This window comes from Phocoena phocoena, chromosome 10, assembly GCF_963924675.1.
Source record: "Phocoena phocoena chromosome 10, mPhoPho1.1, whole genome shotgun sequence".
Lineage (NCBI taxonomy): Eukaryota > Metazoa > Chordata > Mammalia > Artiodactyla > Phocoenidae > Phocoena > Phocoena phocoena.
In genome coordinates this window covers 46,165,522-46,237,610 of record NC_089228.1, presented here as the reverse complement: position 1 = coordinate 46,237,610, position 72,089 = coordinate 46,165,522, and the positions used below count along the sequence as shown (strand labels likewise).

Here is a 72,089-nt window from a genome sequence, read left to right as displayed (position 1 = left end):
GAGAGTGAAAAAGCAAGCCACAGACTGGGAAAAGGAATTTCATAATACATACATCTGACATAGGACTCATATCCATAATTACTACAACTTGGAGGAAAAAAATGACACACAATGTAAGAAACAATGGGAACATATCTCAACAGTGACTTCACATAAGTGGACATCCACATATCCAATAAACATATGAAATGGTGCTTTGTATCACTCCTTAATGGAGAAAAGGCAATTAAAAGACCCCAATATGATATCAGGAATGAATGAGAGGGCTTCCCTGGTGGCGCAGTGGTTGAGAGTCTGCCTGCCGATGCAGGGGACACGGGTTCGTGCCCCGGTCCGGGAGGATCCCACATGCCGCGGAGCAGCTGTGCCCATGGGCCACGGCCACTGGGCCTGCGCGTCCGGAGCCTGTGCTCCGCAACGGGAGAGACCACCACAGTGAGAGGCCCGCGTACCGCAAAAAAAAAAAAAAAAAAAAAAAAACGGAAAAAGAGAATGAATGAGAAGTATTTGCAAGGATGTGGAGCAACTGGAACTCTCTTGTACTGCTGGTAAGAGTATAAATTGGAACAACCATTTCAGAAGATTGTTGAGCAACATCTACTAAAACTAACCAAATGTATAGCCTATGACCTAGCAATATGACTCCTAAAGATACACCCCAGAGAAACGAGTGCATGCATTCATCAAAAGGCATAAGCAAGAATGTTCACTGCCTTCTTATTCATAGTAGTCGAAAACTGGAAACAATCAAAATGTCCATCCACAGTAGAATGAACAAATGAAATGTGGTATAATCATATAATGGAAAACTATTCAGCAATGAAAAAGTACAAACTACTGCTATGTGCAACAACATGGGTGAAGTTCACAGACATAAAACTGAGCAAAAGAAGGCAGATACAAAAAAGTAACTTTTGAATGATTCCATTTACCTGAAATTTAAGAACCAATAAAACTAATATATTGTCATAGCAGTCAAAATAATGGTCATCTTTTTTTGTTTTGTTTTGTTTTGGCCACGTGGCTTGTGGGATCTTAGTTCCCTGACCAGGGATCGAACCCAGGCCCTTGGCAGTGAGGGTGTGCAGTCCTAACCACTGGACTGCCAGGGAAGTCCCATAAAGGTCAACTTTGGGGGGGACTGCTTGGGATGCTGCATGAGGCAGTCTGTTGAAGTACTGGTAATGCTCTACGTCTCAATATGAATGATGGTCTTACAGGTGTGTATATTTCTAAAAAGTGAGCTATACAGTGAGTTATATTTATTATAAGTTATACCTCAATGAGAAAGCAAATTTACATATGTATATATATAAGTATGTTACATATATTTTATATATGCATATGTAACATATATAAACATATTTATATACACTTGTATACTTTAATATGTGCATATACAAATATTTCTGTACATATGCACATGCATACATGCAGGGGCAGAGGGAACCCAGCTCACCTGGGGCCAGGTTGTTAAGGACACTGTTGTCATCATCTGACCTCTTTTATTCCTGTCTCAGGGAAAGGTAACACTCTCAGGAACTGAAAGTAAAGAAAGAAGCATTAGAGACAATAATTCTACTGCCCCTAATTCTTGCATATAACCTCTGACCCATTCTTTTTGGGGGCTACATGAACTATCAGTACTATTCATTAGTTATTGCCTTGTATCGGTGGCAATTCTCAAGTCACAGAGGTGAGACAGCAGGCTTAAGAGGGAACACAGACACAGAAATCGTGTGGAGAATATAATTAGCATACTATTTCCCAGGTACATATTCAGCTGACTGGTTCAGCGAACAGATGCGAAGGTGGACTGACAAAACTAATTTTCAGTACTCCAAAGAAGACATCTTAGGAAAGAGGACAGAAAAGGAAACTAGGGCATACAGTGCTACAGTGGAGAGAATGTTATGGGCGGAAAAGAAAACTGGAGTTCCAATTAAGATCCCTAGAGTCAGGACTTCCCTGGTGGTCCAGTGGTTAAGACTATGCTTCCACTGCATGAGGGTGTGAGTTTGATCCCTGGTCTGGGAACGAAGATCCTGCCTGCCACACGATGCAGCCAAAAAACAAAAAAAAAAGATCCCAAGAATCCACACAGTCAGACAGTTTGACAGTAGTAAAAGTCAAAATGGAATTGGAAAATAGTTTATTAGGAACATCTTTTTTTTAAAAAAGATTTAAAAGATCCCAAGAATCCACACAGTCAGACAGTTTGACAGTAGTAAAAGTCAAAATGGAATTTGAAAATAGTTTGAAATAATTTGAAAATAGTTTATTTTCAAAGTCAAAATGGAATTTGAAAATAGCTTGAAAATTTGAAAATAGTTTATTAGGAACATCTTTTTTTAAAAAGATTTGATGTGGGATCTCTTTTTTTTTTTTTGGCTGTGTTGGGTCTTCGTTGCTGTGTGCAGGCTTTTCTCTAGTTGCGGTGAGCGGGGGCTACTCTTCGATGCGGTGTGCAGGCTTCTCATTGCAGTGGCTTCTCTTGTTGCAGAGCAAGGGTTCTAGGCACACGGACCTCAGTAGTTGTGGCTTACAGGCTCTAGAGTACCGGCTCAGCAGTTGTGGTTCACAGGGCTTAGTTGCTCCACAGCATGGGGAATCTTCCCGAACCAGGGCTCAAACCTGTGTCCCCTGCATTGGCAGGCAGATTCTTAACCACTGCGCCACCAGGGAAGCCCTGATATGGGACCATTTTTAAAGTCTTTATTTAATTTGTTACAATATTGCTTTTGTTTTGTTTCGATTTTTTGGCCACAGGCATATGGGATCTTAGCTCCTGGACCAGGGACCAAACCTTCACTCCCTGTACTGGAAGGCGAAGTCTTAACCACTGGACTGCCAGGGAAATCCCATATTAGGAACACTTGATGTCTCTCTACTACTATTTTTTTCCTCTAAATACAGATTGATTATAAGATGACCATTCAATTCTATAAGAGTGTTGGGGATAGGTGGTGAGAAGAAAAACACTACCATATTAAATGATCCGTCAACTTCATGACATGTCTCAAACACTCCAAGTTCTAAATATTGCTGCATCAGGGAAGCCAGGCAATTTTATTTGTAAACTAATAGTTCTAACTCCCTTTCTAGGTCAGTTAACTAGTTCATCATTAGGACGTAAGCCTTCTGCCATCCTACAGAATGAATCAGCAAGGTTTACACATTAAAGGCAACACCTGAAATACAAATAGCCGTCATCAGTTAGATTGGAAATCCTTAATAAGCATAAAAGCGCACGCACTCGTAGACTTAAAAACAACTTCCATTTCAACTCCTTCTCTGCAGTTTGCTATTAAGTCTCAGGGTCCATCAGACAAAAGACTTTATACAGTCAGCACATAGCCCTTTCCTCCACTGACCCTACTTAGTGAAACCAGAAAGCTATCCAGGAAGGTAGAGGAAGCTGAGGCTGTCAGGGAAAGAGCTGTCAGGGGAGGCTAAAACCCACATCTTGATAGTTGCAGGGATTCCAGGGGTGGGATTGGGGGGGGGGGTGCGCGGGGAGCGGACAGGGAAGAGTAGCTATAAGTGTAAACAAAAGAACTTTAAAAGAAAACACAATGTGGTAATTCCCTGGTGGTCCAGTGGTTAGGACTCTAAGCTGCCAATGCTGGGGGCCTGGGTTTGATCCCTGGTCTGGGAACGAAGATCCCACAAGCCCTGTGGCACTGTCAAAAACAAAAACAAATAAAACAACACAATGCAAACCTACACAGGTAATGCTGCTAAACTGATGGATGGTTTTGTCCAAAGGTAACAAAAGCAGGGATTCATACTGAGTAACTGGGTACCCCTTGTAGTTGTGTACTTTAATTCTCTTAAATCATGATACTGTCATCGTATCTTTGTAATAAACATCCCTTACAGTGGATACTTAATATTACTGACATATTAAACAAATGGCCTTAAGCAAAAAGGTGTGATCTGTACAGTTGACACTATGAAAAGCAAAGCATCTGGAAGTAGAACAGCAGCAGAGGCCACCCTTACAAAGTACAAAACACTCCTACTTTCCTGTGGGGAAAACCATAGCTATGGAATTGAAGCATAAACAACAAAACCAGGTGGGAAACAAATCACAACACACTTCACTAATGGCAGGGACCATACGTTTTATCTGATTCATTGTGAACCTTAACAATTACGTTATGACAATTACGTTAAGAGAATGTAATGAGGAGTGAAATAAAGGATGTGAAGAGAACTAAATCAAGAAATGCTGGGCTTCCCTGTTGGCACAGTGGTTAAGAATTCACCTGCCAATACAGGGGATACGGGTTCGAGCCCTGGTCCGGGAAGATCCCACATGCCACGGAGCAACTAAGCCCGTGCGCCACAACTACTGAGTCTGTGCTCTAGAGCCCACAAGCCACAACTACTGAGCCCGCATGCTGCAACTACTGAAGCCCACATGCCTAGAGCCTGTGCTCCGCAACAAGAGAAGCCACCGCAATGAGAAGCCCGCGCACTGAAACGAAGAGTAGCCCCCCCTCACCGCAACTAGAGAAAGCCCACGTGCAGCAATGAAGACCCACCGCAGACAAAAATAAAATAAAATTAAAATATAATAATAATAAATAAATAATGTTTCCATAGCCCCAATACTGTGCATAGGATATTATATGCTAAACACTAGACACATATTAGGTGCTTGATAGATATAACCCCTCAAGAGATTTTTATTTTTATTTATTTATTTATGTTGTACTGTACAGCACGAGGCATCTTAGTTCCCCAACCAGGGCTGGAACCCTGTGCCCCCTGCAGTGGAAGCCCCGAGTCTTAACCACTGGATCGCCAGGGAAGTCCCAAGATTTTTAGATTAAACATTCATATGATATCGGCTTGGTGCTTTGTGACTGCCTGGAGGGGTGGGATAGGGAGGGTGGGAGGGAGGGAGATGCAAGAGGGAAGAGATATGGGAACATATGTATAACTGATTCACTTTGTTATAAAGCAGAAACTAACACACCATTGTAAAGCAATTATACCCCAATAAAGATGTTAAAAAAAAAAAAAATTCATATGAGCCAATCCAAATCCAGGGCTCCACGCGTTCTCCAATTCTGGGAAGGAAGTATCCTCCATGGGGGTGGGGGGAGAAAACCATTTCAGTCTTCTCAAAACTTTGGGTACTCTACGAATCACTTCCCGATTGGGTTTACACCTGGCCCGGCGAGTAAGGCGAATAAAGTGTTCACAGACTGATTTCCTGAGACCACCTGAAAAGGGAAAGAGCGTTAAGTAGCTGTGCACAGGCCTAGGGGTAGGGCTGGGGTCTCCGCAGCCTGGACAAGACGGAGCTGGAGCGACCGAGGGGAGTGTTCTCTGCTGACAGCGCGTCCTAGAGCGCAGACAGTTAAAAGAATTTGAGGACCTCGGTGTCAACACTTGAATTTGTGTCAGTATCCAAGTCTGAATAGGCCACGGGCTGTCCTGGGGATGAGAAACTAGGCGTCAGGAGCCTGCGGCCCGCCAGCGCCCCCTCTCCATGCGAACGAGTCGAGCATGGGCGTTGGGGTGAGGACCCCGGGAGCAGCAGTAGCCACGCTGGTCTCCCCCAGGGTCCTTCCCGTCGTGCTCAGACCAAGCCAGACCCGCTCACCGTGGGATCTGAGTGGCCTCTGCCCCTTTCCAGCCAACAGAGCTTTGGGGAACCACTCGCGGGTCTTCAAAAACCAAACCCTCACGTGCTAACAGCAATGGCTGAGCCGGAAGTACGTCATCACAGTGACCTGTCAACCTATAATTTACCTTAAATTCTCTCTAGTGATTTTAGAGGACCCCACATCTCGGTGGTTCCTCCTTCCAGTTCCCACCAGACGAACCTGAGGAAAAAAAGGCGAGGTAGTGTCTTCCTCTCAGGCTCCGCGTTCTTTTTTACTTTTTTGGCCGCGCCACACGGCTTGCGGCATTTCATTTCCCTGACCAGGGATCAAACCCTGGCCCTCGGCAGTCAAAGTGCAGAGTCCTAACCACTGGACCACGAGGGAATCCACGAGACTCCGCGTTCTGAGTCAAGGCAGAGGACTTGGCTTGTCCTAACCTTAAGGTCGGAGAAGGAAGCAGGGCCTTCATTCCATTGGATATCAGGTGAAGGGGCGGGGCCCAGCTGAGCCAATGAGCAGTGGAGCCTGCAAGGTCATCCTTCCTCTCGGAGGCAGGAGCCTCTTCCCTGCCCGGACAGGCCCGGCCCCTGCCTGGCAGATTTTCCACCTACTGGTGAGTCCCTCCCTTCAGGGCCTAGAGGAGAAATCAGGGACCTGGAAAGATAGCTGAACTGGGCTGAGGGCCTGACCTGGACGGGGTGGAGACCTCAAGACAGAGGAGGCACCGAAAAGTTTGCTGAATGAATGAAAGTCGAGGAACAGAGTAGCGATCTTAATATATATCCAGAAGACCCTTAGAAAGTCAAAAAGTCGGTGCTTTTCTGTCCTGCATAGGGAGAACCACCATGAATGAGTGAGGGAGGGTGACAAGTGAATCCGGCCCCAATTAGAAGCCTACACACAGTCCTGTAACCTTTCTTAGACTTGTCCGCCACTTCATTTGTCCACCACTGCCAAATGTCCTCATGTGTCTAGTTCCTACCTCGGCCACTGTGATGCCCCACATGGGGCTCACAGTTTACAAGTCTTTTCATCTCACACTGCCAAGAAGGCTGTCTCCAGAGGAGCACCCAGCCCTCAGCCATATCCTACTGAGGCCGACACTTCCCCGGGATCCATGAGGCCCTTGTGTGGAATCCAGGTCACATCTTTTCAAGATAACCTCAAGTCCTCAATCGTCTGCATAACCTGAGAGCTTTATAGGAGTGTCTGTGGTCACCTCCAAAAGACCTTTAAATATGTGAGAGCAGGGGTTAGGATCTCCTTGCTCAAAAGAACCTGGAGTTTAAAGCATTACTGATAACATTGTTACCAAAGAGTGTCAGCTTACTCCAGGGCACTTCAGTATTCCTGAGGAGTAAACATGATTTCTCTTTCCCTCCCACTGGGATGTTCTCAGATGTAAGTCACTGCTCCTACTCTTTGACATATTTTCCACGTAGAAGATATGGAGCCTGGAAATCATGCTGACAGTTGGAGTAGGCCATTCCCAATTCCCATCAACCAAAGATACCTGGTTAGGTAGGTTTGCCAAGGCAAAATCAAAACAACCTATACCAGGGAATTCCCTGGTGGTCCAGTGGTTAGGACTGTGAGCTTTCACTGCTGAGGGCCTGGGTCCGATCCCTGGTTCGGGAACTAAGAGCCCACTAGCTGTGCAGTGAGGCCAAACAAACAAAAAACCCTATAGCGTAATACTCGTCTTAGAACAGCAATCTAGTTTTAGCAAAATGTCACTGTTCCTAATATTAAATTAATGCAATTTGAATATTATCGAATTTGAATGTTCAGCTGTAATTGTGTAATAACCTATAAACATAGGAAATTTATATCAAGCTTTAAGGGTACAATATTTACAAGCTTTAAGGGTACAATATTTTTTTACACATTTTTACAAATTCTTACTCATCCAATTGCTTTAAACATAACCCATATTAGCATAATTTTAGCCATTTAGAGCCTGCCTGCTTTGCATAATTCGTGAAACTGCACCTAACGTCGGCCAGCCATGGATTAGACAAACTCTGTGGCCGTAAAAGACCCCAAACCGCTGCTGCCCTTCAACGCTCTCTGAAGGGCAGAGACTCCCACCTTGCTGTTGAGCAACACTGCCTAGACAAGTAAGCCTCCTTTCCAATTCGCCTCTCCACCCCACCCCCTCCCCAGGATTCCCTCGCCTTCTTCCCCTGCTGGGTTAGCCCTTCAGTAAGGGACTTCCCCTGTCCTGCGATCTGTACAGAGGCCGCCCAATGTAGTTTGTTGTACAATAGTGCCATCTAGTGGTCTTATCTTTTTCTTTAAAAAATTTTTTTGGATTGAGGTATAGTTGATGTACAATATTATATGTTTCAAGTCTTGTCTTTTCTTGATCATCCCTCAAATCCTTGAACGCACCACAGAATTGAAACAATATAGATATTCTTGCCTCTTCAGTTCTTTTTTTTTTAACATCTTTATTGGGGTATAATTGCTTTACAATGGTGTGTTAGTTTCTGCTTTATAACAAAGTGAATTAGTTATACATATACATATGTTCCCATATGTCTTCCCTCTTGCGTCTCCCTCCCTCCCTTGCCTCTTCAGTTCTTTAATACCATTTATTGAATGCTGGTTAGATCATTACTAACGGCATGGAATCATCATGCCACCCATGAATATTGGCTTCCAATGACATCCTCAAAGGTTATTACAATAACTGCAAATACACGTCTTACGCAGAATATTCAGGAAAATATTAACTGTAATAGGTTTCCTGGTCATGTTAAATTTACCATTTGGAATGTTATAGTCTAATCACTGAATCACATATTTTACAACCACAACTGCTCTTAAACTGCTGTCTTAGTCCATTCAGGTTGCTAGACAAAACACTATAGCCTGGGTAGCTTATAAAGAACAGAAGTTTATTTCTTACAGCTCTGGATGCTGGGAGGTTCAACATCAAGGAATCCAGCATGTTCGAATTCTGGTGAGGGCCCTCTTCCTGGTTCATAGACAGGGCCTTCTTGCGGTGCCCTCACATGGAAGGGAGCTAAGGAGCTCTGTGCGATCTCTTTTGTAAGAACACTAATCCCATTCATGAGAGCACCTACCAAAAGCCCTGCCTCCTAATACCATCACATCAGGATTAGGATTTCAACGTATGAATTTTGAAGTGGACACAAACATTGAGACCATAGCAACTGCTATAATCTTTGCGTTCCTGGAATGTGATGTCTTTCAATGTCGGTTATCCTTCTCCCTTCCATACCACCACCACCAACGGGGAGGATAGGCAATAGGCCCATGCGAAGAGTAAGAAGAGCAGTTCAATTCACCCAAGAAATGAATGTCCCCTTCCAGTGCAGCTTATGACTGGCCCAGGACAGCATGGCGTCACTGCATCGGTGGGGGGCAAGAGAGGACATCTATCAGAAAGCCTGTTGAAAGCCCTCAGAGGAGAGAGGTGTGGCCACCCCCAGAGAACTGCCTGACATGTTGTGCGGGGAAGAGTGACCACCCTCATGGCCAAGAGTGGGGAATGCACAAGATAAAGGATATTTGCTGCCACCTCTCTTGTCCTTGGGTATCGTAGCCCACAAGCAGCACTGCAGTAGGGATGCAGAAGAGCAAGAGCTGACACAGGGGCCCACAAATGCGGCCCACCCCAAGGGTTGACAGCAGACCCACAGTAGCCCAGAGCCTTGAATTCAAACCTGTGCCTAAGATGAATGAGTTACCCCGATTCAGTCAGCACCATTCTGATGGCCCAGTGTCATGTGATCCTGTGGGAAAAACCCACGCTGGCCGCCCTCCTAGAAACGAGGTCCAGCCATAGGGCCCTGGCACAACCCTACAGGTGTGCATTCTGGAGCTCTTTAGGACACCTGGTCAGCCCACACACTGAGTAAATGCTCAGAGAGCACCCCAAATGGGACAAACAGAGCACAGAGCCCATAGAGATCACAATCTACTCTCAGAGCACCCCATCTGACAGTCCTATTTGACCTAGCCACACCCAGACAACAGTAGATGACTTTAAAAATGTAGGAGAAGGGGGGACTTCCCTGGTGGTCCAGTGGGTAAGACTCCGCGCTCCCAATGGAGGGGCCCAGGTTCGATCCCTGGTCAGGGAACTAGATCCCACATGCATGCCACAACTAAGAGTTTGCATGCCGCAACTAAGAGTTCACATGTCGCAACTAAGAAGTCCACATGCCGCAACTAAGACCCGGTGCAGCCAAAATAAATAAATAAATAAAAGGATAAAAATAAACCAATAAAAAAAAATGTAGAGGAAGGAACTCCTAAGTGCAGGACCCCCTGAACACCCTGGGCATATGCCCTGGGGTGGGACCCTGTTTTCCTTGGTCTAGTGGTGGTGCTGGGCATGCATTTAAGTGCATGGCCAGAGAGTTGCACATACCATTTCACAATGGCCAGAGGTTGGTCACAAGGCCAAACACACCTGCTGAAAAAACTGGAAAATTTAGCAATTTCTGTGGAAGCAGGAGAGAATGGAGACTAGGTGACGAGTAACAGTCATTACCATGTCCACTGCACAACAGAATGCAAGATAGACTGGAAATGTGAATATCTAGCTTTCCTATACTCTAGAGTGAAAGACAGCAACAGAGAAAAATGCTGGGAAAGGCCAGAATAGCCCAAAAGGCACATCAGTACCTATTAGGAAAGAGTAGCCCCTAAAGAGATACAATCCCATAGGTGCGTGACATGGCAAATGGAACAAGGGCAGGATTTCAACGCCCATCTGTCCCTTAGACCAGTTCCTCTTTGCACGATGATCACAACCACAAAGGACAGACCTGGAAATGGCTCTAGATTCAGCCACCAGTAATGTCACACACTCCTCCCCTTTGTCAACTACTTGGTGCTTTTTCAACACATTTCTCCATATTTATACAATACGTTAAAATAAGAAAAACATATAGCAGGTCTGATCTCTATCTCCTCCACACACTGAGAAAGGCTGTAACTCTCTGGGCCACAGCTCAGCAAATATTCCCAAGTAGAAGGTCTGGGGAATGTGAGATTCATGTTATGTGTCTCATCTCTCTCAAAAATCATCACATTGCATTGGTTGCTAATGAATATCTACAAACTGTTGTTCAGTGTTTTTTTGTGTGTGTGTTTTTTTTAAAGTGTGGTCCACTTTGAAAATTTAAAAAATCCAAAAATCCACCTCTTCTCAAGATGTAGAAAAACTGAAGAAGGGACTTCCTTGGTGGCGCAGTGGTTAAGAATCCGCCTGCCAACGCAGAGGACACGGGTTTGAGCCCTGGTCTGGGAAGATCCCACATGCCACAGAGCAACTAAGCCCGTGCGCCACAACTACCGAGCCTGCGTGCCACAACTACTGAAGCCTGTGTGCCTAGAGCCCGTGCTCCACAACAAGAGAAGCCACCGCAATGAGAAGCCAGTGTACTGCAACGAAGAGTAGCCCCCACTCGCCGCAACTAGAGAAAGCCTGCACGCAGCAATGAAGACCCAACACAGCCAAAAATAAATAAATAATTTTAAAAACCTGAAGAATATGGCCCCACCCTTACAACAAAAAATAGCCAGACTGGGACCTTCCTGGCAGTCCAGAGATTAAGACTGCAGGAGGTACGGGTTCAGTCCCTGGTCAGGGACCTAAAATCCCACATGCTGCATGGCACAACCAAAAAAAAAAAAAAAGATAGCCAGATAATCTGAAACTTTTCCTTGAACACATCAGAGAGCTGAAGTCTCAGGGCAAACAACTTACCTAAAATCTAAGGAAAGACAGGCACTCTCAAGGTCATTCCTTATATTCATCTCCTTTGGGGACAGTCCACCTTCCTGACCAATCCTGCTATGGAGAAGCTCACCACTGCAGAGTTGGAAATAACATTGAGTCAACTGGAGGGAAAACAAAAAATAAAAATACAAAACAACAATAACAAAACAACCAGCATACAAATTCATTGTAAATAGAATGTCTGTCTTGGGAATTCACCGGCAGTCCAGTGCTTAAGACTCTGCCCTTCCAATGCAGGGGGCATGGGTTCGATCCCTGGTTGGAGAACTAAGATCCCACATGCCACATGGCATGGCCAAAAAATTTAAAAAAATAATAAGGCTGTCTTTAAGAAAACAGACAAAAGAGGCTGTAGTAAGAAAGGCAGAGTCAAAGTGCTAAGCTTCAAAAACTCTTAAGGCTAGATAGGATCAAAGAAAGGGGAAGAGATGGGGAGAGGGCATCTGGGGGAGCAGAAAAAGCACAAGCTCAGAGGAAGAAACTGAAACAGTGTGTGTTGCAGTGAGTGGAGAGGACTGGCTGGAGCAGAGTCTGGGGAGGGCAGGAGGTACAGCTGGATTGGGATAATCAGGCCAAGAAGGGGAGGGCCTGCTAACCTGCACTAGGGGGACACACAGAACAAGATTACATTTAAAAGTTTCTCCCCAGGATGAATTCTCCAATGACGAATAAAATTTGAGTTCTGAATGAAGACTTTCCCACATTTCTCACATTCACAGGGTTTTCCTCTAACATGAAGCCTTCAGTGCTGCTTCAATCCTGAACTCTTGTTGAAGCCTCTCCCACACTCTGTATTTGTAGGGCTTCATCCAAGGGTGGATCCATTGATCTTGGGGTTTTCTTTTTTCTTTCCTTTTCTTTTTTTCCTTTGGATCCATTGATATTGATTTAAGCTGACTTTTTGCTTGAAGGCCTTGCTGTAGTCCTTGCATCTAAAAAGTTTCTTTCGGGCTTCCCTGGTGGCGCAGTGGTTGAGAGTCCGCCTGCCGATGCAGGGGACACGGGTTCGTGACCCGGTCCGGGAAGATTCCACATGCCGTGGAGTGGCTGGGCCCGTGAGCCATGGCTGCTGAGCCTGCACGTCCAGAGCCTGTGCTCCGCAACGGGAGAGGCCACAACAGTGAGAGGCCCGTGTATAGGTAAAAAAATAAAAGGTTTCTCTCCAGTGCTGACTTGCTGGTGCTGAGTTGAAGTTAAAGGCTTTGCCACACTCTTTACACATCTGGAAATTGCAGATGTGTGAACTGACCCCAACATTTTTTTCTGATCTCTTATGTGCATGACATCTATTTTTCTTTCTTTTTTTTTTTTTTTTTTTTTTGCGGCACGTGGGCCTCTCACTGCTGTGGCCTCTCCCGTTGCGGAGCACAGGCTCCGGCTGCGCAGGCCCAGCGGCATGGCTCACGGGCCCAGCCGCTGCGTGGCACGTGGGATCCTCCGGACCGGGGCACGAACCCACGTCCCCTGCATCGGCAGGCGGACTCCCAACCACCGCGCCACCAGGGAAGCCCGACCTCTATTTTTTATAGGAATTTTCTCATTATTTACTCTCTCCTTTGCTGAATCTCTCTTATTTTTCTTCATTCCATCCCTTATGAGACTTCCTGAAGGCCTATCTTGCTCTCTGATTCACAGGTAACTTGAAAACCAGGTCCCTGGGGAAGGTCTCTTAATGTTCCTCTGAGGCCAAGCCACAGGATTCGCTTTTCTCAGAAATGTCTTATTTTGAGGCCTAAAAGCGCAAATTCAGCCCTGATTTCACAACCTGAGAAAAAATAATAAATGCAAATGTTAGAGAGGGAACTAGATCATCAAAGATACGACTGTATGCTGTAAATACACAGCTTTTGTATGTTTACAAATTGGTTTCACAGAGCATAGGGAATGAAGAAAGACAAGGAAAAGCCCTGGGACCCAAAAGGGAAAGGGGCTACATCTGGTCTCACGGCCAAAGATGCAAAAGAAGATGGGATAATTATGGTTGGTCCAAGAGAGTAACATTGTTGAAAATGGAAATCTGATCATGGGAATGGCCTCAGAAGACCAAAAAAGAATGAAAAGTGAAGAGGATATTGGGTTGGGCGGGCTTGTGAGACTCCTCTTCATCAATTAAATGTCAAACAAAAAATTAAATCAAATAACTTAGACATTCCAACTTAGGGGTATGTGAGGAATGCTATCACGAAGCTTGCAAATTACCTGAAAACATAAGCAATATAAAAGATTAGAGAAAACCACACTGGGCCAGGAGAACACAGATCAAACTTCCACCCACACTGACTAACTAACCATAACTGCAAGGTAACATTTGGCCATCATGATTTAGCCCTAGGCCATGACAAAATTTCACAGACTGGATGGCTTAACAGAAATTAATTTTCTTATGGTATAGGAGGCTGGAAGTCCAAGATCAAGGTGCCAGCTGGTTGGAATCCTCTGAGGCCTCTCTCCTTGGCTTGCAGATGGCCAACCTCTTGTTGCCATTTCACACGGTCACCCCCCTATGCATGTGCACCCCTGGTGTCTGCATCCTAATCTCCTCTTCTCATATGGACACCAGTCTGACTGGATTAGCGACCACCCGAACAGCCTCATTTTAACTTAATTATGTCTTTGAAGATCCTGTCTCCAAATACAGTCACATGCTGAGGTACTGGAGGTTAGGGCTTTAACATATAAAGTTGCGGGGGGACACAATTCAGTCCACCTGCCATATGCTGAACCCATCCCGCGCCTCAGCGCCGAAGCCTCACCACCTCCCTATGGACACGGTCCAAGCATGTTCCCTCCTCCTCAGCCCCAGCAGTTGCTATTCCCTCTGCCTGAAATGCTGCCCCCCTAAATATCAGCACATCTCGCTCCCTACTTTGGTCTCTTGTTCACATGTCCCCTCATCAGAGTCTGTCCCTGATCACTCTATCTATCCCTTTCTATACCCCTTCCCTGCTTTATTATCCTTCACAGCATTTACTATTACTTGCCATAAAAATTTATACATTGTGGGGTTCATCCGTGTTTAACATACACCCAGGATTTTTAGAAATCATGTATGGTAAGGTCACAGACAAGGAGACAACTGCCTTGGAAAGAAGAAGTACTTACAGTTCCTGAAAAGAGGGGGCATGCCACACCACGCAGGGGGCCCACGGGGAAGCACCATGGGGTCAGTCAGGAGGCAGAGGAGCTGGCAGAAAGCATAGGCAAAGGCCTCTATTACTAGAGCGGTGGGAAGTTGTTAGGTGGGGATGTCCTCCTGCTGGGCAGGAAGCAAAACACAGATGTTGGGGTCTGTGGTTGGAAGGTTTGTAATAGGATTTTTGCACACCCAAAGGGGAAATATAATCAACTTCGGCTGTTAGTTTGACCCTATGATCAATGGATGCCAAATCATCAATTACAACATTTTTAAATGTTGGTTAGAATATCCCACATTTTTGGCATTATGTCAATATATTCAAATGTTGGTTAATAAGAGAATAAGCGAATGAGTTTCCATATGACTAGTTTATGCCTGTCCTCATGTACACCCATGTCCTAAGGGTAATTCTTGCTGCCACCACTCGGGTTCCAGGCTTCATCCTGTCCTCTCAGGCCAGGTGTACCTCTTCTCTGTACCTATCTTGTCTTACCTGAAACCTATCAGAGGCTCCTTTTGGTGAATATAGATGGATGCATCTTTACCTCGGACACAGTTTCCATGAAGTACCTGCACTGGCTTACCTCAAAACTCAAGTGGACAGAGGTCAAAGGGAACAAAGCTCACCTGAGGCTTGGTTTTAAGGGACACAACCTGTCATCATCTAGCTTCTTCAATTCTTCTTATGGAGAAAAGTACGATTCTCAGTAGCTTAAGGCAGAGAATTATACATCAGCAAGATGGACTGATCGCAACTCCCATAAAGAACCTCTCCCCCAGGTTCTGTTTTAACATTTAACATTGTTTGTACTGGCAGCGTGATTCTCTGCTCACAAGAGGAAGATAACAGGCACATCTCAGAATGCTGAGACAACGCAGAGATCATTCCAGTAAGGAGCCTGAGAAAACTGTAGGTTCCATGAATCCAGATTCATCATCACAGGATCTCAGGAAAGCATCCAGGAGAGGAAGCTGGGGGAGATAATGGATACAGGATTTATAAGCCAAGAAGAAATGTGGAGCCCCCAAACTGTAAACAGAGTTCCCTAGAGACTACACACCAGAGACAGGACAATGTTTATTAAATATGCAGGCATCGTTAGAGCGAGACTGAATCCATAGCCTGTGCTTTTCAACACCACTGCATCTCTCTGTAGTATGACTGTGCCGATTAAAGCTCTATTATCAAAAACCTCAATTCAAGATCCCCTTATCTGTCCCACAGGACAAGGAAAGGCTATTGATGTGATCTTGCCCTTTTAAGTACTTTATTCTTGTGTACTCAATGCTACCTAGCTTATGTAGAGTATTAATGTATTTCTATTAATACGACCCAGTAAAATTATACTCATAAAGTGACAGAACTGAATGAATCAATTTGCCCACTAAACAAACAAAATGTACATACGGTGTGTTGAAAAATATAGCTCCCGATATAAAACCAATCTAGAAAGAGTGACAATATATTGAAGTTCCTAGCCACTCTTGGCTAAGTTCTCCACGTATGTGTGGTGTGCCTTTAGTTTATCCAGTGGCCCAGTACTAATACTAGTCTGATGTTTCCCTGCCTCCCTGGCACCATTACCTCACACTCCTTGTCATGTGTTGACACTGGCTTAAGGATCATATTTTTAATTTACATTAATTTTATAGGAGCCTAAACAAACTATGTGATGCATTCAAATGGCAGATATAACTATTGTGAATTATCAGCGTTCCCTCCGTGCGAATGGCTTACTGAGAGTTGACTGTGTCTGGCTTCATGTGATAAGAATGGACTGATGCTATTCGGTCTATTCAGTTCCCTCCATGCTTCTGGCAATGTGTGAGCAATGTGTTGTTTCCTAGCATGTAACTGCTTTTAATAGAAGGCGGCAAAAGTAACTACTCTTTGATATGTGATGTTATTAAGATATTTGTAGTCTTCTTTGAAAAGAGAAGCTGGTGTGATTAGGTACCTTTTGTTCCATTAACAGCAATAATAAAGATGCTATCACTCCTCAAAAAAAAAAAAAAAAAAGCAGGCAAACACTGAAAGACCTTGACAAAGTCCTTAACTCTCAACCTCTATTTTTTTCCTGGATAGAAATAAGACAGTTGGACTAGACAACTTCAAATGTCCTTTTCAGCAATAAAGTCAATGAGTCAAAGGAACAAAACTGAAACAAGACTTACAGATGGTTTAACAATAAATTTTGATGACTCCCTACTACTATTTTTTTCCTAAGACATATCAATGGATTTTAAGATTCTTCATTAATTTTATCGCTCTGGCAAGGGTGGGGAGAAGGTAAGTTGGAAAAAAAAGGAATGGGAGTCATGTTAAAATTACATCCCAAGTTATAAGGCATGTCCCAAATATTACAGTACTATAATAGTAACCTACTTCCAAATCCCACTCTGTGTCAGCTACTTAGTTCATCACTGGAAAACAGGGATCCTGCTGTGGATTGATTCTGCGAGGTACACTCATTAAAGACAATGCCTGCAACACAACAGCTGCCACTGGTTAGACCACAGATTCCCAACTGCATAAAACTATATGTGCCGGTGGATCTTTACACTTTAACTGGTTTGTTTTGAGACAAAATGATTGCTATTGTCACACCTAGTTCTCCTCCGTCTGCTCATACGTCATGCATGAACAGCAAGACAAAAATCTCACAACCCAATTTCAGGTCTGCAGTTTCGCCAAGTTCATGGTATTCTGACTCTAAAGACTCCCAGGGGGACTCCCCTGGTGGTCCAGTGGCTAAGACTCCGCACTCTCACTGCAGGGGGCCCAGGTTCGATCCCTGGTCAGGGAACTAGATCCCACAGGCTGCAACTAAAAGATCTCACATGCCGCAACTAAGACCTGGCGCGTCCAAATACATAAAAAGATTGAAATAAAAATTAAAAAAAAAAAAAAAAGACTTCCAGGAAGGTGAGGGAAGCAAGGCACATGGGTCATGGGAAAAGTTGTCAGATGATGCTAGACACCACATCTTTGTGGGTAGAAAGACTATTAAGGACAAAGAGTAGTTAAAAACATGAACTGAAGGACACAAAAGAAAACACAACACAAATTTTCACACGTAAAGCTCATTTCACAGAGCTTCTATCCAATATTAACACAAGTAGTGATTTCTTGCAAACAGAGTAAACAGGTACTCCTTGGACAGGGATGTTCCATTTGTCTTTGTACCTATTTGTCTGATACAGTAGATATGATCAACAGACTTCCACATGTGGTTGCCCTATACAAGATTTTCTTAACAGCAGCACTAATGGCATTTGGGGCCAGATAATTCTTTGTCGTGGGAGACTTCCCTGTGCATTGTGGTATATTTAGTTGCATCCCTGGCCTCTAGATGCCCACTAGATGTCAGTAGCAGCCCTATCCCCAATTGTGACAGCAAAAAGTGTGTCTAAACGTTGCCAAACGTCTTCTAGGAGAAAGGCGCAAGATCACTGCCAGTTGAGAACCACCGACCTATACTGATATATTCACACATTCCCTGAAAGAACAAGATGTGGTTGAGAGTGAGAAGCAGAGAAGTATGGGTGCCGTTGAGACTTAAGTGGGAGATTGAGGAGAGAGAGCATAAAATCATTGATTATAACCAGTCACTGACAGAGTTTTGAACACTCACCTAAGGAACTTGGCTTTTGTTTTATAGACAAGAATCATTAAAGGAATTTCAGAAAGAGGGTGATACGATTTGATTTTCATTTTAAGGAAATTTTCTTGATCTAAGAATGACAGAGGATTGAAAAGACAACAGCTATCACAAAACTCTGACGTGGTAACTGGAAAATAGAGCAGAGGATGTGGAAAGGAAATGGCCAACCTGCTGCATCTGTGAAATGGAATCATTAAAACGTAGTCTATTTATAAGGGTGCAGGATAGAGAGGAACTGAAGATTTCCATGAGGTTCCTGGGCTGAACAAGTGGGCAGGTGGTGGAGAAAACAGGGGTTAGTGTGTACCTGTGGGTAAGGATAATAAGTTCATTTTTGTACATGTGGCTCCCACATGTAATTTATTTTTATTTATTTTTTTTGGCCATACCACGCAGCTTGTGGGATCTTAGTTCCCTGACCAGGGATTGAACCCAGGCCCTCGGCAGTGACAGCAAGGAGTCCTAACCACTGGACCACCAGGGAAGTCCCCCAGATATAGTTTAATCCAAATGGGTAAATAATCCTGTCACCTGGTGACACTGTATAGAATTAGAAGAGGGACAAGACTGGATCCCTACGTGACTACTTATCTTTAGAGGGTGGACAGAAATGGAGGAAACTCAAAGGAGGCAGGAACTAACAGGTCAGGAATGTCAGGAGAAAGTGGTGACCAGAGAGCCAAGAGGACTTTTGCAAGGGGTGTAAATTATCAACAGGGATACATACTGTAGACGATGAAGCCTGAGAAGCCAGGCGCTGGTAGTAACCTCAGTTCAAGGAGTCTGGTGGGAGCAGAGGTCAGTTGCTACGAGCTGAGGAGCTAGTGCACAGACAGAAGAGAAATAGAGAGTAGCTGTCATGAACCAGAACTAGTCTTTCAGAACAACTCCCACTCTGCAGGGCAACAGCCTCCAGCCCCACCTGCAGGTGGAGCCGGCATCAAGGCTCTCTGGATGGACCATGCCCACCTCTTATGTTTGCGCTGAGTTGATTTTCAGTTTCCATATTAACATCACCATGTGCGGCTTCCCTCAGGTGTATCTGTCACCTTTTCAGAATACTTTCGCTTTATATATCCTGGGGGTTCTTTTTGTTTTGAATCTTATTTGCCACCAGTTTCCAGCATATATCACTCCCTTCTTTTTCTTGTTTCCTCTTCACCCAGGCTTGTATTTTTCAAAGGAACATCAGGGAATCTGATCTGCCACCCGCAAGGCAGAAATAGTAAGGGAGCTTAGCCCCATTTGCCTGAATACCCTTTGAGCCCCCCAGGAAAATAATAAAATAAATTTGGGGCCTGGTGGTTAGATCCCTTGCACTCAGAGTTAATATTTTCTCAAAGAGAAGGGGTCAGAGTGAAAAGCCTACGTCGAGTTTTCTACCGGGTGCTCTTGTGGGAAGAGAAATCTGTAGTATAAGACACAACCCAAGACACCAGCTGATTGTCTGCCAGAAAAATGTACTGTTTGGCTTCTTCGTTCACACCAGTTCTTTCTCACTTCTTTTGATATTATCAACAGAATAAAGTTTCTGTTATATACTTGACAATGAATAAGTTTTTATCGGCTTTAGGGGGTGCAATACAGTGGAAATCAGAAGACATCGGGTTTCCAGCTGCATTCATACTAAGCACACTTTAGCCTGGACTACGTACGCTGGAAGTGGGGGTAGAGGCTGAACAGTTCAGTTACTTAACTCCAATACCTACATCACTTCCACCACACAAATATAGTCCTTCTTTCGGAGAAAAAAAATGGTTAAAGCCAGTTCTTTTTGTTTTCTCTTTCTGCTAAAGTAAGGAAGCAATTTTCCACTTTCTACATCTCAATCACTGGGCAGAGGAATTGTCTTTCAACATCAGAGAATCTTCTCTAGGTCTGAACTCTGTCCCTCTCAATAGGTATTGGAACATTGTCCTACCTCTGATCTTTTCAGTTATGTGAGCCTATAAACAACTTTTATTAAACTAGTTAGATTTGGGTTTTCTGTCATTTGCCAATTAATTATACTGATCCTGGCTTATATTTGAAAGCACTGTTTTCTTGTATAGCACCTTAATATCACATTTTCTCTTAGTGGTCACACAAGCTCCTCATTTGTATTTCATCTCAGGTGCTTGGAGGTTAAGTGTCTAAGTAGGTACCTTTCATGCCCTAACCTTAACTTCGTGAATCCCACCGGACTAATGTTTGTCATACCGTAACATACCTTCCAAATTTGGTGAAAATATACTCTCAGTTCCAGATTCTCCAGTGGATAATTTCCAGTCTCTTTGAGGTATCTTCCAGGCTCCCCTACCCTACCTATGTGAATTTTGGGTTTGCCACGTCACCAATGTTTTAAGTCAGATCATGTGGAATGCCCAGGATTTTTTCATATCTGCTAGAGACCCTTACTGGACATCCATTTCCACATGCTATTTCTTAATCCTCCTAGAACACCTACCTTTTGCCATGTTTTGCTAATTCTCTCATTGTGATACTTCTAAAATTTGTCTTGCCATTCCACCACTCTGCCTACAAACATTTCCATCTTTGAAAGAGAATTCCTAGTAGCATTTCTTCTTGGTGTTTCCCCCTGTCCAATTCCCTAAGTAGAGTTGGTATTCCAGAAGACTTCATCCTGGGCCCTCGTATTTTGCTGTACTGTCTCTGGGGGCAGTACCGTCCAATAGACCCTTCTGCATCAATGAAAATGTTCTACGCCTGCACCATCCAATAAGGTAGCCAACTACCACATATAGTTACTGTATGCTTGGAATCTGGCCAGTATGGCTAAGGACATACATTTTAAATTTAATTTTAATACCCACACGTGGCTAGTGGCTACTGTATTGAATAGTGCAGCTCTAGGGGATTACATTCATTTCTTCCCATGGCTTTAAATACCTTCTGTTCGTTTGACCGCTCTCAAATGTACAGCTCCAGGTATCACTAACCCAGAGGTCCAGCCCATATACAAAACCACCTACTTGAAATTTCTAATTGTACATCTCACACTTATCGCAAATGTTAATCCAAAGTAGAGTTCTAGACTTTTCCATCTCCAAACCTATTCCCATTCCAGTCTTATTCATTCCAGTAAATGGCACCACTGTCTAACTCGGCTGCTCAAGTCAGAAGCCAGAAAGCTATTCCTGATTCCTCCCTGTCCATTATCCTTGCATCTAATCCACTGGCAGCAGCTCACTGATTTTATTTCCAAAATATATCTTAAATCCACCTTCTCTTCATTTCCATTACCACCACCCTCTCCAGGCCACCAACTCATCTCCAACTTGGACGGCTAGCAGTCTTCAACATGATCTCTACTTTCACTTTTGTCCCCTTACAACCCATTTTCTATTAGCAGCCAGAGTGCTCATCATCATCTTATAATCAGAATCAAACACGTCATTCCTCCACTGAATACTCTTTAATGACTTCTTTTCACTTAGGGTGGAATTGAATGATCTGGCCCATGGATCTGTATAATCCCAACTGGTGCCACACATGCTCTGTTCGTTTTGCTAAAACCTGTTTTCTTGAACGTGCCAAACTCTTCACACATCAGGGAGTCTGCACAGCTGTTCCCTCTGCCTGCGGTTCTTCCTGTTCTTGGTACAAGAGGCTCTTTCTCATCCTCTGAGTCATACTTTTAATGTTACCTCTTAGGATAGGCCTCCTGTGAGCATCTACAGAAAGAGGGCCCCACTTTCTGTACCTTGTTCATTCCCTTCAGAGCACTTAGCAATCTTTAATAATCTTGTCCACTTGATTTTTTTTGGTTGGTCCCTTTAATCTTCACTAGGTTAACGTTCCAGGAAGGCAGGGAGCAGGTCTGACTTATCATTCCTTTACAGCACCTGGCACAGTGCTTTGCATACAAGCAGGTGCTCGGTAATATTTGCGTAATAAACAACTTCCTCAAAACACGTGTTCACATCACTCATTTCCATTTCCTGGGTCTGTGTAGTAACAAAATAAAATTTTTCCTGCTTATTAGAGGTACTCTAGCTGGACTACACCAGACCAAGTTCTCCTTACTACATGGCCTTTGCCTTCAGCAGTCAGAAACTCCAGAGTTATCAGTATGTTTGTACTTTTCAGGAAGCAGAAGTTTGGTCCAAGCAGGCCTCTGGCTTCTCCTTGCTCCTTTATCAACCATTATACTCACTGGCTGGGAGCTTATAAAGTGGAATGCCTAAACAGCAATGGGGCAAACTGCAGTCCGGAAAATGGCTCTAAAGGTGGAGGGTCTGGAATGGATGTTTCCTCTGTTTTGGCCAGTGTTCTTCTCTGAATAGGGCCTTTGGTTCTCTGACTCTTTAAGATGGTTCATACCATTCATTAATATCCTGCATTTCTTCATAATTAATATTTTAACAGCCTGTATCCCCTTTTAAAAAATATTTTATTTTACAGACTTGATTTCAAGTCTGTAATCAAGTTAATTTTGGAATTCTTCACCTTCCCCTTACTTGCTGCGTAGAATCTATGCGTGCCTAGCATTTATGTTTGATCATGGACCTATGCAGGGCATTTGTGATCCTGACACCAAGATACTGGATTATATTGCCACTGCTGATTGAGGACACCCAGAAGAGCATGAAGTGATCACTTCTCCCTCCTTTGGTGATACCCCACAGCTTACTTTGGGACGTAGGTATTATGGTGATGAGAAGGGGACAGACTAGGAGAGAATTTAGGATAGTGGTGCTATGAGAGGGGTTGTAGCTCTACAAATTTTTATGAAAAAAAATTCCGTTGATTTACATTTTCCCAGTCCCAGAGTACTCTCTTATAACACAAGGGCAATCAGGTCTCCCAAGACTGCACAACCCAGACTGTCTCCATTGCTTTCCTTAAGTTACCTTAGTGACCTAAAGGAGGCCAACAACTTCTGAGGAAGAGAAGGTCCTGGAGTTGGCAAAGTAATAGCAATATCACTATATCAAATATGGTTTTAAGTGGGGTAGACTTACGGAAAGCAGTATTAATAAATACTTGTGCGGGCATGTACCCAGAAAGACACAGAAACAACACATTGTCTCTGAGAAGGACTGGGAGACAGGAGTGACAAGGAAATTTACTTTTCACTGAACACCTTTTTGAACTATTTCAATTTTTTTTTATCATGAGTATGTTATAGCTAGTCAAAAATAAATACGTTTCAAAATTTGAAAAACATAAAGAAATGCAGTGTTGGTCCTCAAAGAGTCATTTAGCCAGACTAACAGGCATGAGACTATTAAAAAAATGTAAGATAGCACATAATTAAATACCAACTTGGGTGGTACTGACTACAATTAGAAAACGAAGAGAGGTCTGTTCACCTGAAGGAGCTGAGTCTTAGATGAGGAAAGGAGATTTTTAGCCCAGGGAAATTTGAGCAAATAAAAACAGGCAGAAGCAGAAAAGTGCACAGATAAAGAACAATAGATTCGGGAGTCAGATAGGCCTGGTTCCAATCTTAACTCTAAACTTTACTACCTGAGTGAACTTGAATGAGTTTATAACCTCTTTCAACCTCAGATTTCTCATTTGTAAAATGAGGATAAGAGTACCTACCTTATAGGATTAAGAAAAGTTAAGGAATGTATGTAAAATGGTTAGCACAGTACCTGAAATAGAGTAGGTGCTCAACTAAATGTTGCCTAGTATGAGTATGGCTGAACAGAGAGACCAGTCTTGCTGAAGGACAGGGTATATCCACTCAGGAGAAGGGACAAGACAATACTGGCTACTACAGTTACAGCAAACTGTGGGCAGTCATCTCATCTCGTGGCTGGGGTTCCTGTAGCATAAGAATTATAAACAAGTATCACCATTATGCATTCTCTAATGTTCAAGAAAGTGAGAAGTCTGACAGTTATAGGGTTTCTCTCTAGCATGGCGCCTCTGGTGCATAATCAAAACAGAATTCTGACTGAAGGCCTTCCCACAGTCATTACATTTATAGGGTCTTTCCCCAGTATGGATTCTCTGATGACGAGTAAGGTGTGCCTTGCAAATGAAGCTTTTCCCACAGTCAATACATTCATGAGGCCTCTCTCCAGTGTGGACCCATTGGTGCTGAGCAAGATCCAACTTCCACATGAAGCCATTCCCACAGTCAATACATTCATGAGGCCTCTCTCCAGTGTGGACCCATTGGTGCTGAGCAAGATCCAACTTCCACATGAAGCCTTTCCCACAGTCCTTACATTCACAAGCTTTCTCCCCGGTGTGGATTCTCTGATGTCGAAGAAGGACTGGGTTCTGAGTAAAACTTTTCCCACATTCCTTACATGTATATGGTTTCTCCCCGGTGTGGATTCGCTGATGTTGTGCACGGCTTGTATTCTGACTAAAGCCCTTCCCACATTCCTTACATTCAAAGGGTTTCTCTCCAGTGTGACTTCTCTGGTGCCCAATCAGGTGTGACTTCCAAATGAAGGCTTTAGCACATTCTTGACATACATAGGGTTTCACCCCAGTGTGAGTCCTCTGATGTACAATGCAGTGTTATCTGAAACTGAAAGTCTTCCCGCATTCCTTACATCCACAGACTTTCTTCCCAATATGAATTCTCTGATGTTGATCAAAGTCTTCATTTTGAACAAAACACTTGCCACATTCTTCACATATATAGAATACTTGCTCATGTAGACTTTTCCAAGGTACAAGGTGGGTATAAACATCAGCATCTTTCAAATGCTCTTCTACTGAGATCATCTCATCCTTGACAATCACTTCTATAATGTCACATGTAGTGTTCTCCACGCTTTCCCTATTGGGGTAGGCAGGCCATCTCATTAACCTACTTTTCTCCTCTTCACAGGTTTTTCCAAACCAGAATTCCTGGGAACCACAGCACTGGGGTCCACCTGATAGCACCATGTGGTCCTGTGCCTCCTCAAAAGTATCCTCCTTCAGAATAAAACCTTCTTTCTCACTCTTGGACACAGACTCTGAAAGAAGAAACCAGAGCTGCAAATGTCATCAATACCCATGACAGAGTGACTGAGGTCACCAAGTGGTATTAATATGTCCATTTTTCTCCAAGTGCCACCCCTGTGTCTAAGTGGCCCTGACCTAGCTAAAAACGGTGAAACAGAGCTAACACACAGAAAGCAACCAAAATCAAAAGGCAGAAATTAGGCAGACAGTCCCTAAGGGCTGAGGGCTCTGATTTCCAGCACCAGAGCAAGCATGGGGCCGGCAGGTGGGGAGTTGGGGGCGGCGGATGCTCTTGGGAAATAGTTGAATTGAATTCTAAGGGAGATAAGTCAAAATTCCTTCTAGGTAGTTCAGCTTATAACATGAGAAGAACTAGCCAGGATTCAGAGCAGAGGACCTGTTCAGAAATAAAGAATATCTGTGGTATACCTGGGGACCCTGAGCTTATCACACACGGTAGGGAGCACAAAGAAGACTCTCATACTTTTCAACACTGAATGGAAATAAAGTCTTCTCATTCAATCCAAACACCAGGTCCACCATGAAAAGTGCTTCCCTGAATTACTTTAGGCAGTGTTGGCCAAAGTGTCTCTTTGTTCCATAGTGTCTTATTCAAATCTCTGTTACAGCATCACATTTTGTTATAATTATACATTTTTGTATAATGTCTCATCAGACTGTGAGCCTTTCCGGGACAGGAGCCATATATTACTTGATTTCTGATCCCTAGCAATGAACACAATGAGAAAAATACAGCATTTACCTTTAACATATTGATTGACCACTGCAGCCAGATAGGTAAGCCCTCTGTTCAGTTTGAACCTAAGATGAAAGATCCATCCAAATTTAATTATCTGCACTTGTCCAAATAAAAGCTGGAAGTTTAGAGTTTACATTTCCTCTGATTAATTAGTTGATTTGGGGATTTTTAGAGGGTCTTTTATTTAGAACATAAGTGGAATGGAATTTTAACATTTTACAAAGGAAAGACAGGAGAAAAATGTGTGACTGGTAGAAAAGTGCTCATTTCCCTCTCACTTACCGGTACAAATTAGGCTTGGACCCTCTCCTTGCAGTTTCGGTTTCAATGGCTCTTCTACCTGCTCAAGATGGGAGATCCCAGCAGGCTTTAGAAATGGATACCCTGCCAGGATCAAGATATAAATAAGGCTGACTCAGCTGGAGGAGTGGGGCCCATTAGGAAAGGAGCTGAGACAGAAGTGGTAGGGGAGAATGAAGGTTGGCGGAAAGACTGGTAAAACAGGTGACCTGAAACTTGAGAGTAATAAGAATATAAAGGACAGGAAATAGAGGTTCAGGGAAGTTGTGATTCTATCAGTTCCCCAATATACAAAAACTTATCACTCATTTTAAAATGTCAAGAAGAAACAGGGAAGACTAAGGTCTCTTCTGCACCTGCCCCTAGGAGCTGAAAGCCAATTCACATAGCAAAGTATCAGGATAGGAAAGAACTGCAAGGAGCTGTTCCTGAGGCTATGTTGGGAAAGCACCACCTCTTACTTTCCTTCCTTCCTATCTATTTATCTACTGCCTTCTCTCTTCACAAAGGATCAACAATGGGTCTCTCTATGGCATCCATAAGAAATGGCCTCATAGCCTCATTCAGCCATTCCCAGAAGTCACTTCTTACTCTAACAATAAACACCCCTATTTACAAAGGTCCACTCTAATAAATTCTTCAGACTTAGCTAAGACTGGTCTCTTTGTAACTCCCATCCAAATCCTCCTAAGAAACAGATCAATTCTGCAATTTCCAAATGATGACCTTTCAGTGTGATGAACTGGGAGACTGGGACTGACATATATACACTAATACGTATAAAATGGATAACTAATAAGAACCTGCTGTATAAAAAAATTAAATAAATAAATATATATATATATATATGGAGAGGACTTAAAAAAAAAAATGATGACCTTTCATGCTGCTGAGGCAAAGGACTATATGCCTCGTGAGTACTCTCTTCTTTAAGACTTTGAGTAGGGACATGAGCTCCAAGGAGGGCGGCTGCAAGTCAGGGAGTTAGGGTTTTGCTCAAGGAATAACTTAGCTGTTAGCTTTCTGCCTAAAGCAGAGATGAGAATGCCCTCGAGTGGCAGGAAGAGTAGGTACTGAGAGCCTGAGAGAATGCAGAGGACACTGTAGGTGCCTCCCTACATCCATTCTACCCCTCCCCCACTAGGGAGTAGCCAGGCCCTTTGGGTGGGAGTGATCCCAAGTCCAGCTCCTGGTACAGGCCCTCACTGAGCTAAGCCAGACAGGTTATCCCATCCCACTCACTACATGAGAGATCCTTTCAGGGACCAGCAATCCAGGCCAAGTCAATCAGTGCAGAGCTTTTCCCCGGCTGCAGAGGCCAATTTAGAGCCGGCATAAGACTTAAGATGGTGCGGCAGAGCAATACTTGGGACTGTGATTCACAGTGGTGAAAGCCTAAGGAAGGCCTGCTCTGTTCCTCTCCATCGGTGTGAAGAAGCACAGTCCTGGTTACAACTACCAATCACCTTACAACCACGAGAGGAGCCAGACTGTAGACAAAACCAACATACGAGGAGACAGAGAAGAGCAGAGACTGAAATCCTGATCCAAATGTACCTGCAGCCCATTCTACCTATGGACTTGCCAATTACACAAAACAATAAATTCCTCTTTTTTATTAAAGCCAGTTTGAATTGGGTTGTTACTTGCAATCAACGGTATCCTAGCATGGAAAGACTTCCAGACACAGCAAGGAAATGTGTGAATGGGGGAGTTGAGGGCACAGCTCAAGTCACCTGTGCCCACAGAAGAGCCTCTGTGGCAAGAAGATGAAATGGGGCCAGGGGGCAATAAGAGGACACAGTTCTCAGTAGGAAATTAGGAGCAGGGAAGCCCTGTGTTGGGCCTAAACAAATACCAGGGCTTTCCCACCAGAAATCCCTGAGGAACAGGAAGTATTTGGCTCAGGGTTATTTAGACTTCTTGATTTCTAATGATAAAAATGGCCATGATAAGGGCTTCCCTGGTGGGGCAGTGGTTGAGAGTCCGCCTGCCGATGCAGGGGACACGGGTTCGTGCCCCGGTCTGGGAAGACCCCACATGCCGCGGAGCGGCTGGGCCCGTGAGCCATGGCCGCTGAGCCTGCGCGTCCGGAGCCTGTGCTCTGCAACGGGAGAGGCCACAACAGTGAGAGGCCCGCGTACCGCAAAAAAAAAAAAAAAAAAATGGCCATGATACCCCAAAGGGCAGTCCGAATCTTCTACTGGAAGATTATAAGCAGGCCAGGAAAGTAGAAAGGCCACTTCAGATCAGAAAGGAAACAGAAAAGTCAGGGAGTAAAGATACATAACGGCCCTGAAAAGAACGGTGGAGATGGGGAAGAGGAAAAACAGGTGCATGAAGATGGCAGACAGAAGAGCCCGGATGAATACAGCAAGGACTCAAGAAGATGGAAAACCATGGGAACACAGAGGAAAACAAGGAATCCCACTGGTGTCTACAGCACTAGGTTAAGAGAACACACACCCATGACAATTTAAAGATTAAGACAAGGGAACTGGTCAGATGACTGGCACATGTATCCTCACTCACCTGAGGCGATGCCCCTCAGGCCCTCTCCATCCAGAGCTCCCTGAGGAGCCAGGCTCCATGGTGCTTCGTTCCAGCTGGAAAATCAGAGCCGGCTTGGGAAATGGAAATGCTGCTTGACAGAAAGGAAATGGGACAGGTGGGTGAGTAGGGTGACACAGAGCAACCCCAGGGCTCCTCCCAGGCCTGTGTCTTCAGGGGCGGGAGGGGAAAGAAGGGAAATTACTAGAGAGAACAAGAAAAGGAAGTCCGGGGAAAGGGACAGGAGACCCAGGGGAGAGGGGCCTGGAGGCTCACAATGGTCAGGAAACAGAGAGGAAGGGGTGCTCAATAACAGCGTGAGTGAGCAAACAGATGACTTCACTCTTTGAGGAAATGAGCTTTCTTGTACTCTCCCTCTCCGAGAGCTCTCAAGCTCAGACGTCTGCATGAGGATGGTTGGTATTGGGCTGGGTCTCCCAAACTGAGGTGGTGGGAACTGAGGGCTCAGAGGGGCACCAGGAATCTTCTCTCCTCCCACTGTATCCACAGCACATGAGTCAGGAGAACAGAAGCTCTCAGCCGGGTGTAAGGAAGTCCTATGTGAGGCCTGAACTGATACCAGGACTTCCTACTTCCCAGCAACCACTAAGGTTGGGTCATTAAGAATACAAGAGCCTGAAGTTGCCACTCAACTGAGGTTATCAAAGACTCCTGAGCCTTTGAGGAAGAAGGAACCAAGAAATTCCAAAGGGTAGAGGCAGAGTCCAGAGGGAAAGACCCTTACCCAACGAAGCCACGGCCCCATAATCCTCCAGCATCACATCCCTGTACAGGGCCCTCTGAGCAGGGGTCAGGCAGGTCCATTCATTCTCAGAGAAGTAGATGGCTACATCCTCGAAGGTCACTGACTCCTGAAACAACATGTGTTTAAATGCCCTAGGACAATCCCAGGACCCAGGCCTGGAGTCTGGGTAGACCCAGGCACTAAGAGGTACTGGAGGGGATGCCCACTGAGTTTCTGGATTCTGAATGTCTAAGGGAACTCTCAACAGATTTTTGCCCCCCTACTTACAAAGATATAAGGGATCAGCTACCAATCTTCTCATGTCTCTTCATTTTTACTTCAGCAAACATCCTCTCATCTTTTTCATGAGTCTCTGCAAGTTTTCCCTTTTCATTCCCATATGTGCTCTAAGTGCCAGCCTTTCTCCTCAGTGTATCCTCCTTCAGAGGTCACCAACCCTGGATAACAAGAGCAACTGACATTTATTGAGCCTGTGCCACGCACTTTACATATATTACTCTGGGCACGCCTCACAGACTGTGAGAAGGACATTAGACCCATTTTACAGAAGGAAAACTGAGGCTCAGAGATTAACATCCCCCGAGTTAAAGAGCTGAGACAGAACTCAGGCCTGTGGGACTCTCTGGCTTTTACCTACTATGGCACACTGTCCTCTATCCTCACTCCTGCCACCCCTGCTGCCCCTGTCTAGGACTCTTGCTCTTCTCTCCCTCCCAGTCACTGCCACCAGCCAAAGAGGCAGCTAAGGGCCCCTCAGAACACTCAGGCTGCTCGAGAGGCTGTACTCAACAGGGCAGAGCCCAACTCTGACTACTCCCTAATGCACCTACCCTACTCTCTTCCCCACATCCCAGTCTCAGTGTTCCTTTTTCTGTATTTCTGGGAGCCCTAGCTCCTGCACCTTTTCTTCTCTTGCCTTTCTCTCTCACTCTCTTCCTTGAGAAACACAACAGTGCTAACTTGGAGCCATCAAGACTTCTTATAATTCCCAGCCACTGCCTCATTCAGGATCTCAATCTCAATACTACGGAGGGGCCAATTCTGGTCCATTCCCATCAGTCCTTGCCGGGCAATGTTCTCACAGCAACTTCCCCAGCATTCCAAGGCTCGAAGACTTTGGCTGGCTCACTTTTGCCTGCCTAAAAGAGTCCAACTCCTCTGAACTGCAGACAACTCCAGTCGCCATTCAGGGACCCAGCTTACTTCCCAAGGATCATCTCCTGCAAGACCACCCTCATGTCCTATACTGTCACGGTTCCGTTATGAACCCAAACCCTTTCCTTGCCCAGATCTGTATCCTTGGACCTACACCCCCCTCCATCCCCACCCCTCCTCCACCCCCGGCCTGAAGATCCAGATCCTTCCTCCTGCTCCTGCAAGCTCATGTTCTTTTCAAGACCCACCTCAAACAAAACCAGCTCTGTAAAACCAGTCGTGGAAATTCTGGCCATTCGTCGCCGCACACAGCGCTCTGCGCTGGGACGCCTCTGCCCCAGAACTGGCTCATGCTTGTGCATCTGCACGTGTGCTTCCCCTGCCGCCGCAAGCCTGGGGGATGTCGAATCCACTCTGCCCCTACCTGTTCCTCCGGGCCCTCCACTCTGGGCTGTGCCCCGATTTATCGGTAGCCGCACTGCCTCCTCTCCGCCCCTTACGTGGGCCTAGAGCCCCGGGCAGAGCCGAGCCAGCTTCGTGGCGCCGGCTCAGCGCTCACCGGGCCCGACCGGGGACTACCCGGGGTCAGGGAGGGACGCTCCAGACCTGGGCGGGCCTGACATAGCGGCCCCCCGCCCGGGAGCCGCCCGAACAAGAGCCAGGCTCCAAGTCCCAACCAGACCCATGCCCAGCTCCCCACTTTCTGTGTGTGTCAGGTCTCCGCATGCGAGAGGCGGAGGCTGCAGCACTCTTGCCGTTCCGGCTTCTCTAGGACGGTGGAGGGCTCCGCGTCTCCATGGTACTCCCTTCTCGCCACGCAAAGTCGGGAGGGGAGAGTGGTCCAGCTCTCCCAGAGACACAGAGCGCTTCGGGCCCTGCAGAAATCAAGGAGAACGGTAGGGGGGTGGGGGTGGGGGTGGGGGGAGGCTGGGGAGGAGGCTTCCTCTGGGAATCCTTTCCCGGCCCTTTTCTTCCCACTGACCACTCTTCTCCACCTCATTGCGCCTTTGTAGGATGGATGCTGGTATAAGCATCCATAGCATTCACTTGACTATGCCTGTTCACACATCTGCCTCCTCTTACTAAGTTCTACATTCCCAGAGAGCAGACTATGTCCTTGATATGTTCATCTTTGTGCCTCTAACATCCGCCCAACGTCTAGCACCTCTTAGGGCCCAATTTCTTTAAGTGGCATAGAATGTTTGTTGAATAAAAGCATGATTAAATGTTGAACCAGTTTTTCCGTTGAAGAAAGTGAGGCCCAAAGACAGGAAACGACTTACCTAACATCACACAGCATGTCAGGAAGCTATGCTTTTAAAGAAAGTTGTGGCAATAAAGGAAGACCTCCCAACTGAGAACAAGCCACGGCTATCTATTCAGAACTTATTATAGCAAGGAAGTCAGCCACCATACTTGGCATTTGGCAGAGAAGTGGAAAGCTCTGTAGCAGGAGGAAAGGAAGGCTTCAGGTATGCTCTGATTAAAGATTGTAGGCATGAGGGCTTACTAGAAGCAAAGCATCTGATGTGATTGGTTGGGAAGCATTATTCAGATTCTGGCTGTTTGAGGCTGATTACTACAGGAGTTATTTTGGCTTCCGGGACTGATTGCTAAGGTTGGTAGTTTGAACTCTTGGACTGGTTATTGCAGGTAGTGGGTTGGTTTCCTGGACGGGCTGCTGCAGACTGTGGGTCAGAGTTCTATTTTTCTATATGGTTTGGCCATTGTTCATTTGTATATTCAGTCTCTTGGGTGAACAAGGAAGGAAGAGGATGTCTGCTTCACAGGAATTCAAGTCTACATGTTCAGATGCGTTATAGCTACCCAGGTACTGAGAGCTTACAGATACCATACCTATGAAAAGTCACAGAGCAAAGGAGACCTCAGATGAACTCCCAGCCTTGTTGGTTGGTTGGTTGGTTTCTAAGAGGATACTGGAATAACTCATAAAGGGACACTAGCTGATAGTCTGTGAGTGCTGAGAAGGAAGCAGAGACTCAACTTGGGAAAGATCACTAGGAAGGTTGAGCATACAAAAAAATGTTCCCATGATTTTCTTTGGGACCAGATGGAGAAAACTGAACTGGTGACAAAACAATGATGGGAGTTTTAGCTCAGAACAAGGAGCCCTCAGACAACTGATGACTAAGTCATCGTCCACCTGAAAAAAGGTCTCTTATGACTATGATCAGCGTTTGGTTCAAAATTTTTTAGAAAACGAAAGAGGAGCGGAATAGTCTATCATAATTAACCATATATTTTTACTCTCTCTATTGTTCTTCTGTCAAACACACAGCAGCAGGCAAGGCCAAGGCCAAGGCTAACTCCTAACTGATTTGACCAGTAAAGATACAATATGCCATTTTTAGATTCATCTAATGTATTACTTACATAAACAGCAAAAGGAAGAGTAGCCAAATATCCCAGTTCCCCAAGTCCTTGTCCCACACACCAAAAACGACACGGAAACGAAAGGGGGCTGGATGACTGCAACGTGGGTTGTGGCATACGCCTTGCTGAGGAGACAATTTTAGACTGCAGCTAAAGAGTGTTACAGTCTGCAGTTATAACCTGAGGAGAGTGGGGCAGAAAGCCTCATACCTCATCAGAATCTGGGAGGCAATGACAAATTGTCTCATGGCAGCCTTCTACGGGGATAGGGACAGAAGTGGGAGATGGCCTCAAAATCTTGTAAAGTTCCTCTCATCCTCTCATGTTCTGGAATGATCACAAGATGATCTGCCAAGACTCAAATTAGCTATAGTTCAAGCCTTTGCCTGCACAGCCTATATAGATATGCGTGAAATTGCCGGGGCACCATGGTAGACACATTCCCCTACAACTTTACCTCCTAACTTCTAACACAGGAAGAATTCTCGGGAGCATAAATCACCACATAGGTCATCAGATACTCTAATTAATTGTACAGATAGAGGATTGGGCCAAATGTATTCCATTTGTCTTAGGTAGCATTGGACAAGAGTGACCATGATTACGACTCACAGTGGTATAACCAGGCTCACTGGAGGAAAGACCACGTCGGGCTCCACATCCAGAGCCAAGCCAACTAAATGTGTCATTAATCCAGGTGAGACGGGAAAAACTAGCAATGGCACATATCCCAGCTAAACTGGCTAGCAAACAATCCAGGGCAACACAATTGTCCATTACCATTCATGCTAGAGAATTTAGAAAAGTCACTGATCTGTGAAAAATGTACAAGACAGTCCAGCATAACAGTATGAGGCTAAAGGGAATCACATCAATGTCCATAAAGTTAATACTGTTCTATTGTTTCTTTTTTTTTTTTTTTTTTTTTTGCGGTACGCGGGCCTCTCACTGTTGTGGCTTCTCCCGTTGTGGAGCACAGGCTCCGACGTGCAGGCTCAGAGGCCATGGCTCATGGGCTTAGCCGCTGCGCGGCATGTGGGATCTTCCCGGACCGGGGCACGAACCGGTGTCCCCTGCATCGGCAGGTGGACTCTCAACCACTGCGCCACCAGGGAAGCCCTCTACTGTTTCTTGATGAGGCTGTTCCTTTCTGGAGTCAATGGCTGTTGGGAGGATTCTGAGGGTTTTTAAACTAAGATCATTTGCTAGCCAGTAGTTCAAACTGAAGTTAGTGGCAAAAGCCTGGGTTAAATCTGCCAGATATCCCACAGACAAAACCTAAGATAGATTAACGATCCCTCCCTCTGCCCCTGACTTCAGAGTCTAAGGTGTTTTCTTCTTCCCAACCAGGGTTGTTCCTCTCCTGCCACAGCCACGTGATCATTATGACCAGACTCTGCAACAATTACTTCACCTTTTCCTCAATCCTCCCCATGTCTTCCCACACTATACACATCATCGCATCCCTAGTTAGCTCAGAAGTTCCTACTTATAAAACGTGTAACACCCTAGACCATCTCCCACCCTCTGACATGTGAGTCATGCCAATATCACCTCAGGAGTTATCACCTCATAATTCATGATCAATATAATCATTTTCTATAATTGCCTAAATCCAGTTACAACTATAATTTCCCATCTGAGTACTGATTTCACTATATGCCATAGGTTTTGGTTTTCATTTTCGTTCATGTCAAGGTATTTTCTAATTTCTCTTGTAAATGCTTCTTTCAAGAAATCATTAGGAAGCTTGTACATGGATTCTTGCAGACTCCATGTGTGTCTTTTTGCCTTACGATTTGGTTATGTATCCTTAGTACACCACTGTAATAAATCTTAGTCATGAGTAAAACTATATGCTGAGTCCTGTGAGTTCTTCTAGGGAATCTCTGAATGTGAAGGTGGTCCTGGAGATCCCTGATATGGTTTATGAGAACTAGATTGCATGAAGCATGTAAAGAATTTGGCGTAATTCTTGGCTCATGGTAAATTCTCAAAATAAGAATGGTAAAATTCTTAAATGGTAAAAAATAAGTGGTCACAGTGGCAATGGGGATGACCAGCACAGGGCCATGAACAGAATGGGCACCCAATGTCAATTATTCCAATCCCCATCCTATTCCTTCATTCACTTCCACTATATGCCCTCATATCTCAGCCTCTTAGTGAATGAACAGCCCAATACCTTTATAATGGCATCTCACTGCCGGCAAGTACCTCAAGTTCAGCCTCCTGTTTCATATAGCAGAACAGCAGGGCCCAGAAAGGCGAAATGAAATGTCCCATATCATGTCGTGAGTTGGTGACAGAGTTGAGACAAGAATCCAATTTGCCCTTTAAGTCCTACACTGGCTTCAATGTCACCTGGTACATGAGATGCAGACTAGGAGTAAGGTAATTAACCTGGGGCCAGGCTGTCAAGAACCCAGGTGCTATGGATGGGTTTCCTTCTCTTCCTGGAAAAAAGAAAACTTGAAAGCTAGGGAGGAAGAGGAGCCATAAATAAGCCCAGCTCTAAGTTAAATGAGACTACTTTCTGATCTAAAGGTAGAGTGAAATAATTTTTTTCCCTGCATCTCCATTTCAAAGGTACTGCTGTTGACTCCTAGGGGTTAGGCAGTGGGCAGGAAGTGGCTAGCACTGGGGGAGGAGTCAATATCACCCAGAATTGGAACAAAGGGCAAACAAGACTCAACGGATAGCCAGTGTAGCTGGTCTAGAGCATGCCCAGAGGAACCGCAGCAGGTAAACGAATTCTTTGGCTGGTGCACAGTTGCTTGAAGTTCTGGGCCATGTATGGAATGAAAAGACATGAGATCTGACGGCACCAGAAACCCACTTGAGCCCTGTGGGTCAACCCAGGGACTTCCCTGGTGGTCCAGTGGTTAAGGCTCCACGCATCCCTGGTGGGGGAACTAAGGCCCCACATCCCACATACTGTGCAGAGCGGCCAAAAAAAAAAAAAAAAAAAGAACTCATCCCACCCTCCAGCCCACCATGTAATGTGCAAATGAGGTGAGCAACAGAGGAGCACAAAAAGTGTTGAAGGATAACAGAAAGGATGTACTCGTATAAGAGAATTCCCAGGCTTGTGGCCTTAAGTGGTGGCTTCTCTCAGCGTGCGTGCATTAGAAACAGCAGCGGTCTAAGCAGATAGGTTAGGGGGTCCCCTGAGAAAGAGAACAAAGAATGACTTTCTTGAGAACCCATTCTGGCCTAACCCATTTTGTGATCTAAGCCCGGCTGCAACGCTTGCCCTTGAACAGGTCTCAGTAATTAATGATCTTAAAGGAGGGAATGCAGAAACACCGGAGGACCAGTCAAGAAACCATAGTGCAGACTTGGGGCTGCCTCCTGGTTCCTCAAGGGATATACATAATAACATATCTTTGAGTTCTGCAGGAACTAAGCCCCCCACCCCCCGCCGCCACCAGGTGGAGGATGGAGTTAAGATGTCAACCCTCCTGAATTCCATCAACTAAAGCTTGGACTCTGTCAACCTTTGCCCGGATTCTATGCTAAATTCTGCTCCCCTCAAGCCCCCTCATGAATATGCATGAATGCATGTATCATTAGCTTAAACCTTCCCCAACTTTGCTGTTCAGGGTGACACTGCTTTGGGAAAGAGCTCTGGTGTTGTCCTTACTTGCTGCAAGTAATAATAGTCTTCCTTCTCCCGATCACAGTGGGCGGTTCCCCGCCTCAGCCCCACTCCCTTACTGATTGCTTCTTAGACGAAATGAGAGACACACAACCGTCTGCGCAAAGTTCCGCCGACTTACGGACAGAGGGCGCCTCAGGACTGAGAACTGCCTGCGGGGCCTACCTAAAGACGCCCTTACGGAGGCGGCGGGCAGCGGAATTACGTCACCGCCTTTCCGGCCCTGAGGCCCCCAAGGCCTCTCTAGCAGGCCCGGAGGTCGCCTATGCTGATTGTTGATCCTCCTCGACTGCCCCGCCCACCATCCCACCATGGTGACTCCACCCCCACCCTCACCCGGAGGTGCGGCTGGAGTGGGGAAGGCTGAGACTTGACCCAGGCCTGCCCCGGCCATTCCGGAGGACTGGGAGGGCAGCCGCGTGGGCCGATTTCCCAGGGAGGCCAGCCTCCACCTGCCGGTATAGCTGGCCACCCTTCAGTGGCCCGGACCCAGACGAACGGGTGGCTGGACCTGCTGTCATGGGAAGGGCTCAGTGCAGCGTGATGGGTCAAAGCCGGAAACCACACTGAGCTGGAGACTCTTCCCCCTCCTCTGAGCACTCCGGTCACATAGGCTCCCTTGGGACGACCCTGCCACATGCCTTAGAAGCACGTCCCCTACACCCTGACACGCAGCACACATTGACCTGGCCTTGTCCTCTGGGTCTCCACTTAATTACCACCTGATCAGTGTGGCCTCCCTGACTCCTCACCCTCCTTCCCGCTCTGCCCTCTTTTTTTTTTTTAATTTATTTAATTAATTAATTTAGTTTTGGCTGCGTTGGGTCTTGTTGCTGTGCGCAGGCTTTCTCTAGTTGCGACGAGCGAGCGGGTGCTACTCTTCATTGCGGTGTGTGGGCTTCTCATTGCAGTGGCTTCTCGTTGCGGAGCACGGGCTCTGGAGCGCAGGCTCAGTAGTTGTCGCACACGGGCTTTGTTGCTCCGCGGCATGTGGGGTCTTCCCGGACCAGGGCTGGAACCTGTGTGCCCTGCATTGGCAGGCGGATTCTTAACCACTGCGCCACCAGGGAAGCCTCCCACTCTGCCCTTCTTTGCAGCACTTAACACAATTGTGATGATATGCTTCTTCGGTCAAGGCCATAAACTCCAACAAGGCAGGGACAAGGTCTATTTCATTTAGGGTTGTAGCAAAATTTCTGGCAATTGAGTGCACAGTAAATATCTGTTGAATGGATAGAAGGTGCTGTTCCAAGAAAGGGGGAAATGAATGGATGAGTGGGTGTGAGTGAATGAATAAATGAAGGTGAGAATGAATGTAAGATGGTGCTGCCATCCATTAAAAACTGAGGGACAAAGTTCAGCTTTTTGGAGTTGACCCACAGTTTCTGATTTTATATGTATATATATATATATATATATATATATTTTTTTTTTTTTTTTTTTTTTTTTCTGCACATCTTGCAGAATCTTAGTTCCCTGACCAGGGATTGAACCCGGGACACCGCAGTGAAAGCACCAAGTCCTAACAACTGTATCACCAGAGAATTCCCTTTCTTTTCTTATTTTTTAAAACATTTATTTATTTATATTTTTGGCTCCGTTGGGTCTTTGTTGCTGCGCGCGGGCTTTCTCTAGTTGGGGCTACTCTTTGTTGCGGTGCGCGGGCTTCTCATTGCGGTGGCTTCTCCTGTTGCGGAGCACGGGCTCTAGGCACGCGGGCTTCAGTAGTTGTGGCTCGCGGGCTCTAGAGCACAGGCTCAGTAGTTGTGGTGCACGGCCTTAGTTGCTCTGCGGCATGTGGGAATCTTCCCAGACCAGGGATAGAACCCGTGTCCCCTGCACTGGCAGGCAGATTCTTAACCACTGCCCCACCAGGGAAGTCCTGGGAATTCCCTTTCTGACCATATTCTAAGGCTAAGGAGAGTTGGTGGAGCTGAGTACTTGCTGTGGTTGCCATGAGCAATCAGAGAGGACTTCATGGAGGCAGAGTGTGGATGTTTTCAGCTCCCTGCTGGGAGGAGCTGCACAAGGCAAAGGAAGCTCCCTCAAGAGGGGATGTAGGAATCTTATGGTCACCTGAGGAGACAAAGTCCCTGTTTGCAGGTCATTTAGGAAGTTAAAGAGTAACTTGGGGGTTATCAGAACTGGTTGAATCGAGTCTGAACCTCATCACCTATTGCAACAATGAGCTAGGTTGCTTGACTAAACCCTTAGTGTCAACGGCACAGCTTTCCCCTTCTTGGGCCTGCTGGCAGGGACCTGGCCTGACATCTCACAGAAGGTCCCCAGCAAACTGTCAACTCACCTCACCCAAGCTAGAGCAGGTATCAGAAAAAGTCCCCACTACACTCTGAACCTAGATCCTTATTGTAAAATAAAACAGTTTGTTTGAAGTCCCTATCATCTCTGACATTTCATAATTCCAAGATTCCCAGTCTGTATTTTGTTTTTTTTTTTTTTTTTTTTTTTTTCACCTGTATGTGGGCCTCTCACTGTTGTGGCCTCTCCCGTTGCGGAGCACAGGCTCCAGATGCGCAGGCTCAGAGGCCATGGCTCACGGGCCCAGCCGCTCCGCAGCATGTGGGATCCTCCTGGACCGGGGCACGAACCCGCGTCCCCTGCATCGGCAGGCGGACTCCCAACCACTGCGCCAGCAGGGAAGCCCCCCACTCTGTATTTCTTGCTAGAGAAGTATGCAAGCCAGTTGGCGAGAGGCTTGGAGACTGAAGTCTGAGCCTGTGCTTGAAGGGTCCTCTGTCTGGGAGGTTCTGTGGGTCTTTTAAAGATAAGGAAGGGGTGGATGTGAAACTTAGTAAGTGCTCGGTGCATTTCTGCTGAATGAACTAGCAAGTTAATGAATGCATGAATTCATGGGTAAATAAAGGAGTGAATAATCAGTAAGTCACGGGGGTGAGGATGGAGTCAAGGAAGGCTTGGCAGAGAAGCTGCTGGAGCTGGGCCTGAAAAGGTCAGAACAAAGCCTGAAGCTGGTGAGGGGGCTGTGACCATAGCTAGAGGTTTCCTTCTGGGCTTTTTCCTAGTCCCGCCTCCTCCTCCCACATGACAAGGTCCTAACAAAATCCAGGGGAACGTTTTGCTCCCAGGTACTGTCTCGCCAGGGTTATTTACTGTAACTTGCAGTCACCGGGCAAGGTCCAAGTGGACAGATTTTTCTACCCTCAACTTGTCAAGACCTCCCAAACTGTCTGGCACCCAGAGAACAACGTGTCCAGAGCTCAACCTGGAAGAGCACAGCCATGGTGGTCTGGGGTCTGGTGCTGGGAGCTCTGATGGTGGCCACTGTGGGGTACCTGTGCCTGCAGGAGCTGCTCCGGCAACAGAGACCCAGGGAGCCCCCTCTGGATAAGGGCTCCGTGCCCTGGCTGGGCCATGCTATAGCTTTCCGGAAGAATATGTTTGAATTTCTGAAGCACATGCGGGCTAAACACGGGGACATATTCACGGTGCTGCTAGGGGGCCAGTACTTCACCTTTGTCATGGACCCTCTCTCCTTTGGCCCCATCCTCAAGGATACGCAGAGAAGACTAGACTTCGTGGAGTATGCGGAAAACCTGGTGCTAAAGGTATTTGGATACCGCTCCGTGCAGGGAGACTACCACATGATACACTCAGCCAGCACCAAGCACCTCATGGGGGATGGCTTGGAGGAGCTCAACAAAGCCATGCTGGACAGCCTGTCCTTGGTTATGCTGGGGCCCACGGGCCCCAGTCTGGATGCCAGTAGCTGGCGTGAGGATGGCCTCTTTCACTTCTGCTACAACATCTTGTTCAAGGCCGGCTACCTGAGCTTGTTCGGCTACACAAAGGACAAGGAACAGGACCTGCTACAGGCAGAGGAATTATTCGTGCAGTTCCGCAAGTTCGACCGCCTGTTCCCCAGGTTTGTCTACTCCCTACTGGGACCCCGGGAGTGGCTGGAAGTGGGCCGGCTCCAGCGTCTCTTCCATAAGACGCTCTCTGTGGAACACAACATGGAGAAGTACGGCATAAGCAACTGGATCACCTATATGCTTCAGTTTCTGAGGGAGCAGGGAGTCGCCCCGGCCATGCAGGACAAGTTCAACTTCATGATGCTCTGGGCCTCCCAGGGTAACACAGGGCCTACCTCTTTCTGGGCCCTCCTGTTCCTCCTGAAGCATCCAGAAGCCATGCGGGCTGTGAGGGAGGAGGCCGCCCAGGTCCTGGGAGAGGCCGGGCTGGAGGCCAAGCAGTCCTTCAACTTTAATGTCGGTGCCCTGCACCGCATGCCGGTGCTGGACAGCGTGATGGAGGAGACGCTGCGGCTGAGGGCCGCGCCGACCCTCCTCAGGGTGGTGAACGGTGACCACAGCCTGAAGATGGCCAGTGGGCAGGAGTACCTGCTCCGCAATGGAGACGTCCTGGCCCTCTTCCCTTATCTCTCAGTGCACATGGACCCCGACATCCACTCAGAGCCCACCACCTTCAAGTACGATCGCTTCCTCACCCCCAGCGGCAGCCGAAAAGTCGACTTCTACAAGGCAGGCAAGAAGATCCACCACTACACCATGCCATGGGGCTCGGGTGTCTCCATCTGCCCTGGGAGGTTCTTGGCCCTCAACGAGATGAAGCTCTTTGTCCTGCTCATGGTCACACACTTTGACCTGGAGCTGGTGGACCCTGACACGCCTGTGCCACCCGTGGACCCCCAGCGCTGGGGCTTTGGCACCACGCAGCCCAGCCACGAGGTGCGATTCCGCTACCGCCTGCGCCCGTGGAGTGAGCTCTGCCCAGGTGGCCGCAAGCCTGGCTAGGGGGTTCCCTTGGGGTCTCCAGCTCCGCTCAGCCCTCTAAAGCCCCAGACCAGCCCTTCCTCTGACCTGCTTGGCCTCCTTCTAGGCACCTCACAGGCTTCTTCTTCTCTCTTTAAAACACTGTCTCTCACAGTGGATTCTGCAGAAACTGCCTCTCACGGGAAGTCCAGGGAAGGGGAAGTATCTGTGGACAACTCAGTTTGGGGGCTAATACATGCCTCGACAAGTCCTGCAGTATAGACACAGGTTACGGTGGGCAATGCGGCATCTTGCAAACGTTAGTCTCCACCCACCCTCCCACCCTGCTTTTGTTGTTTTTCCTCAACACTTATTGCACATCCTGTGGAATTCAGGGTTTAGAACAGTGTCATCCTATAGCAGTATGAGGTAAGCCACACGCATAATTCTTAATTTCCTGGTTGACACATTTTTTAAAAGTAAAAAGAAAGAGGTGAAATTCATTTTTATACTATATTTTACTTGACCTGATATATCTAAAATATTAGCATTTCAACAGGGAGTCAATATAAAGGTATTCATGAAATATTTTTACATTTCTTTTTCCCTTCAAAATCTGGTATGTACTTTTTAACCCTTGATACTGAGCACATCTCAGTTCAGATTAGCCCCATCCTAAGTACTCAGCAGCTACGTGGGGCTAGTGGCTTCTGTATTGGAGAGAGCAGCTCTAGAGAAGGGCTGCCTTTCACATAGGAGTTGTTCAGGGTCCCTCCTCCATGCCCTCCTCTCCCCTCTGTACCCCTACCTTGGGGTGATCTCAACCCCTCACTTGGTTTCCACAACCATTGCTGGGCTCAGAGCTCTCGGCTACCTCCCGACCCCCAATCTCCCCACAGGGGTCTCACAGCACCTCTGACTCAGTTCGGCCCACACAGAACTCAGCATCTGTCCCCCCAACCTCTGCCCTGGACCACCTGCTTCTCCTGATTTCCCTGCCTCTCTTTGCTCGGGACACCACCATCCACCCCATCCCCCAGGGCAGATACTGAGGAGACACACTGGCTCCTCCCTTTCTCTCCCCCATAGGGAGAGAGTTCTGTCAGCCTGACCCCCTGTGGTGCCGCTGAACCTTGTCCCCCCCCTCCCCCCGCTTCCCCCCCCCCAGCATCCCCCCGCTGCCCTTCTCATAGCTCAGAACTCGACATCTCTCTCCACGTGGGGCCTGTGGGCCCTCCATTTACCCTGCTGCCAGAGACTTTTTTTTCCCAAAAGCACCTCTGGGTGTGTCCCCCTTTTACTTTTCTGGCTCCCCATCACCTCCACACACCTGACATTTAAGTTTTGCCACAGTTGGTCCCCAAATTTTCAATCCAGTGCAATTCAACGTTGGCAACTTTCTCCAGTGGAACTGTCCGTAAAGTACAGGGCTCGCTTTCACTGTTAACCCTGGTGCGAGCTACTCCCGGAAGCCTTCTTGAACCTCGCCCATCCCATCCTCTGACCAGAAATGGCCTCCATCCCCTGGATCTCCCCTACCACCGAGTGTATCACAGCACATCTGTTATGTCATTGCTTTCTGTGTCCTGGTTTCTGCCTCCTGCCCCCTGCTCCAGACTGGAACCCATAGGGCTTGGTATCTTATTCCTTCACCTCTGACCCCAATTCCCTAAATGTAGATTAAATTACAGAAACATGACTTCCAGACTCGGCTAATTTACTTCATGTCCTCAAATAATTTCCTTCCCCTCCCACCTTCACTCAGCTTTCCGGCCTGTGAAATGGAGACAATCCCTGTTGCCAGGCGTGCTTACCAGGGCTGGGAGAGAGTGAGAGGGTGCTACTGCCAGAGCTGCAGCGGGCTGACGGCAGGGCCCTGGCTGGGGCTGGGACAGGAAGCGTAGTGACCGTGGGAGCTGATAGAGGGTCCTGGAGAAGGGAGGCCCAGGCAGCATGGACCCCCTGCAGGGACCACCCGGGGGGCTTCTCTCTGCTACCCCAACCCTACACCTCTGACTGGCCTCTTCCTTTGTCTTAAGGTTGCCTGTTTTGCCCCGAGTTTGGCCAGGATAACAGGCTGTTAGAGTGGGCAGGGGCCAGGCCGGGGACAGGAGTCTGTCCTCACTAGCTGGGTGACTCTGGGCTGGGGCCTGCCTTCTTCTGGGTCTAGCTGCCCCCAAATGGTGACATCTGCCTGGAGCCTGATAGAGCTCTGACTGGCTAGGAGAAACCAGGCATCTGACCCCCTTCCCCAAGGGCCAGGGGCGCAAGGAGAAGAGCCCCATGGGGCACACAGGAGAGGGAGAAGGGGCCTTGGAGGCCAGGAGGTGTCTCTGGGCAGCTTACCAGCAACCTCCTCCACGCAGCCAGGCCCTGTGCCAGAGCAGGTGTGGGAACAGGGATAAAGACACAGGGCTTCCCTACACCTCCTTGGCCCTGCCCGGACCTGGGTGCTGCATCCCTTCATTTTCCACACACCCAGAGGACTGTGGACCAGGAGCCAGGCCTGTGGACAGGTTGGGACGGGGCTGTGGGCCCAAGCCCACTAAGTCAGGACAAAGAGGCCTCAGCTGAGAGTGGCCACGGGCAGACGTCCCAGGAACTTCATGGATCCTGTGATCGGTTTGAGGGTCTGCCTGGGACCGAGGGAAGCCTCAGGGGGGTCAGGTGTGAGGTGAAGACGAGTGTACCATCCCACAGTCAGGGATGCCCACCATAACAACAGCCCCTCCCCCAGGAAGTGGCGAGCAGCCAGGATTAGCCTGTGCACGTGGAGGCCCATGCCCACCTGCTGGCAGGGGAGGGGCCCGTGGCACCTGTAGTTGTATTCCCCCTGGCCTGGGGACTGCTGGACACACCCTCCACAAGGGCACCCTTCCTGCCCCGGCAGAGGGGGCAGCGAAAAGACTGAGACCCACAAGGACGCATCTAGTCGCTGCCTGTCCTCACCCAGCAGTTCTGTCTGCGAACCCCTCATTCCTGCACCAAATTTTCTCTCCGTGTATCCTCTCTGAGGATAGCTTGTAACAAAGCAAGATCAGGAATGACGTGCCAGTGGTGGAATTGCAGGCCCCTAGGAAAATAAAGAGATATTTTTCTATAGGCAGTAACTGCTGTGAACGCTCACACCACACTTCACAAGGTGGAGGGTGGGCAGCCCTGTTCCCAAGCAGAGGCATGCCCACCCTTCTCCCTGGCTCAGCCGGGCAGGAGAGTCTCCCTTGCCTCAGAGCCTGAGAGCCAAGAGAATCCTGGGGGCTTTCCTCAGACCTCAGGTAGGAAATACAGGTATGTTGGGCAGTGCAGACGGGAAGCCAAGCCTCGGGGTGGACAGAGAGTGGCAGGAGGAACCAAGGTCCAGGCTGGGAAGTCAGGTCAGGATGGAGAGGGCACTGTCCTGGCCCTCTCCATCCTGACCTGTGTATGAGAGCCAACCTCCAATTCACTCCCTGACCAGTGCCAGCGAGCCTTCTCGCAAACTGCACTCAGAGCCCTCACTGTGGTCAGCTGTGGTGTATGGCAACTGGACAGTGGGAGGGACCAATGGGCCACCTATAGCCAGGCCTTCTCCTCCCCTTTAGGCACAAGCTTCAGGGCACTACATCTTATACACCTGTTATTTACAGAGAGCACACACCCACATTTACGCAGCCGGAGGAAGGCACATAGGAACACACGGAAAACCCACGGGCACGTACTCAGACGCGCATGGACACAGCGACACATTCACGCTAGATCCATATACACAGCCATATGTGCTCCACACGGCCCCAACAGCAACACAGACACGCACACAGACCACCCACACGCACACACGCAAATCCACCAACGCTGGTGACAAGCCCTGCTGGGTGTCCCTTGCCTGGCATACCTTGTCCCATCCCATCTGTGTGTCATGGGCACCCAAGTCAGAGACTCTGGGAACCTAGATCCTACCAGTACGGCTCAGGCTGTATCTCACCTGTCAGGCTGCCATGTGGGCAGGACTGAGGTCCCCTGTCGGGCAAGATTTCAAGAGCTCTAAAATAGAACGTCACCACCACATCCACATCCTCAAACAAACCACCACCTTCATATCCAGAGGATCTTCATTTCCCAGGGGACTGAGTGGGCTCACAGTCCTTCCTGACAGTGGGGAATCTGGGGCCTTGGGGAGAGAGAACCAGAGGCGCCAGAGCTGAGACACAGTGGGAAAAATCAGCCAGGTCAACTCAGGCAACATCCAGGGACAGCCCTGCTCATGACACATGTGCTGTGACCAGACCATCCAAGCTCAGGGGAAGAGAAGAAAGAGTGGGCAGGATACTGACCACCTGCTCAATTCTCTATCCATCCAGCTATTCATTCAAAAAAAAAAAAGAAAAAAAAGGTAGTGAGCACCTACTACATTCCCAGCACTGACTGAAGCATGGGGGATGCAGATTTTACACCAGGCAGAGTCCCTGTTCCCCTGGAGCTTACGTCCACCCAGCCGTATGTCCTCCTGGTCTCCATGCTATCCATCTAAAGGTTTCCCTCTGAGCACTACACAGAGGCTCTGTGCTGGGTTTTGCAGGACATGGCAGGTTGTGCCACGTGGCTCTGGGAGGTAAGAGAAAGCAGTGATGCTTCAGAAGCTCAGGAAAGAGAGATGGCACTGTAGGCCAGGGGCTCCCTGGTGAAAGGCTTCTCAGTGGATGTGTCAGTGGGCAGGAAGGATGCGGACCATGGGAGACATGAAGCACCCAGGCAGGGCATATCCGTCAGGAATCCTTAGATCGCAAGTAACAAAACACCACCACCCCAAACTGGAAAGGAATTTATTGGTTCGTGTCACTGTCAAGTCCAGGCTTGGGATGAGCTTCAGCTGTGCCTTGATTCTAGGGCTCGAGCGCTGCCCCCAGGATCTGCTCACTCACTGCTGTCACCTCACCTTCTGAAGTTCGAGCCAATGAAGGAGCAGCTCCAGACCTCACATGCCCTTGGCTTCAGTTTCATGCCTCTGTTCTAGCATGCTCTAGTCACGTTACATTTCACAAGCTCTGCCTGGGTCATGTGTCCATCCATAAATGAATCACTGTGCCAGGGAAACATAAGGTCATCACTGATCAAAGACCCATGCTCTACCCAGCCTCCACCCTAAGCACAGGGCAGAGTGACCCCGGAGTGGTTTCCCAGAGCAAGTAGGATTCAGTTACACGACAAGGGTGAGGGGATAACTGGCTGGAAAATGATCCCTGTTCCATAAGGGAGCCGGAAAGCGCAAAAGCAAAGACTGGAACGTGCAGGAAAGAACAATGCGTGTGGCAACCAGGAAATGAAAAGGGAGGTGAAGGAGTACAAGCGCGAAACGGTGTATGGGATTCTAATTGTGAAAGCTCCAGGCTTAAATTGGACAAACGTTCTGGACTTGATAGTGCAGGGTCTAGGGAGCCCTGAAGCCTCCTGAGAGGGGGCGTGGGAGGCAGAGGGAGGCAGATGCTCCTGGACCACCAGGAACACGTGTTCACTCTGCCTCCCACCCGCAGACTCCCATGTGTGGAGCACCTCCAGCCCCTCCTGACTGCCAGACCCTGGATCCACCTTCAAGGCTGTGATAGCAAACAATCTTGCAGTAATATTCCCCCAGCTGAGCCACAGGGAAGGCGGAAGTCTGGTGGGTGGCAGGCCTCGGGCTACTCTGAGGGGGATGGGAGAGATGGCTGAGGGTGTTGTGGTTACTCTGGTTGCTGGGTGTAGATTGGATGAGAGCACGAGGATAGGAAGCACAGAGGTCAGCTGGGAAACTACGGCAGCCATTCAGGCCAGCGAGTATGGAGTCCTGGAAGGCAGTGGAGAAAGAGGAGGGAGAAGACAGGAGACAGTGAACGCTGCTGATGGCTGAGGACCAAGAACTGACTGGTTTAGCAACATGGTCACTGAGACCTCTGAAGGGAGGACTTCGGTGGATGCACAGCTGAGCTGGGTCCCATCTGCTCTCATGGACTGTGGTGTGGCCACTCAGGCTGAATTTTTCCTTGTGCCCCCCTTGTTGGGGGAGTCCTCAGCCTGCCTCTCCCCGAGGTCATTCATGCCAGTTATATCTTCTTGGCCACTGAGCCTACTACTCTCAGAATAGCTGGACGGTGGGGCCTGGGCAAGGTAAGGAGCCTGGTGTCGTCTGAGCACAGTGGCCAGGAAAGCCTTGAGGTACCGGCGGAAGCGGCGGCTGGAAAACGCATAGAGGACGGGGGTGAAGCAGCAGTGGAGGAAGGCGATGCTCTCTGTCACCTGCAGCGCATAGTCCAGGTGCTGGCTGACCTTGCAGTCCCCAAAGACTTGCAGGTCCAGCAGCGAGTGCAGAAACAAGGTGACGTTGTACGGGAACCACAGCACAAAGAAGGCCACCACCAGGCCTATGGCCATCCTCAGAGCCCGGCTCTGGCCTGGAGGCCTCAGCCTGGCCAGGACGGAGCCAATGCGGGAATAGAAGAAGATCATGGCAAGCAGGGGGAGGAGAAACCCCAGGAGGTTCTGCTGGAAGTGGAGGAAGAGCTTCCAGATGGTCCCATGCCCCCCAAAATCCGCAAAGCAGTCCCACACGCCTGGGGCGTTTTCATGCGTCCTCACAAAGACCATGTCGGGGATGGAGACAGCCAGGGCCACAGCCCACACGACAGCTGCGAGGAGCAGGCTCTTGGCCCGGGTCCTCAGCCGGTGGTGGGGCTGAGCGCAAACAATCTCCAGGTACTTGTCGAGGCTCATGCAGCTAATGAAGAAGATGCCACTGTAGATGTTAATGGTGTAGAGGGTGCTCACCACCTTGCATAAGAAACTCCCAAAGACCCAATGCCAGGCCACAGAGATGCCCCAAAAGGGCAGCGTCACCAGAAACAGGAGGTTGGAGATGGCCAGGTTCAGCAGATAGATCTCGGTCATCCGCCTTCGAGGCACATACCGGAGCAAGACCACTAGGAGAAGGAGGTTCCCGCCCAGGCCCAGCACAAAGATCAGGCCATAGAAGAGTGGCAGAAAGACTCTGCCAAACGACAGCACCTCGTCCTTCCTGCAGACCATGAAGGCCACGTCGCCCAGGAAGTACTCATAGTCATAGAAGGAGCTGCTGTTCTCAGAACTGGCCACCTTGGTGCTGGGTGGCAGAGGAGAGGCGGTGGCGGCCATGGCGGGAGGACACATCCAGTGCTGGAGCTCTGTGGGCCAGAGAGCAGTGTGAGCAACAGGAGACAAATCCACCCTCTCTCCAAACCCACTTTAGCCAGTGCTCTGGGGTGTCCAATAGACTCCTCGCATTCACGCCAGTAACCCATAGGCTAGCAAGTACGGGAACAAGGATGAGGAGCCCAAGGCTACCACTTAATAGTTATGTCACCTTGGGGAGCTGACTTAACCTCAGATGTTCTCACAGTACTCACTTCTTTTTTTTTTATTTTTATTTTTTGGTACGCGGGCCTCTCACTGTTGCGGCCTCTCCCGTTGCGGAGCACAGGCTCCGGACGCGCAGGCTCAGCGGCCATGGCTCACAGGCACAGCCACTCTGCGGCATGTGGGATCCTCCCGGACCGGGGCACGAACCCGTGTCCCTGCATCGGCAGGCGGACTCTCAACCACTGCGCCACCAGGGAAGCCCAGTACTCACTTCTTTCATGATGGTTTCTCTTCTTTATTTTCCCCCTCATCATTTATGAAGACTGATAATGTCTTTCATGTTTTTCTTTATTATTTAGGGATACCAATTCACTTATTTATTGTGTACATACTCTTCCTCACGTGTGGCTTGAAATTATTCTTCTTTGTGTGGCTTATAATTTTTTCTTTTTAATGAGAGCTTCTCTTCAGTGGGGCTTGCTTTTTCTATAAATACCTAGTGTGCCTACTCTGGCTTTGAACTCTCTTTACTTCTCTCACTTGAGGATTTCCCTTCCTTTGGTTATTTTAAAAATATTTTATTTATACATATTTAGTTTCATGTCAATATCTTCATTTATAAATATTTAATATTTTAAAAATATTTTATCCACTATTTCTAGGTTTGCAGCAGAAAGGTGTGAACCGGCATGTCGACAGACTCAGAACTAAACCTACTAATCCCTCAGTTTCCCCATCTCTAACATGCTATTAATTATAGTGCCTTTTCGTGGGGTTCTTGTGAGGCTTAAATGTTATAATTCAGACAGAGCATTTTGAGCTCTATGAAGAATGCCCAGAACATAGGAGGCACTCAATAGACATTTGCTTAAATTATTGCTTTGCCCAGAGCTGAGTTCATCATCTTCCAGACCAGCCTCTTCTCCTCTCCCTTGTCTATCTAACTGAAGAGCTCCACCAGCTATTCGGTCACCTAAGAGTGAAACGTGGGAGACATCACAGACCCCTTCCCTGCAACCCTCATCATCACCCTGTGTGTCTCTACCTCTTTACTGCTATCTCCAGGTTCCATAAAAATACATACATGATAAAAATATTTACATGATACTCTTTTTAATAAAATTAAGACAAATGAAACATATATATATATATATATATATATAAAACAACCACCACCTCAGGAAGTATATGAATATATGCTGTGAAGAAGCTCAAAGAGATAAAAGACAGGGGAAAGATAGGCACAAGACTGAAGATGGTGGCTGCCTGGGCAGGAGAAGCCAGAGACATGGGATGGGGCAGGTCACTGTCCATGGTCGAGTTCTCTCTGGGCAGCAGTCTCCCAGGTTTTAATTGTATTATTAAACATAATTTTAAAAAGAGAGCCTCACGTGAACCAGTGAGAAACGTGTCATGAACCAAGGATTATGCTCGATCCTGTTCTGTGCTCTAAAAGGAGAGAGACTTCGTGTTCAGCACATTAGATTGTTCACCAGTGGGGAAGGGGGTTTGGGGAGGAGAGAGGAAAGAGATAAAAAGAGAATTTGTGGCCCAAGCAGGCAATCATGCACAGCCACCAGAGTAAGACCTGTTGGCTGGTGATGATAATGGGCCACAAACCCAGAAATACAAATCAACTCCACCTCGTACCTCTGTATTTTAGTTTTTATTCCTTGATTCAGATGAGGTTGAACTGTTAATACACTGAATGTATTATTTTGTATGTATGTCTTCTGTGCATGATTTACTGTTTTAATGGGTGGGATTCTCATTTTATAAGAGGTTTTACATAGTAAGGATTTTAGCTTTTTACACATATATTGCAAACATTTCCCCCAGTCCTTTCCCTCCCAGTAGTTTAGTCTGTTTTTTTTTCCAGGTAGAATTTTGAAAGAAATGTTGACTCAGGTCCTCAGCTGACCCTTCTAGTATCCATGACACCGTGACCCTGTGATGGAAATATGCAATTCTGCTGAGGCAGAACCTCTCTCAGGAGAGCCCTGGAGTCCTCCTACTCCTTGAGCCTCTGCCCCACCCTTGGGCTCCTGTCAACTGGCTTCTGGGCCAGATGTTGGGGAAACACAGATGTCCTAACCCCACCCTAAGACCTCAGCCTGGGCGGCTTTAACTAGGGCTGGGCTCTGCTCCTGACTGGCCTTGAGAACTTGGCCCTGTGTCTTCCTTTCTCCGTCCTTCACTCCCCTCCTGTGCATCTGGGCTCTCCTGTCCCTGAGCCCCTCTTTCCTGGGCACCAGTATAGGCACCCCCCCACACCCCCAGCACATGGCTGGTTTGGGAGTCCATGAGCTGCTGGCACTGGGAGGAGGGAGTGCCCTTCTGCACTTGGGCCTGATTAGGGCTTATTAGTCAGGAGTTACCACTAATTAAATACCAGCTCTTCTAGTCTATTAGCACTGACCTTGATCCTGACCTGGCTTCTGAAAGTCTCTGGCTTTTGCTTTAGCAAACAACCAAGTCTGATAATTGCTTTGATCAAAGCCAGAAGTCAGGGTCAGCAGGCCCCAGGCTGGACCAGGTCACCTTTACAAGGCTCCCTTCACCTGGAACACTCCGTTCTTTTCCCTCTCGGGGCCTCTGGCCTCCTGATCGTTCACCTTGGGAATCCTTCCACATTCTCTGGACCTCTGGGGCCACCAGCCCCTCCCATCACTTTCATCAATAATACCAACAACGATGACAACAGCAACCAACATGTGTCATATGCACATGACAGTTGGCCAGGCACTTTCATGTCAACTCTGGTAGTCCTGGAAGGCAAACCAGGAAGGAACTGTCGGCCCCACTTAACCCAGGAGGAAAGTAACTTCTCCACAATCATGCAAGAAGTCACTGGCTGAGCGCATCTGAGCCCCAGGTCTTCAGACTCAGAAACAGTGCCCTGTCCCTGGTCTCATCTCATTCTCGGCCTCTGTTCTGCCCTGTCTAGCAGTTTTCAAAAGGGGCCACCTGAGAGAGGTGTGATTTGAGCTCAGGAGGTCTTGTTTGCCCAGGTTTCGCCCTCATTGGCTGGTCCAGCCTTGGTAGATTCCACCATTAATGCCCCCAAGGCTTTATGGAGCCTCCTTGGGAAACGTAGTCTCCCTACAGGTCAACAGAGTAGCCTCCCCAAAATATCCATATCCTAATCCCTGAAGCCTGTGGATATGTTACCTTACATATCAAAAGGGACTTGACAGAAGTAATTAAGGATCCTGAGCTAGGGAGAGTACCCTGGATTATCCCGGTGGGGCCACTGTTCTCACAAGGTCCTTTATAAGAAAGGCGGGAGTATCTGAATCAGAGAAGGAAATGTGACGGTGGAAACAGAGGTCAGAGGGATGTGGTTGCAGGACAATGGATGCAGGCAGCCTCTAAAGGCTAGAAGAGGCAGGGAACTAATCCTCCCCTGAGCCTCCGGAAGGAATGCAGCTGGGCTGACCCATTTTAGACTTTTGAGTTCTAGAATTTTAAGATAATAAATGTGTGTTGCCTTAAGCCACTGACTTTGTGGTAATTTGACACAGTGGCAATAGGGTCACTTCCTGTGACCCTTTGTGCCCTCCGCATCTCACACTGAGGGAGTGAGAGTGCATGGTGTCCACCTCCTCCAACTTACAGGTGGGGAAACAGAGACTCAAAGAAAGAGAACTACTTGTGCAAAGCACACAGTGAGTCATCTCTGTACGGCCGCACTGAGCCACAAACCCCATGTTTGACTGCCCTTCAGGTCTCTGTTACCCCACCCCTAATAGTCCCTCTAGCCCTGTTCTGTTTTCCCTTTTTTTGTTTTTTCACTTTTCCTTAATACTGGAATTCATTTATTTGGCTTACCCAGAAACACCTTGAGAGGAATGGATTGCAGTGTCAGTTATTCACATCTTCACAGATAGTAAGGCAATCCCGAATGAAGCTCTGGAGTAGAACCTCTGGGGAATCCGGACAACTAGATAGAGAGGAGGCTGAAAGGAGCAGGGACAGCAAGGGCAAGGTCAGCTGAGCTTCCCGTACAATGAAGCCAAGGGCAAACTACAGCTTGTCTCTGGGACAGTAACATCATCCTGAGGCTGCTGGCCTGGGCTGGCTCCAGCTTTAACTTAGCAAGAATCTGGCTGGAGATTAACGTCTTCTCCTGAGGATCCAGGCCTCCCCTCCCCAGGCCTCTCAGAGAAGTCAAAGTTGAGGCAATAAGAGAGAGGATACTGCTATGTCCATCTAGACAGGAAGGTAGCTATGTTAGCTGAGCTCCTTCTCATTTAATCTTCACCATAGTTCTGATAAGCAGTACCATTATGATCCCCATTTTCCAGATAAGGAAACTGAGGCTTGGAGAGGTGAAGCCCAATTGCCCACAGCTTAAGATCAGCAAGTGATGGGCCCAGGATTGGATGGCCCTAACAATACAAGGTAGAATTGTAACAGAGAAGAACAAACCCGACTCCACATTGGCTCTGTTGCCTGGGCTTAGCCATGCAGGCTCTGTACCTTTGTCTCATCCAACAGTAAAAGAATGATGCTTACAGCCTGAAATATACATAATAACCCTTTCTCAAGACTCTGCCTCCCAAGCTTGACCATTAAAGGTGTAACACTTTTCACTCATATAGAGATAAAAATTTGCAGAACAAAAAATAACATTTGTCTGTTGAAGGTTTACGGGAACATCTGACCAGTCCCACGTGGTCAGCTGCAGGAACAAAGGATCATCACATCCCCACCGAGGTCTGGCTGGTACCAAGAGGTCTGCAACAACCAGCCACACCCTGCTTCCCTTTTAGTAGAAAAGAAGCCTGAATTCTAATAACTCAGGTAAGATGATTCTTTGGGACACGGCTCCCCCATCTTATCAGCCTGCTGGCTTTCTGAATAAAGTCGCTATTCCTTGCCCAACGCCTCGTCCCCTGTCGTGCAGGGGAGCAGTACAAGCTTGGACTCAGTAACAGAACTGGCCCTTTTCCCCCAGCTCCCCTTTTCAACATGAACCAAACTTGAATTTGAAGGATGAGCCTCTGATAGTGGGACTTCTGGCCTCATCAATGGATGGCAGAGAAGACTCAAAGTCAGCCATATGCTGAGGCTGTCTCGTACCGGCTGGCGAGAGCCAGTAATGCAACATCCGGGAGGCATTCAACAAGCAATCATGGGATTAACCAATTCCACATTCAGTGATAAATCAACAGCCTGAAATTGATCATGGTGGGAATATTTACACCAAGGCGAATGCTATAAACTGGAGCTTCCCTTCCCTCACCCACCGTTGCTGAGAATCGGTTGTTAAACCTTTAGCAACATACCTCTGATCAGGATCCCATGGAGCATGACCAAACCTGCCTGTCTTGCTGTCCCCCACCACCTTCCCTTTTACACCTTTCACATCAACCCCATAGCTGCCCTCCTCCCCAGCCAAGAGGCCTTGAGGACAGGGTCACGTGTAGGTCCCCTCCCAGTTGACCACAGCACCCCCATGCTGAGTGTGCTGCCCACAATGCAGCTGAGACCGGTGAATAAACAAGATCAAACATGACCCTAAGAGGCCACACCGGCTTCTGTAATAGAAAACAAAGAATAACATTTGAGATCACTTTCAGTGGACGATAATTTTGCTGGCTTCCTTGGAAAAAGATTTATATCCTTTAAAATGCAATCTCAATCCTCCCCTCCCAGGAGGCTACCTGGGCCACTGGCCTGGTGAACCCCCTGCCCCAGCCCCCCAAGCACTCACAGAAGGTCACTCCTGGGCTTCCCTGGGCTTCCCTGGTGGCGCAGTGGTTGAGAGTCCGCCTGCCGATGCAGGGGACACGGGTTCGTGCCCCAGTCTGGGAAGATCCCACATGCCGCGGAGCGGCTGGGCCTGTGAGTTGTGGCCGCTGGGCCTGCGCGTCCGGAGCCTGCGCTCCGCAACGGGAGAGGCCACAACAGTGAGAGGCCCGCGTACCGCAAAAAAAAAAAAAGGTCACTCCTCAGCCTCAAATCCACCTCCCAGAAAAAGAGTCACCTTTTGAGGATCACTTGCCTCCTCTGCTAGACTGGGGATTCCCAGGCGTTGGAACTTCTCGGCACAGGGCTGACATCTGAGAGGCATTCAACAAATGACCATGCAGTTAATCAGCACAATCACCCTCTCCCTCCCTTCTTCTCTCGCCTCCTTTTTCCCTGGCCTGATTTTCTCCCTCCCACACTGGTGCCCTGCACACAGCTGAACCAAGACCCTCCTTCTGTGAGTTATTTCCTCAGCTTGGGCAAGCTCTGCCTCAGCAGTCTTGGGAGCCCGTGACCATGGAGTGTGACCGGCCCAGAGTCCCCACTGTTTCCACTTGAGCCAAGTTCAAGGTCACTTCCAGCTGGCGCAAGCCTCCCTGTGGCCACCCCCTGCTCCCTCCCTCAGAAGGCTCCCCTGACTGCTTTGGGAGGACTAGGGTGGAGACAGAGTCCCAAGGCCTGGACTCCAACCTGGCTCAGCTAGTGATGGGCCCCCCTCTCTGCCTATAATTCTAGCATTCCCATCCTGTATTCCTGGCCCAGCTGTGGCTGGAAAAGTTGAGGCAGGAGTTGTGAAGTGACTGACACTCCGACCACAGTGTCGGGCTGTGGAAAGTGCTCTGTTGGGGCACAGGTGGGGGACCTGGTAACAGCACTGGGATCTCTCTTTTCTTCCTACTGGGTTTGGGAAAACACAAGATATTAAACTCTACTGTATGTATAACATAACAACAATACCCACCACTTACATAGCACTTCCTATGGGCCAGGCTCTGTTCTCAGAACCTTACATGCATTAATTCATTTCATCTTTGCAATACCACTCTGAGGCGGACAGTTATCACCTCTATTTTACCTGTGAGGAAACTGAGTCCTAGAGGGGCTAGGGAACTTGCCCAAGGGCACATAGCTAGTAAGCCGCAGAGCTGGAATTTGAACCTAGGCCCAGAGTCTAGGCTAGCTCATTAAAAGATAGGGGTGAAGGTTGGGGACTAGAGATGGAGAGTGACAGGGGACTAGGCTGCCATTGCTAAGGATGCTTGAATGGAAGGCTGGTTGTGGGACTGATGGTAAGTGAATAGAAAACAGGAGAAGGAACGGGGAGCCGCACAAGGACAGGAGGAAAGAGGTCCAGGGCCATGGGAATGGCATGCAGGGAGAGAACTCAGGAATGACCAACTCAGGGGGCAGAGATGGGTCTCTGCTCAGTTTGGGATGCTCTTGGGCTTAAACCTTCATGCAGCCCCAAGACAAAGTCAGGGCTTCCATCCTAAACCCTTGAATTCCACGAGGCTGTTTTCTCATCATAAAGTAAATAATACTACAGCAAAGGATTTCGTGGGATTAAATGTGGTGCAGTTATTATAATGGCTAACAGCATGGAGCCCTGACAGTGTGCTGGGTGCAGGGACAAGGAGCTTCACATATATTATTTAATCCTCATATTTACCTTATAGAAATTAAACATATCATTAGTCCCATTTTCTAGCTGAGAACACTGAGGCACACAGATTAGGGAACTGGCCCAAGAGCAAGTGAGTAGTAGACCAGGAACTAAAACCCAGAGTCCATTTCCTTTTTTCCACCATGCAGCATGGCTTAGTTCCCTGACCAGGAGTTAAAACCATGCCCTCAGCAGTGAAAGCACAGAGTCTTAACCACTGGACCGCCAGAGAATTCTCCCGAGTCCATGCTCTTAAACACTAAATTACATTGCCTCTCAAAGAAAATAACAAGTGAGTTGTGGTCCCTCCCCCCGCCGCTCCCCCACTTGCCCGCCAAGCTTTATATGTGTTAAGGTACTTACTGCTCTCACAATGACCTTTTGAGACAAGCACTATTGTTATTCCCATTTTACAAGTGAGGAACTGAGGCTCAGAGAGGGGGAGTAACATGCCCAAGGACACACAGCAAGTGTACTGCAGGATTAGAAATCAAGTCCCACCAGTCGGCTCTAGATCTGGAGCCTTGAACCACACACTGTGAGCTGCTGTGAGCCTTCGCAGACTCACAGGACCGACAGCTGCCCCCTGCACCGTCCCCCTTGGGAAGCATGGCATTTGGATTCCTTGTGATGATAAAACACAATGCAAACAATACAAACCAGTCCTGACATTAACATGAGGCTCTTTTATACCCTGGTCCTTGCAAGTCTTCCTGGCTTCCCTGTGAGGAGAGGAGCAGATGTCCCCTCCCCGGTTTCACAGGAAGCTCAGGGCCTCACCACAAATCAGGCAGAGCTGACCCTAGAGCCCTGATCACTGAGTCCTGGACCACTGCACACACTCTCCCTTTTTACTTTTTTTTTTTTTTTTGCGGTACGCGGGCCTCTCACTGCTGTGGCCTCTCCCGTTGCAGAGCAACAGGCTCTAGACACGCAGGCTCAGCGGCCATGGCTCACGGGCCCAGCCGCTCCGAGGCATGTGGGATCTTCCCGGACCGGGGCACGAACCCGTGTCCCGTGCATTGGCAGGCGGACTCTCAATCACTGCGCCACCAGGGAAGCCCCCTTTTTACTTTTTTAACATGTATTTTTCCTGATTACAAAAGTAATACATGCTCAATGTAAAATGTGAAAATACAAGAAAAAAATAGAAAAGAAGCTAAAAATCTCCCCATAAACTTACCTCCCTCCAAAATAACCCTTGGGAACATGTTGGTGTATCTTGCCTTTTTCATGCCCAGAGCCCCCATCTCCTGCACTAACCTTCCCTAGGTTTGTGGAGTCACAGAGCCTGGCTGGAAGAAAGTGGCCTTGTCCGGTCCCCACCAGGCAGGGGGCCCCTTGCAGCCTCCTGATAGACATGCTGCCTCCTACTCCCTGGGATCCGTAAGGCCCACCCACTCCCCACTCCCCGGGACCCCACACTACTCTATGTTTTCTGGCTCTTACCAGGAAACAGAGATGCTTGTGACATTGATGAAATCATAAGAGCAACCCCTCCTCCCAAAGTTTGTTTCAATTAATAAAAACTAAGCAATTTTAGAGCCCGACTCTTCAAGGAGCTGCTGCTGAAGATTTTCACACCTTTCCTGAATTATTTTTGCCTTTTTTGGGGCCTCTCTCGTTGTTGCCCAAAATTTTGCTACTTGAGCTCCTCGCATTTGCATTTCAGCATTATGCTGGGGTCAAAATGAAATACCCGCTCCACCGCCACCACCCCCAGGGAGGGTGGTACACTCAGCCTGGTGCAGCATGGAAGAATAGACTATAGATTGGTCCAGTTCTTAATGGCTGAGTAACCCTGGGCAAATTACTTAACCTCTCTGAGCCTTAGTTTTCTCACCTATAAAATGCTTCCTGGTGGCATTTTTATAATAATTAAATAAGTGCCTAGCACATAACTATTGGTTCCCCTCCAGACCCTAAAATGACACTTGGCTCAAGCTGGGATGAATAAGAGGGGATCCTGGGACTGTTTGGGGCAGATGGAGGGACTGAGAACTTGGCAGGAGTTGGGGGTAAAAAGAGAGGATGGGGGGTGCATAAAGAGAGAATGTGGATGTGTGCTGAGAACCTCAGCCCGGGGAGGGGGAGCCTTAAAGGCCATCTCATCTGTCCCCATCACAGTACAGCCCAGAGAGGAAAGGGAATGCCTGAGGTCACCCAGCCATGTCGGTAGCAACTCTCAGGGATTTCCAGCATCCACGAAGCAGATTCTCAGAGCCGGAATCAAGGGGGCAACAGGCAAGCAGACCACCTTACTCCCCAGCTGCTGGGGCAACTGCTCCAGCAGCATCCCTAGAGACAGAGCTCCACACTCACCCCGCTTAGCACCTGCTTCTCCCCACACAGTCCACACTCTCCGGGCCACTAGATCCAGTCTCAACCTGTGGCCCCTGTGTAGGGCCCACCCCATTCCGAGGGTTTCAGAAACCTACCGGAGCCAGCCCCACTTGCCTAGGGATGCCCACCTCGCACCCAGGAGGAGAGCAGTAGCGCCTGGGTCCTTCTTCCTCAGTGAAGTGCAGAGGGAGTGATCCTTCATAAGCTCTTCCCCTCCCTGGACAGCTTCCTGCACACATCCTGCCTTCCGGCTGGAAAAAAGTACCTCTTTGCGCCTGCCCCAGACCCACCCTGGCTGCACAGCCACAAGCTGTTTCCCTCACTGAAAATGAGTCAAGCTCAAATGACTGCCCCCATGAAAGAACATCTCCCCCAAAGAGATGTTCTAATTACTTTGGAAAACATGTGTCCCCAACAATACTTCTCTAGAACGATTCCCCTGCAGCTGGGCCAAGAACATGAACTGTCTCAGTCCAGACTTCCAGGCTTTCGCTTACCCTGTCCCCTATCTAGGTGGCCTTCCCAGCCTCCAGCTTCATTGGTCCTGCATACCTCCCCAGCAGGAGGTATCTACCCACTCCCCCATTCACCCCCAACCCTCCTTCTCTGACCGTAACTCCCTCCAAGCAGTGCTGTGTCTGTTCCACCCCACAGTGTCAGGGATATTCTCATCTCCTAGGCTTTCTAGACCATATTCCCTCTTTCCCTTTCCCTACTCCCCCTGCCACTCCCATCATGGCATGAATCTCCGCATAGCTAGCTGTCTGTTCACTTGTCTGCTCCGCTACTGGGTCACGAGCTCCCAGGGCAAGGAGCATATCTGACCCACCAGCCTGAGTCCAGGGCCAGGCAAGAGCAGATTGAATGAACGAATATGTGTGTGCGACACACTGCCTGCCATATGCTTGGCAGTATGAGGGTACCTCTCCGCCAGGATGGCACCTGTGGTCCAGGGTCAATGTCTCAGCCACCTTCACCTCCAGCCCCACTGCCAGCCTGACACACAGCAGTTGCTTGGTGAATGCTCGTTGCCCCTACCTGAATTGAGCAGTAATAGAATAATGTCAGGTGGTTACAGGCACTGGCAATTGGGTTACACAGAGCTGGGCTTGAATCTGGCTATGTACCTGCTGTGTGACCTACAGATGGTGGCTTCACCTCTCTGAGCCGTGGTTTTCAGATCTTTTGGGGGTGTGGGGATGGTGCCTCCCTCAGACAGGCATGAGAACTGAAGGTCCCCAGAGAGGTGGACAAAGGCAGACATTTGCCTTTCTCTGGCATCGACAGGCCACAGGAGGCCAAGCCTGTGATGGGTTCTCACTCCCACAGAGGGAAGCAGGGGACCTTCCTAGTGGGTGGGTCTCCAAGTCTCTCCAGGCCAAATGCTAGTTACCAATAGGGAGAATAAGGCAAAGAGTCCTGCTTCCATCTTGGGGAACAACTAAGTTCTAGAACCTGGGCTCCTTCCTCACCCCCTTTTTAAAATTTTTTAATTTAAAAATAATTTTTAGACTTGCAAACATTGTGCACAGAATTCCCGTTAACATCTTACAGAACCACAATACAATGATCTGAACCACGACACAACACAATTAGCTAATCTGCAGACCTTATTCGAATGTCACCAATTGTCCCACTAATGTCCCTTCTCTGGTCCAGGATCTGAAGCAGAACCCCACCCTGCCTTTTGTTGTTGTGTCTCCTTGGTCTCTCCATTCTGAGACAGTCCCTTAGTCTTGCCTTATCTTTCATGACCTGACAGTTCTGAAGAGAACTGTAGAATGCCCCTAAATTTTGGTCTGATGCTTCTTCATGATTAGATTGAGGCTATGCATTTTGGGCAGGAACACCAGAGAAGTGGTGTGTCCGTCTCAGCGCACGATACCAGATGCACCTGATTTTAATATGGCTCATTACTGGCAATGTTAACTTTGATCACTTGGTAAGGTAGTGTCTGCCAGGTTTTTCCACCATGAAATTACTATTTATTCCTTTGTAATAAGCATTTGTGGGGAGGTACTTTGAAACTATGCAAATATCCTGCTTCTTATCATACTTTTACCACTAATTTTAGCATCTACCAATGATGCTTTCTGACAACGATTATTACTGTGGTGTTTGCCAAATGGTCACTTTCTATTTCCATCATTCTTTCTCTCTCTCTCTCTCTCTCTCTATATATATATATATTTTGCGGTATGCGGGCCTCTCACTGCTGTGGCCTCTCCCGTTGCAGAGCAACAGGCTCCGGACGTGCAGGCTCAGCGGCCATGGCTCACGGGCCCAGCCACTCCGAGGCATGTGGGATCTTCCCAGACCAGGGCACGACCCCGTGTCCCCTGCATCAGCAGGCGGACTCTCAACCACTGCGCCACCAGGTAAGCCCCTTTCTATATTTTTTAAATGGAATTTTACTGTAAGAAAGTTAGCCTTTCTTCCTATTTATTTATTTATATCAGTATAGACTCATGAGTATTAATTTTATTTCATTATTATCATTATTTCTTTTGCTGTTCAAATTGTCTCATCCTCTTTTGAAATATCTCAAACCATCTGCTTCCTGCTGACTTGATTTCCCAACCACAGCACATCAAACACTGCCTGGTGGGCAGGGCAGGTTATGCGGGCAGTTCAGAGTCTTTGCATGAGTGGTCATGTTTCCCTGGAACCCACTGAGGCATCTTTCCAGCAAGAGCTGGGCCTTTTCCTGGAACAGGCGTGTTCCAGTCAGGGGAAGTCAGTCATGGCTCCAGTGCCAGGGAGTTCCAGGAAGGGCTGGCCAGGTAGGCCCAGGTCTTTCCATTCCTCTCTAGTCTGTCATCCTGCTCTCCACCCCAATCCTGACCCGGCCCGTAGCTGCACCGGCCAACCTCATGCCCTGAGCTTTTTGTTCTTGACTTCCCCTTCTCTGCTCTGCTGCAGTGACAGTTGCTGAGAAGCCCAGGTGGCAGGCAGTTGGGCAACACTTACTCAAATTCATACAGAGGAACTGCTCTCCACCCAAGAGAGAGCTACCAGCTGTCTTCCACTGGCTCCAAGGGCAGCCAAAACAGTGACTGCAGTGCGCTGCAGCAAGAGAAACTAGTCAGGGGGCAGCAGGACTTTCCCATGTGGGCTGCAGGGAGAGGGCTCTGAACTCATCTTCTCTGCTCTCTTTAACATGTGCAAAGATTATCTTCCCTGGGAAGGGAGTAGACGCAGCCTCTGAAGCCACTCAGCCAGGATACACAGGCCTCTCCCACAGGACACAATGCCCTTAAACTATAGGGTAGTGACCTTAAAATCTTTACTATTCTGGCGTACTCCTAACTCACAGGGCCCATTTACTAATTACAGTGAAAAGTGGCATTACGTTTTCAAAACACCTGCTTCTCTCTTCAGTCAAGGACTGACTGTGAATCTGTCAAGCTTTTGCCTGTAGTCTGTCCTCCATGAGCCAGCTCCAGGCCTGTCTCCCCACAGAAGCCTCCCCAAGTCTCTCCAGGCCTCCCTGATGCCCTGCTCTGAGCTTCCCGAGTCTGTAAGGGAATTATTATTCAGGGGCAAATCTGTCTCTCCATCATTCTGCAAATTCTCCAAGGTCAAGGGCCTTGTTCCTCTGCACACAGAGTATCCAGTGCTACCCACACAGAGCAGGAGCTTGAGAGGCGGCCAGTTGATTTGCTGATGGAGCCCAGCCAGCACTTGACAAAGTGGCTTTGAGATGAAAGAGCCCCGGGTTGGCCCTGCCTCAGCCTCTGTCTCACTTGCTGTCTCTTTCTTTCTATTTCTCTGTATTCCTTGAGCAAAGTTCACCCGATTCTGGGCTGAGCCCACAAGAGGGTCAGTCTGGTCCATTTCCAGGGTCTTAAAGTTGGAATTCCTAAATCACAAACTTGCCCCACAGTTTAGAAGCTCTGTTAGCATCTGTGTCTAGTCACTTTGATTAGACGTTGTGTCAAAATCTCAGACCAGTTTCTTCCTATTATTCTCCATTGACAGCACAGCAGGAAGGAAATGTTCATCTCACCTCTTCCATTACCTCTTTCGGCGCCGCCCCCGCCAGCTGGCCCCCTCCAGCCACCCCAGACGTGTTGTCTCCCCTTTTGTACATCTGCCCAGGGTCTTGAGCTCAGGGCCTTGGGAGGGGGCTGCTTTCAGCTAAGGTGGGAGGCGGTATGTAATCTTTCCGCCACTTACCAGTCCCTTGCTGTGGTAAAAACATATCTGTTTGAAATCAACATATTTATTCACTTATCAAAATACCTTCAACCATATATTACATGAGCTAATGTAGTGGTTCTCCAGATACCTTCTCTGTGGGTTAGGCCAAGCGGAGGTTATCACACCCATTTTGTAGACAGGATTGCCAAGGGTCAGAGAGGGAAAGTCACTTGCCCAGAAACCCACAGTTGATAGTAGCCCCTGGACTTTGTGATTCCCATGCCAGTGCTCTCTTGCCCATAACATATGTGAATATTCTGTTTAATTCTTTGCTCCTTCCTTCTCCCTTCCCTCCAACTCCGATCTAGTTAGCTATTCTAGGACAGAAATTATTTCTTACTCATCTGCTAATCCCTCACGGAAAAGCCCAGCCAGGGCTTGACATGCAGCAGACATGCAATACAAGTGTACTGGGTGAACGTATGCTTCAACATTGAAAACTCCGCAGAATTACTTACGTTTAACTAAGACTGCTCCCAGTGCTGCTTGGACACAAAGACTCTACTCCCTGGGGCTTCTCTGGAGAGCAGTTGTAGAGGGTTGGACCCGATGACGTCCATACTCCATCAGCTGGCACACTCTGTTGTTGGCTCTGGGACTTTGCCCATGAGGACATGACTGAAGCCAGGATGCCTGGCCAGCCCGAGGTCAGGGACGGCAAACAGCAGCAGCTTGCACGTACCTTCAGGCTCCAAGCAAAGACGACATCGTGTAGGGCTTGGAAACCGGTGCTCACAACAGAGCCTGGAAGTAGGTGGGAGGCATGGACGAGCTGAGCAGCCAGCTTTCTGGGGCCAATTTCGTTTCTGTGGAATTATTTTCTTTTAAACACTTTTAAGGTCTTGGAAGCTGAGGAAGCTGACTGTTAATCAACAGTTGAGAGCTGCAAGGCTTGCCGACCACTCCTTCACCTTTTCACCCCGTCTGCCCATCCAGAAGGCCCTCCCCACATGTGTGTCCCAGGCCCAGGCAGCCTGACTCCTGCATTCCCACTCACGGCCCGAAGCCAGTTGGCTGATTGCACCTTCCTTCCAAATCCAGGTGTTTTTTCCTCACCACATATGTTTTATAGTTTTATTAAGTATTTTTATAATGGCAATTTTCAAACATACACTTCGAGAAAGTGCCAGAATAGTATAAAATAATTCCCATGTATCCATCATCCAGTTTCAACGATTATCAACTAGTGTTCAATCTTTTTACTTACAATCCCATCCACTTACCCCTTCCTGTGTTATCTTGAAGCAAATACCAGACATCATATCATGTAAGCTGTAAATATTTCAGTATGTGTCCTTAAAAGATAAGGGCTTTGACCACTGTCACACCTTAAAAAGTTAACACTAATTCCTTAATATCAAATATCCAGTCACTGGTCTCACAAATTTTTCCCATCACCGTTTGTTTCTTTGATTCAGGATCCAAATAAGGTCCACGCACCGTTAGTGGTTGATATATATTTTTTAAGTACTTTTAGATCTGTAGGTTCCCTCTCCACCTCTATCGTTTTGCTTTTCTTTGCAACTTGGTTGTTCATCCTGTACGTAAAGTTCCCAGCATCTGGACTGTGCTGGTTGCATCCTCATGGTGCTGTTTAACACGTTTCTCTGCTCTCTGTATTTCCTGTGAATTGGAAGTGGGAGGTTTGATCAGATTCAGGTTTGCAACTTCACAGGTGGTTCTGTTCTTCCCTCAGGAGGCACGCACTGTGTGGTCCTCTGCCCTTCTTGCGAGGTGAGCGACACTAATGCTCAGTGCCCAGCCCCATTCACTCTTTAGCACTTGTATAATGGTGCTGGCGCACCTTCGACGACTTACAGTCTCCTCCTGCACTCCTGCGCACCCCTGACCTTGCTCAAGCATCTTCCTCCTGAATGGTTTCTTAGCTCCTGGCATTCCTTGGCCCTTGGCCACCAGACTCCTGTCAAGGACACACAGTATCACACAGAGCTGGGCATAATAAGCAGGAGACAGCACAAATTCCACCTGAAACATCCCAGGTAGGGGGATGTTCTTGGAGGACGGGAGGCCGAGCTATCATCACAATGTGAACCCTGACTCCTCCAACTAAAATAAGAAAATTCTCGGAGGGCGGACAGCAGAAGCAAGAAGAACCACAATCCTGCAGCCTGTGGAACAAAAACCACATTCACAGAAAGACAGATAAGATGAAAAGGCAGAGGGCTATATACCAGATGAAGGAACAAGATAAAACCCCAGAAAAACAACTAAATGAAATGGGGACAGGCAACCTTCCAGAAAAAGAACTCGGAATGATAGCAAAGATGATCCAGGACTTTGGAAAATGAATGGAGGCAAAGACTGAGAAGATGCAAGAAAGGTTTAACAAAGACCTAGAAGAATTAAAGAACAAACAAACAGAGATGAACAATACAATAACTGAAATGAAAACTACACTAGAAGGAATCAATAGCAGATTAACTGAGGCAGAAGAATGGATAAGTGACCTGGAAGACAGAATGGTGGAATTCACTGCTACAGAACAGAATAAAGAAAAAAGAATGAAAAGAAATGAAGACAGCCTAAGAGACCTCTGGGACAACATTAAACGCAACAACATTCGCATTATAGGGGTCCCAGAAGGAGAAGAGAGAGAGAAAGGACCAGAGAAAATATTTGAAGAGATTAGATTCGAAAACTTCCCTAACACGGGAAAGGAAGTAGCCACCCAAGTCCAGGAAGCGCAGAGAGTCCCATACGGGATAAACCCAAGGAGAAACACGCCAAGAAACATAATAATCAAATTGGCAAAAATTAAAGACAAAGAAAAATTATTGAAAGCTGCAAGGGAAAAACGACAAATAACATACAAGGGAACTCCCATAAGGTAAACAGCTGATTTCTCAGCAGAAACTCTACAAGCCAGAAGGGAGTGGCATGATATACTTAAAGTGATGAAAGGGAAGAACCTACAACCAAGATTACTCTACCCATCAAGGATTTCATTCAGATTTGATGGAGAAAACAAAAGCTTTACAGACAAGCAAAAGCTAAGAGAATTCAGCACCACCAAAACAGCTCTACAACAAATGCTAAAGGAACTTCTCTAAGTGGGAAACACAAGAGAAGAAAAGAACCTACAAAAACAAACCCAAAACAATTAAGAAAATGGTCATAGGAACATACATATCGATAATTACCTTAAACGTGAAAGGATTAAATGCTCCAACCAAAAGACACAGGCTTGCCAAATGGGTACAAAAACAAGACCCATATATATGCTGTCTACAAGAGACCCACTTCAGACCTAGGGACACATACAGACTGAAAGTGAGGGGACGGAAAAAGATATTCCATGCAAATGGAAATCAAATGAAAGCTGGAGTAGCAACACTCATATCAGATAAAATAGACTTTAAAATAAAGATTGTTACAAGAGACAAGGAAGGACACTACATAATGATCAAGGGATCAATCTAAGAAGAAGATATAACGATTATAAATATATATGCACCCAACATAGGAGCACCTCAATACATAAGACAACTGCTAACAGCTATAAAAGAGGAAATCGACAGTAACACAATAATAGTGGGGGACTTCAACACTTCACTTACACCAATGGACAGATCATCCAAACAGAAAATTAATAAGGAAACACAAGCTTTAAATGGCACAATAGACCAGATAGATTTAATTGATATTTATAGGATATTCCATCCAAAAACAGTAGATTACACTTTCTTCTCAAGTGCGCACAGAACATTTTCCAGGATAGATCACATCTTGGGTCACAAATCAAGCCTCAGTAAATTTAAGAAAATTGAAATCACATCAAGCATGTTTTCTGACCACAACGCTATGAGATTAGAAATCAATTGCAGGGGAAAAAAACGTAGAAAGCACAAACACATGGAGGCTAAACAATACGTTACTAAATAACCAAGAAGATACTGAAGAAATCAAAGAGGAAATCAAAAAATACCTAGAGACAAATAACAATGAAAACACGATGATCCAAAACCTATGGGATGGGGCTTCCCTGGTGGCACAGTGGTTGAGAGTCCACCTGCCGATGCAGGGGACACGGGTTCATGCCCCGGTCTGGGAAGATCCCACATGCTGCGGAGTGGCTGGGCCTGTGAGCCATGGCCGCTGAGCCTGCGCGTCCGGAGCCTGTGCTCCGCGATGGGAGAGGCCACAACAGTGAGAGGCCCGCGTACCGAAAAAAAAAAAAAAAAAAAAAAAACCTGTGGGATGCAGCAAAAGCAGTTCTAACAGGGAAGTTTATAGCTATACAAGCATACCTCAAGAAACAAGAAAAATCTCAAATAAACAATCTAACCTTACACCTAATGGAACTAGAGAAAGAAGAACAAACAAGACCCAAAGTTAGCAGAAAAAAAGAAATCATAAAGATTAGATCAGAAATAAATGAAATAGAAACAAAGAAAACAATAGCAAAGATGAATAAAACTAAAAGCTGATTCTTTGAGAAGATAAACAAAATTGATAAACCATTAGCCAGACTCATCAAGAAAAAGAGGGAGAGGACTCAAATCAATAAAATTAGGAATGAAAAACTAGAAGTTACAACAGACACCACAGAAATACAAAGCATCCTGAGAGACTACTACAAGCAACTCTATGCCAATAAAATGGACAACCCGGAAGAAATGGACAAATTCTTAGAAAGATATAACCTTCCAAGACTGAACCAGGAAGAAATAGAAAATATGAACAGACCGATACAAGCAATGAAATTGAAAAAATCTTCCAATAAACAAAAAGTCCAGGACCAGATGGCTTCACAGGTGAATTCTATCAAACAATTAGAGAAAAGCTAACACCCATTCTTCTCAAACTCTCCCAAAAAATTGCAGAGGAAGGAACTCTCCCAGACTCATTCTATGAGGCCAAAATCACCCTGATACCAAAACCAGACAAAGACTATGAAAAAAAGAAAATTACAGACCAATATCACTGATGAATATAGATGCAAAAATCCTCAACAAAATACTAGCAATCAGAATCCAACAACACATTAAAAGGATCATACACCATGATCAAGTGGGATTTATCCCAGGGATGCAAGCATTCTTCAATATATGCAAATCAAACAATGTGATACACCATATTAACAAACTGAAGAATAAAAACCATATGATCATCTCAACAGATGCAGAAAAAGCTTTTGAAAAAATTCAACACCCATTTATGAAAAAAACCCTCCAGAAAGTAGGCACAGAGGGAACTTACCTCAACATGATAAAGGCCATATATGACAAACCCACAGCCAATGTCGTTCTCAATGGTGAAAACTAAAACCTTTTCCTCTAAGATCAGGAACAAGACAAGGATGTCCACTCTTGCCACTATTATTCAACATAATTTTGGAAGTGCTAGCCATGGCAATCAGAGAAGAAAAAGAAATAAAAGGAATACAAATTGGCAACGAAGAAGTAAAACTGTCACTGTTTGCAGATGACATGATACTATATATAGAGAATCCTAAAGATGCCACCGGAAAACTACTAGAGCTAATCAATGAATTTGGTAAAGTTGCAGGATACAAAATTAATGTACAGAAATCTCTTGCATTCCTATACACTAATGATGAAAAATCTGAAATAGAAATTAAGGAAACACTCCCATTTACCACTGCAACAAAAAGAATAAAATATCTAGGAATAAACCTACCTAAGGAGACAAAAGACCTGTATGCAGAAAACTATAAGATACTGATGAAAGAAATTAAAGATGATACCAACAGATGGAGAGATATACCATGTTCTTGGATTGGAAGAATCAATATTGTGAAAATGACTATACTACCCAAAGCAATCTACAAATTCAATGCAATCCCTATCAAATTACCAATGGCATTTTTTATGGAACTAGGACAAAAAAATCTTAAAATCTGTATGGAGACACAAAAGACCCCAAATAGCCAAAGCAGTCTTGAGGGAAAAAAATGGAGCTGGAGGAATCAGACTCCCTGACTTCAGACTATACTACAAATCTACAGTTATCAAGACAATATGGTACTGGCACAAAAACAGAAATATAGATCAATGGAACAACATAGAAAGCCCAGAAATAAACCCACGCACCTATGGTCAACTAATCTATGAGAAAGGAGGCAAGGATATACAATGGAGAAAAGACAGTCTCTTCAATAAGTGGTGCTGGGAAAGCTGGACAGCTACATGTAAAGGAGTGAAATTAGAACACTCCCTAACACCATATACAAAAATAAACTCAAGATGGATTAGAGACCTAAATGTAAGAACGGACACTGTAAAACTCTTAGAGGAAAACATAGGAAGAACACTCTTTGACATAAATCACAGCAAGATCTTTTTTGACCCACCTCCTAGAGAAATGGAAATAAAAACAAAAATAAACAAATGGGACCTAATGAAACTTCAAAGCTTTTGCACAGCAAAGGAAACCATAAACAAGACGAAAAGAGAACCCTCAGAATTGGAGAAAATATTTGCAAATGAAACAACAGACAAAGGATTAATCTCCAAAATATATAAACAGATCATGCAGCTCAGTATTAAAAAAAAAAAAACCCAATCCAAAAATGGGCAGAAGACCTAAATAGATATTTCTCCAAAGAAGAAATACAGATGGCCAAGAAGCACATGAAAAGCTGCTCAACATCACTAATTATTAGAGAAATGCAAATCAAAACTACAATGAGGTATCACCTCACACCAGTTAGAATGAGCATCATCAGAAAATCTACAAACAACAAATCCTGGAGAGGGTGTGGAGAAAAGGGAACCCTCTTGCACTGTTGGTGGGAATGTACATTGATACAGCCACTATGGAGAACAGTATGGAGGTTCCTTAAAAAACTAAAAATAGAACTACCATATGACCCAGCAATCTCACTACTGGGAATATACCCAGAGAAAACCATATTCAAAAAAACACATTCACCCCAATGTTCATTGCAGCACTATTTACAATAGCCAGGTCATGGAAGCAACCTAAATGCCCATCGACAGACGAATGGATAAAGAAGATGTGGTACATATATACAATGGAATATTACTCAGCCATAAAAAGGAACGAAATTGGGTCATTTGTAGAGACATGGATGGATCTAGAGGCTGTCATACAGAGTGAAGTAAGTCAGAAAGATAAAAACAAATATCGTATATTAACGCATATATGTGGAACCTAGAAAAATGGTACCGATGAACCAGTCTGCAGGGCAGAAATTGAGACACAGATGTAGAGATCAAACGTATGGACATCAAGGGGGGAAGCGGTGGGGGGTGTGGGGTGTGTGTTGAATTGGGCGATTGGGAATGACATGTATACACTGATGTGTATAAAATGGATGACTATGAAGAAACTGCTGTATAAAAATAATTAAATTAGATTAAAAAATTTTTTAAAAAGAGATTTGAAAAGCAGAGGAAAAAATAAATAAAAAATAAAATAAGAAAATTCTCAACCAGTGAGGTCAAGTGTAACTCAGAGTCAGCTGAGATCACACTGTCCTTTGAAATGGAATGAAATGGGCTTGCCTCCAGCAGGGAACTGCCCCTGCTAAAATTCCTGGGAGCTTATGTTGTCATGGTCACTTTGAGCTCTGAGTCTTTGTAACCTTGAACTCCCCAGCCCACTCACAGGTCACCTCCCACAGCTATTCCCTGCCCCAGCAGATCCAGGAGTGGCCCTCACCCCTGTCACTCAACTTTGTCTCCTCAAAATCACTCACATGACTCATTTGTGAGCATGACAGATATTCCTTAGGTTTGGGGCAATGGCTGGGTTTCAAGTTGCCGTGCGCCTGGGCCACTCTTCATCCTCTGACTCCCCTCCCCACAGACACACTCCCCTCATTAGTTAAGATCAGCCTCTGTAGTGCCTCAGGTCTCACCCAACAGCACAGAAGACCTGGCAGAGGCTCTGAGATGCCACCCTACCCTGTCCCCATTCTCACCCAGTCCCTAGGGGTAGAAGGGAATAATGTGGCGATACATATTCCTCCCCTTTAGATCTTCATTGTTTGTGACGATAGATTTGTGGGCAATGTGGCAAAGCCTTGGACTCCCTCTCAGAATAATGTTTTTAAAAACACAAAATATGTTAAAAATGAATTGTAGCCCAGAACTGGAAACAATCCTAATTGCCCTTCAGTGGGCAAATGGTTCAACTAATTGCTAACGTGTCTACCATGGAATACTTCTCAAGGACAAAAAGGAACAAACTATTATCTACACAATTTGGATACATCTCAAGGGAATTATACATAATTAAAACAAGGCAATCTCAAAAGGTTACACACTTCTACAAACGTGAAAATATGTAAACCTCAGAAGGGTAGAGACTTCATTATATAACATTCTTGAAATGACAAAACTGTAGAGATGGGGAACAGAATAGTGGATGCCAGGGCTTGGGAAGGGAGAGGGAGGCAAGAGTCTGCCTATGAAAGAACAGCATGAGGGGTCTTTGTGGTGATGGAGTTGTCTGGGGGCACACATATCTACACATGTGATAAACTGCATATAAAACTGGTGAAATCTGAATAAGGTATGTGGGTGGATATAGCAATGTCAATTTGCTGGTTGTGACAATGTACTATAATTTTGCAACAGGTTATACTGGGAGAAACTAGGTGAAAGGTATACAGGATCTTTCTGTATTATTTTTTGTAAATGCAAGTCTACAATTATGCTAAGATAATTTTTTTAAATGTAAAAAATTATTCTGAAATGCAGTTCTTAAAGTATTTTAAAAACACATTTATGATATAGTAATATATGCATTTCATTATTGACACATTTAAAAAGATCTAGCAACAAATCTTACAACTACCATGACAGTGATGAATATAAATGATATTTTAAGATACCTGTGACAAGGTCCTGCTAATACTACCGTTTTGTTGCTTACATTCACAATCAAAGATGTTAATTTTGTCAGAGGTTAATGAAAGTAAAAATGTAAAATTTCTTCCTATCCAAATTCAGGTTTCCCTGAGTCATATCATGGGCCCCCAAGTTAAGAACTCCTGCCTTGTTTAAAATGGCAACTTGCCTCCTCCGTTTTACAAGCTATAATGAACACAGAGGGGAAAGAGTAGTAGAGGGAGCATCTCTGGAAGAGGCAGTGGTCACAGTGCATTGGTCACGGCAGGGTGGGGCATTTTTGAAATGTTAATTGATGTTTCCCCCTATTGACTTTCCCTCCACTCAAATAGCCAGAGCTTAGGAAAGATCTTTCAATTTTCCTTGTCCTTAGGGTACAGGAGTTTGAGGAAATTAAGGTTCTCTTTCTATCCTACATCAAACTAAAATATTATTCCCCAGGCTGGGGAGAAG

At 46.9% G+C, this 72,089-nt stretch overlaps 3 protein-coding genes across 3 annotated transcripts; 1 reads left to right on the top strand and 2 right to left on the bottom strand.

The window, feature by feature from the left end:
- Positions 1 to 24,027: 24,027 nt before the first annotated feature.
- Positions 24,028 to 29,517, bottom strand: ZNF662 (zinc finger protein 662). Its single transcript, XM_065886278.1, is given in 6 exon segments — positions 24,028 to 24,235; positions 24,320 to 25,139; positions 26,171 to 26,272; positions 28,721 to 28,788; positions 28,790 to 28,832; positions 29,484 to 29,517. Coding segments are annotated over 6 exon segments (1,275 nt in total).
- A 10,454-nt stretch (positions 29,518 to 39,971) lies between these two features.
- CYP8B1 (cytochrome P450 family 8 subfamily B member 1) lies at positions 39,972 to 41,507 on the top strand. Its single transcript, XM_065885929.1, has one exon. It carries the CDS (start codon positions 39,972 to 39,974, stop codon positions 41,505 to 41,507), a length of 1,536 nt encoding a protein of 511 aa, XP_065742001.1.
- A 5,920-nt stretch (positions 41,508 to 47,427) lies between these two features.
- On the bottom strand, positions 47,428 to 48,625 carry ACKR2 (atypical chemokine receptor 2). The gene has a single exon (XM_065886232.1). It carries the CDS (start codon positions 48,618 to 48,620, stop codon positions 47,445 to 47,447), a length of 1,176 nt encoding a protein of 391 aa, XP_065742304.1. The 5' UTR covers positions 48,621 to 48,625; the 3' UTR covers positions 47,428 to 47,444.
- Between the last annotated feature and the right edge of the window lie 23,464 nt (positions 48,626 to 72,089).

Excerpts from the sequence above, each read along its gene's own strand:
- ACKR2 (XM_065886232.1), bottom strand. The coding sequence starts at position 48,620 with ATGTGTCCTCCCGCCATGGCCGCCACCGCCTCTCCTCTGCCACCCAGC.
- CYP8B1 (XM_065885929.1), top strand. The coding sequence starts at position 39,972 with ATGGTGGTCTGGGGTCTGGTGCTGGGAGCTCTGATGGTGGCCACTGTG.